Source organism: Cupressus sempervirens, chromosome 1 (assembly GCF_028749045.1).
Source record: "Cupressus sempervirens isolate cs-2001-9-10 chromosome 1, ASM2874904v1, whole genome shotgun sequence".
In the NCBI taxonomy this organism is placed as follows: Eukaryota; Viridiplantae; Streptophyta; class Pinopsida; order Cupressales; family Cupressaceae; genus Cupressus; species Cupressus sempervirens.
In genome coordinates, this window is record NC_143118.1 from 245,172,002 (window position 1) to 245,244,090 (window position 72,089).

The 72,089-nt window shown below is 34.7% G+C and overlaps 1 protein-coding gene across 1 annotated transcript; it reads left to right on the forward strand.

The window, feature by feature from the left end:
• The first annotated feature begins 21,735 nt into the window (after positions 1 to 21,735).
• LOC149577076 (beta-galactosidase 5-like) lies at positions 21,736 to 53,064 on the forward strand. Its single transcript, XM_089821961.1, has 19 exons — positions 21,736 to 22,005; positions 22,644 to 22,739; positions 23,265 to 23,377; positions 23,485 to 23,551; positions 23,671 to 23,763; positions 23,913 to 24,056; positions 24,512 to 24,600; positions 24,762 to 24,867; positions 24,977 to 25,064; positions 42,216 to 42,334; positions 42,479 to 42,643; positions 47,593 to 47,762; positions 48,436 to 48,545; positions 48,750 to 48,859; positions 49,531 to 49,641; positions 50,442 to 50,552; positions 50,679 to 50,887; positions 51,075 to 51,387; positions 52,646 to 53,064. Exons 1-19 carry the CDS (start codon positions 21,844 to 21,846, stop codon positions 52,754 to 52,756), a joined length of 2,487 nt encoding a protein of 828 aa, XP_089678087.1. The 5' UTR covers positions 21,736 to 21,843; the 3' UTR covers positions 52,757 to 53,064.
• Positions 53,065 to 72,089: the final 19,025 nt, after the last annotated feature.

A 72,089-nucleotide genomic window follows, 5' to 3' on the forward strand; every position in this document is an offset into this window, starting at 1 on the left:
AAGGGTCCTGGGACCCCTAAAGACATATGTTGTAATAAAATGTGTTGAAAGGGGTCATAGGTTTTACAATGACCCCATTCAAATCATAGAAATGATTGTGATCGGTCCCTAGGGGTCTTATGAATCTTAGAGAAATGTGTTGTAATGAAATATGTTGAAAGGGGTCATAGGTTATCCTATGACCCCTTTTGACCCATATAAATGATTATAATATGTCCCTACAGGTGTTATGACCCCTAGAGACATATGTTGTAATGAAATATGTCGACCCTTTCGACCCATATAAATGATTCTAATATGTCTCTAGGGGTTTTGGGAACCCTAGAGACATATGTTGTCATGAAATGTGTCAAAAAGGGATATAGGTTATCCTATGGCCCATTTTGACCCATATAAATGATTATAATATGTCTCTAGGGGTCCTAAGACCTCTAGAGACATATGTTCTAATAAAATGTGTCAAAAAGGGTCATAGGTCATCCTATGGCCCCTTTCGACCCATATAAATGATTATAATGTGTTCCTAGGGTCCAGAGACCCATATAGACATGTTGTCATGAAATGTGTTGAAAGGGGTCATAGGTTATCCTATGTTCCCTTTTGACCCATATAAATAATTATAATATGTCCCTAAGGGTCTTGGCACCCCTAGAGATATTTCTTACAATGAAATGTGTCGAAAAGGGTCGTAAGTTTTTTGATGACCCTTTTCGACCCATATAAATGATTATAATATGTCCCTAGGGGTCTTGAGACCCCTAGAGACATGTTGTAATGAAAAGTGTCAAAAGGTGTCAAAGGTTATCCTATGACCCCTTTCGACCCATATAAATGATTATAATAAGTCCATAGGGTTCTTAGGACCCCTAGAGACATATACCATCATAAGATGTGTTGAAAAGAATCATAGGTTATCCTATGACCCCTTTCGACCCATATAAATAATTATAATATGTTTCTTGGGTCTTTGGACCCCTAGAGACATATGTTGTCATGAAATGTGTCAAAAGGGGTTATAGTTTATTCTATGACCCCTTTTGACCCGTATAACTAATTATAACATGTCTCTAGGGGTTCTCAGACCCCTAGCAACATATGTTGTAATGAAATGTGTTGAAAGAAGTCATTGATGTTCGTATGACCCCTTTCGACTCATATAAATGATTATAATATGGCTTTAGGGGTCTTAGGACCCCTAGAAGAATATGTTAAAATGAAATGTGTCAAAAGGGGTCATAGGTTGTCCCATGACCCCTTTCGACCCATATAAATGATTATAACATGTTCCTACGAGTCTTAAGACCCCTAGGGACATATGTTGTCATGAAACATATTGAAAGGGGTCATAAGGTTATCTTATGACTCTTTTCAACCAATGTAAATGATTATAATATGTCCCTAAGGGTCCTAAAACCCCTAGAGACATATTTTGTAATGAAATGTACCAATAGGGGTCATAGCTTATACTATGACCCCTTTCAAACCATAGAAATGATTATAATATGTCCCTAGGGGTCCTATGACCCCCAGAGACATATGTTGTAATGAAATATGTCAAAAAGGGTCATAGGTAATCCTATGACCCCTTTCGACCCATATAAATTATTCTAATATGTCCCTAGGGAAATGTGTTGAAAGGGGTTATAAGTTATCCTATGACCCTTTCAACCCATATAAATGATTATAATATGTCCCTTTGGGTCCTAAAACCCTTAGAGACATATGTTGTAATGAAATGTGTCAAAAGGGGGTCATAGGTCATCATATGGCCCCTTTGACCTATATAAATGATTATAATATGTTCTTAGGCGTCCTAGGACCCCTAGAGACATATGCTATAATGACATATGTCAAAAAAAGGTCATAGGTTATCTTGTGACCCCTTTCAACCCATATAAATGATTAGAATATGTGCCTAGAGACATATGTTGTAATGAAATGTGTTGAAAGGGGTCATAGTTATCCTATGACTCCTATTGACCCATATAAATGATTTTAATATGTCCCTAGGGGTCTTTATACCCCTAGAGACATATGTTGTAATGAAAAGTTTTGAAAGGGTTTATAGGTTATCATATGAACCCTTTCAATCCATATAAATTATTATAATATTTTCTTAGGGGTCCTTGGACCCTTACTGACATATCTTATAATGAAATATGTCGAAAGGGGTCATAGGTTATCCTATGACACCTTTTGACCCATATAAATGATTATGATATGTCCCTAGGGGTCTTAGGACCGCTAGAGACATATGTTGTCATAAGATGTGTCGAATGGGGTCATAAGTTATCCTATGATCCCTTTCAACCCATATCAATGATTATAATATTTTACTAAGGTTCTAGGACCCCTCAAGACAAATGTTGTCATGAAATGTGTCCAAAGGGGTTATAGGTTATTCTATGACCCCTTTTAACCCATATAAATTATTATAATATGTCCATAGGGGTCATGGGACCCTTAGAGACATATGTTGAAATGAAATGTGTCAAAAAAAGTCATAGGTTTTTCTATGACCCCTTTCAACTAATCTAAATTATTATAATATGTTCCTAGGAGTCCTAGGACCCTTAGGGACATATGTTGTAATGAAACATGTTGAAAGGGGTCATAAGATTATCCTATGACTCTTTTCAACCCATATAATCAATTATAATATGTCACTAGGGGTCCTACGAGCCCTACAGACATATGTTATAATGAAATGTGTCAAAAGGGGTCATAAGTTATCCTATGACCCCTTTCGACCCATATAAATAATTATAATCTGTAACTAAGGGTCCTAGGACCCCTAGAGACATATGTTGTAATGAAATGTGTTGAAAGAGGTCATAAGACATCCTATGGACCGTTTCAACCCACATAAATGATTATAATATGTCGCTAGGGGTCTTACGACCCCTAAAGACATATGTTGTAATGAAATGTGTTGAAAAGAGTCATAGGTTACCCTATGACCCTTTTCAACCCATATAAACAATTCTACTATGTCCCTAGGGGTCTTAGAAGACATATGTTGTCATGACCCATATAAATGATTCTAGTATGTCCTTAGGGGTCTTGGGACCCCTAGAGATATGTTATCATGAAATGTGTTGAAAGGGGTCATAGGTTATCCTATGACCCCTTTCAAGCCATATAAACGATTAGAATATGTCCCTAATGTTGTAATGAAATGTATCAAAAGGAGTCATGAGTCATCCTATGGCCCCTTTCGACCCATATTAATGATTATAATATGTTCATAGGGTCTTGGGACCCCTAGGGTCATATGTTGTAATGAAATGTGTCAAAAAGGGTCATAGGTTATCCTATGGCCCCTTTCGACCTATATATATATATATATATATATATATATATATATATATATATATATATATATATATATATATATATATATATATATATATATATATATATATATATATATATATATATATATATATATATGATTATAATATGTTCTTAGGGTCTTGGGACCCCTAGAGACATAAGTTGTCATGAAATGTGTCAAAAGGGGCCATAGGGTATCTTATGACCCCTTTTGACCCATATAAATGATTATAATATGTCCCTAGGTGTCTTGGGACCCCTATAGACATATGTTGTAATGAAATATGTCAAAATGTGTCATAGGTTATCCTATGACCCCTTTTGACCTATATAAATGATTATAATATGTCCCTAGGGTTCTTAAGACCCCTAGAGACATATGTTGTCATGAAAAGTGTTGAAAGGGGTTATAGGTTATCCTCTGACCCCTTTCAACCCATATAAATGATTATAATATGTTCCTAGGGTCCTAGGACCCCTAGAGACATATGTTGTCATGAAATGTGTCAAAATGGGTCACAGGTTATCTTATGACCCCTTTTGACCCATATAAATGATTATAATATGTCCATAGGTGTCCTAGGACCCTTAGAGACATATGTTGTAATGAAACGTGTCAAAAGGGATCACAAGTTAACCTATGACCCCTTTCAACCCATATAACTGATTATAATATGTCTCTAAGGGTCTTGGGACCCCTAAAGACATATGTTGTAATGAAATGTGTTGAAAGGGGTCATAGGTTTTATGATGACCCCCTTCAAACCATAGAAATGATTGTGATTGGTCCCTAGGGGTCTTATGACCCCTAGAGACATATGTTGTAATAAAATATGTATCCATATAAATGATAATAATATGTCCCTAGGTGTCTTATGACCCCTAGAGACATATGTTGTAATGAAATATGTCAACCCTTTCGAACCATATAAATGATTCTAATATGTCTCTAGGAGTCCTGAGACCCCTAGAGACATATGTTGTCATGAAATGTGTTGAAAGGGGACATAGGTTATCCTATGACCCATTTTGACTCATATAAATGATTATAATATGTCCCTAGGGGTCCTAAGACCTCTAGAGACATATGTTGTAACGAAATGTGTCAAAAGGGGTCATAGGTCATCCTATGGCCCCTTTCGACCCATATAAATGATTATAATGTGTTCCTAAGGTCCAAGGACCCGTAGAGACATGTTGTTATGAAATGTGTTGAAAGGGGTCATAGATTATTTTATGTTCCCTTTTGACCCATATAAATGATTAAAATATGTCCATAAGGGTCTTGGGACCCCTAGAGATATATGTTGCAATGAAATGTGTCGAAAGGGTTCATAAGTTTTTCAATGACCCCTTTCGACCCATATAAACGATTATAATATGTCCCTAGGGGTCCTGAGACCCCTAGAGACATATGTTGTAATGAAATGTGTCAAAAGGTGTCAAAGTTTATCCTATGACCCCTTTTGACCCATATAAATGATTTTAATATGTCCTTAGGGAGACATATACCATCATGAGATGTGTCTAAATGGATCATAAGTTATCTTATGACCCCTTTCGACCCATATAAATAATTATAATATGTTCCTTGGGTCCTTGGACTCTAGAGACATATGTTGTCATGAAATGTGTCAAAAGGGATCATAGTTTATCCTATGACCCCTTTTGACCCATATAAATGATTATAACATGTCTCTAGTGGTCCTCAGACCCCTAGCAACATATGTTATAATGAAATGTGTCAAAAGAGGTCATTGGTGTTTGTATGACCCCTTTTGACTTATATAAATGATTATAATATGTCCCTAGGGGTCCTGGAACCCCTCGAAGCATATGTTGTAATGAAATGTGTCAAAAGAGGTCATAGGTTATCCTATGACCCCTTTTGACCCATATAAATAATTATAATATGTTCCTACGAGTCCTAGGACTCATGGAGACATATATTGTCATGAAACATGTCGAAATGGGTTATAAGGTTATCCTATGACTCCTTTCAACCAATATAAATGATTATAATATGTCCCTATGGGTCCTAAGACCCTTAGAGACATATTTTGTAATGAAATGTGTTGATAGAGGTCATAGCTTATACTATGACCCCTTTCAAACCATAGAAATGATTATAATATGTCCCTAGGGGTTTTATGACCCCTAGAGACATATGCTGTAATGAAATATGTCAAAAAGGGTCATAGGTTATCTTATGACCCCTTTCGACCCATATAAATGATTCTAATATGTTCTTAGGAAAACTTGTTGAAAGGGGTTATAGGTTATCCTATGACCCTTTCAACCCATATAAATGATTATAATATGTCCCTTTGGGTCCTAAGACTCTTAGAGACATGTTGTAATGAAATGTGTCAAAAAGGGTCATAGGTCATCCTATGGCCCCTTTCGACTCATATTAATGATTATAATATGTTCCTAGGTTCTTAGGACCCCTAGAGACATATGTTGTCATAAAATGTATCGATAACCCATATAAACAATTATAATATGTCCCTAGGGGTTTTGGGACCCCTAAAAACATATGTTGCAATAAAATGTGTTGAAAGGGGTCATAGGTTTTTTGATGACCCCTTTCAACTCATATAAATGATTATAATATGTCCCTAGGGGTCCTGGGACCCCTAGAGACATATGTTGTCATGAAATGTGTCAAAAGGGGTCATAGGTTATCCTATGACCCCTTTTGATCTATATAAACAATTATAATATGTTCCTAGTGATCTTGCGACCCTTAGAGACATATGTTGTAATGAAATGTGTCAAAAGGGGTCCTAGGCTATCCTATAACCCCTTTTAACCCATATAAATGATTATAATATGTCCCTAGGGGCCCTAAGACCCCTAGAGACATATGTTGTAATGAAATGTATTGAAAGCGGTCATAGGTTATCCTATGACCCCTTTTGACCCATATAAATGATTATAATATGTCCTTAGGTGTCCTAGGACCCCTAAAGACATATATTGTAATGAAATGTGTCGAAAGGGTTCATAAGTTATACAATGACCCCCTTCAAACTATAGAAATGATTGTAATATGTCCCTACGGGTCGGATGACCCCTAGAGACATATGTTGTAATGTAATATGTTGAAAGGGGTTATAGGTTATCCTATGAGTAGTTTCAACCCATATAAATGATTATAATATATCCCTAGGGGTCCTAGGACCCCTAGAGACATATGTTGTAATGAAATGTTTCGAAAGGCCTATGACCCCTTTTGACCAATATAAATGATTATAATATGTTCCTAGGGGTCCTAGGACCCCTAGAGACATGTGTTGTCATTTAATGAGTCAAAATAGGTCATCAGTTACCCTAAAACCCCTTTCAACCTATTTAAACACATGATTTATGTCCCTAGGGCTTCTAGGACCCCTAAGAAAATATATTTTCATATAATGTGTTGAAAGATGTCATGGGGTACCCTATGACTCCTTTCAACTCTTTTGAACACATGATATATTTTCCTAGGGGTTATAGGACCCCTATTAACATATTTTATCATTTAATGGGTCAAAAGGGGTCATAGGGAACCTTATGACCCCTTTCTACCCATTCAAACACATGATGTATGTTCCTAGGGGACCTCGTATCCCTAGGGACATAGATGATGTGTTATAATGGCTAAAAGGGGTCATAGGGCATGCCATGACACATTTTGACCTATTACATGATAAAATAAGTTCATAGGGTTTGTAGGACCCTTAGGGAAATACATGTTGTGTTCTAGTGGTATGAATTGGGTTAAATGATGTCTTATGACCCATTTCAACCCTTTACATGACAAAATATGTTCTTGAAGGTCCTAAGACCTCTAGGAACAAGCATTTTGTGTTGAAATGGGTTGAAAGGTGTCATAGGATAACCTATGACCCATTTCAATCAAATACATGACAACTTATTTTCTTCGGGATCCTAGGGCCCCTAGGGACATACATGTTGTGTTATAATGGATAGAAAAAGGTAATAGGGTATCCTATGACCCCTAGGGACATACCTCTTATATTTAAATGGGTAGAAAGGGGTCATAGGGTATTCTATGACCCCTTTTGACACATTATACGAGAACATATGTTGCTAGGGGTCCTAGGGCCCTTATCATCATGTGTGTTGTGCTCTAATGGGTCAAATTTTAACTCATTACATGATAAAATATGTTTCTAGGGGCCCTAATACCTTAGTTCCATACATATTGTGTTCCAATGGGTCAAAAGGGGTCATCAGATACCCTATGACGCCTTTCGGCCCATTACATGACAACATATGTTCTAAGGGGTCTTATAACCCCTAGGAACGTGTGTTGTCATTTAATGGCTTGAAAGGGTCATAAGATACTCTATGACCCCTTTTGACCCATTGGAATACAACATATATGTGTATAAGTGTCTTAGGACCCCTAAGAACATATGTTATCATGTATTAGGTTGAATGGGGTCATAGGATACTCCATAACCCCTTTCTACCCATTAAAACACAAGATATATGTCCCTAGGCATCCTTTGACCCTTAAGAAGATATGTTGTCATATGATGGGTCAAAATGGGTCACAGGGTATCCCATGACCCATTTGGACTTATTGGAACACATGTATGTCCCCAGTGAGACTCGTAGGAACATATATCATCATATAGTTTATTAACTTAGGTTACTTATATATATAATATATAATAATAATATATATGATATATAATTAGGGTATCCCATGACCCATTTGGACTCATTGGAACACATGTATGTCCCTATGGGGACCCCTAGGAACATACATCATCATATAGTTTATTAACTTAGGTTAGTAATATATATATAATATATAATAATAATATATATGATATATAGTAATATATAATAAGTAATAACTATATATAAAATAATTATATAATAAATTATTATTATTATTTAATACTATATTATAAATTTTAGTAATTATATGTTGCCTCACTTTTCATCCTGTACCTATTTTGCAAAGTGGAAAAGATCTTGTGTCTTAGTCTGGTCTAGGTATGTCCAAGTCTAGTTCTTTCCCTTCAAGTGAAAAGTTTCTCCATTGGGTTTTCCACCTTTCCCTTCCCTTGCATTACATAACCGGGTGGGTTTTCCTTGTTATCATGAGTTTGTGGGTAGTCTAGAACCTAATTCGATGGGGATTCTTGTGTTTCATAATGATTTTCACAAAGTTATTTTTGAGGATGAACTTGTTCGTGGCTTATCATGATTAACACATAAAGAAAATGGAGCTTGTGAAGAATCAAGCATTGCCTTCTCCTTGGTGGGTTTTTGACCCGTAAAGGAAATTTTTTGTAGAGGTTAGTAAATGTGGTTTATGGATTAAAACAAGAAGAGAATGAGTCTTTCTATGTATAAGCCTTACTTTCATCACAATATTATGCCTTAGATAACATCTAGAATTCACCATGGTGCTCAGAATCACTTTAGGTGGAAAACTCTAAAGCAACTTCTCCACAGCTGACTTTCAATCCATGAAGTCAATTTTCCACCAAAGGCATTTGTAAAGGGAAAAGACAAAGAAGTGGGCCCTCTTTTGATCCCCACAATCCTTTTATGATTTTCCAAACTAAGAGAAAAGGCCAACCCAAGAGTTAGAAGGTAAACAAAGCTTGAGTGGAAACTAAAGATCACTTTCTCCTCAGCAGGTTTTCACCTCATGAAGGTGATTTCCCACATTCATGAGGAAATTGACTTTTCAAGAAAATTGGGTTCACAAATTTCACATTAGACACCTTAAGATGACAATGGGAACAAGCTAATCAAGGTTGGAGAAGTGTAGTGGGCAGAATCTGGTTGAGCGGATATTTCTTTACGGAGTACTCCATTCTTAATTCTCCAGAACTAGGAAAGAAATGGGAAGGTAAGTGTGTAATAAAGTAAAGTTATCATTGGGCAAATGGAAATAGTGAAAAGATGTGGAAAAGTCTATTAGAAACTCCTACATTTACTAATCCAACAGATTTATCCTTTAATTCACTTGTGTGGCGCGGATCTTAAAAATTAACAGGTGAATTAGGATTTCTATATAGAGAGAAACATAACAATTTTTCAAATTACCATTTTTCTTGAACTGTTATACTATTGAATTATACAATATTTTCAAAGCTCTTATACTTGCAAATTCTACTCTCTGCACTACTTTCAATTTCAAGGCTTCAATTCATTTCTACCTTAGATAAAGTGGCAACTAGATTCACTAGGTTCATTGGGTTGAATGGAATCAAATCTACATTGCAAGGTGCCATAGACACCTTGCTTCATTTCTTTGACATGCAAGACTTTCAAAGGAGGTTGAGGTCAAAGCCAATTCACCCTATAACTGAGAAGCTTCGAGAAAGTGGGCTAGTGGAGGCAGCTAGATTTTCAGTGGCGGTTCAAGCTCCTAAGTTGATTGTTGAATATATAAATTATTACAATCCGGATACTAGACAAATTTTTTTGCTTGATCATTCAGTTTTAATCTCTATTGATAGGAAAATGGTAGTAAACTGCCTCCAAGTTCCAAAATGGAAAGAATTCTCTGAGTTGATAGTAGGAGGAGCCATGTCTAAGTTTTCCTTGAAGAAAATGGTGTGGAGAAAAGAGATTATGAGGTCCTAGTTCCAAAAGTCATGGGGTGCTAAGAGTAAGGTTCCTAAGACTCTATTGGGCACTAATATCAAGCTTGAGATCATAGACATTCTAGTTCTCTTAAATAGATTGAAAGGTGAGGTAGAAGCACTTAATTTTGTTGAACAATATTTCTTTTTGGTACAAATTATCTGCTTAGATACACATTGTGTTGATTGGGCCTATGAGGTAAGTGAACATCTGTCTAGAGCCCTCAGTGCGGAAAATTTTTACAATACCTTTTACATGTCTTCTTTCCCGATTTATATGTTAGCTTCTCTACGATTGTGGCCAGGCCTTACTCGAATAGAGAGCTTCCCTGATAATGTGAAAAGCTATGAATTTTACCCATGCTTACAATTATAGAATAGCTATGCAGAATATGTCAGAGTTAATGATGCATTTACAATGAGAATTTGTAGGGAACTCCAAGGATGCCCAGAGAGGAGGTTCAGCCTAGAGGCAATGGTGGCCATTAGTCTATTTGGTAGATATTTTATTCAGTTCTCATCCTTTTCATATTTGCATCTTGCAGCTTTCTACAGATTTCCTTTGAAGCTATCCAAATACCCAAGTGATTTGATTGTGCTGATAGAGATCGTGAGGCAACCGATTTAGGTGAACGTGCTAAGTGCAAACTTGAAAAAAAAAAGGGTATGAATTCCCTATGAAGGTTGGGATTTACAATTGTGAGTCTCACTCTGATGCTAAAAATATTCTTAAGTGTTCGAGGCTAAGTATCAATTAGAAGCATATAAGGTCATAAGACCTATGTTCAATCCAAATGGATATGCAAGAGAGGTGTTGCAGATTGGTAGTGTAATCAAGCATGTTAGTACTATTAAAGTTTATTGGGTGAGCTGTAGAGATGAGCTTGAAAGTAGAGATTGTACTTTTTCTCAACTCACAATAGAGAAAATCAAAACATACGGTATCAATTTTGATGTGGAAGGCTTGGAGGATGATGGTCAGAATATGTATAGCAATACATATCTAACTAAGTTAAAGGGAATTCCTATCAGTTCTAAGCCCTATGTATATGTTGAGGAAATTCTTGATATCATGATGGCCCAGATCATCAAGAGAAGGGAGAATGGGTTGAGTGGACAACCAAGAAAAGTAAGAGTAAAGGTGCAACCACTCAAGCTTCTCCAACAGCTACAACTCCTTTCATCTCAGAGTGCTACGCCAAGCATGACCATAGCTTCCACTCAAGGGCCAACTCAACCTTCAGGTGGAGGGGATCAACCTTCATACAAGAATGTCCCTATAGCTAAGACATACCATGATGGTTCCCTCCCATTCATAGGAACCCAAACTAGTGCTAAGGAAAAGAAGGTGGAAGAACCAAAGGATAGCACAACTGCCTCAATTCCATCTCCCCATGTCACACTAGTTCCATCACCTCATGTTTCCCCAATTCCTTCTCTTCATAGTACTCCAATTCCTCTCCTCATCATAGCCCTGTTCTATCAGCAAGTGCTACACTTCTACAACCAAGTGGGTCTTCAATATAGATAGTAGACTTAGGAGATGGAAAGAGTAGCAGTAGTGAGTCCACTAAGTCAAATGAAGTAGTAAAGAAGACTCTAGAAGTGGATAAAGGCCAGATTTCCTCTAAGCTCATCTCCCAAGATCCAAAGAATCCTTTCTCTTTAGTTGCTGCAGAAATTATCCCAGCTAAGAGGAAGATGTTCAACATAGAATCACTTGGAACATCCTCCAAGGTGATAGGTACTGACTCCTAGTTGCAAGATACTTTGGAGAGAAAGAGAAAAAGGAAGGATGAGAGCACTTCTACCAAATATATTGTATCTCTTGCTATCCATTCTAAATCTACATTAACTAGAGTTAAGAAGTAGAAGACCTTGTCCATACTCGGGCAAGATCCAAAAACAGGTCATCTAACAATGGAGATTGCTAAGCCCAACAAGGGAGGGTAGATTGAGGACATGACAGTCAAAGATTTTACTCTGCATTCTATGAATCTTGGTGAAGCAAGGCATGATACCAAGGTTGGCTTATGGAAGTCAACCAATGAGGTGATCGAAGGGCAGCTAGAGAGTCTTAAGTTGTCTAAGACTAAGATGAAGGTTGAGAATAGAAGAACTAAACAAATTCATTAGATAGCTAGTCACTCCGTTAGCAGCCATCTCTGGAGTATTAGTGACTAAAAATCCTACTACTACCAAAGTTCAAGTCCTCATCTCTCAACTCTAAGAAGATAGGCATTATGGCCAGATTGGTAAAGAATGGATTGAGAAGCTCAAATCAGAAGGAGCCACAATTGTGGAGCAAATTGGTAATGTTATCTTAAGATCAAAAACATAAAAAGATAACATTATATCAAATAGAAATACTCTTGCTAGAGAAAGGTTGAAATGAGATGATTGCATCTCCCTCTTAAAGATGATCATCCAAATGAGGGCCAAAGAAGTGGTGGAAGCTAAAATCTTACCAAAGTGAGATGAGCCTCTATTCGAGTGGCTTCAAAGCATGCAGTTTAAAATTGAGATGATCCAGTTTGCAGAGAAAGGGCTCAGAGAAATAGAGGATAAGGTGACGAAGACACAGGACAAAGGATTTGAACTTATGAGGGGATTACATATAGACTCACAAACTAGTGGCCAAGGAAAAGCACTTATTGGAGTCAATGTCATGAAGGAGAACTTTTCCAGATTTTTGGATAGTTTGTCAGATATAAACTTCCATAGTCAAGATAGGATCGCTAAACTATAGGCACTCAATGGATGTATACACGTGGCCAAAGAGGAACTGCCAAATGAATTGAATGTTGTAAAGGAGTTGGCTAGAGAGCATTCTAAATGGGTCTTGAGGTATACCAATATCCACATACCTAGGCATGAAGAGCTCATCCCGATCATAGTTATCGCCAAGGCCTATAGAGCAAAAGCAGAAAAGGGGAAGAAGTCAAAGTGATTCACATTTTGCCTCCTTTTTTTTTAATGTAATTGTTGTAATATGACAAATTGGTACCTTTCCATTTGTCACTTTTGAGGAGATGAACCGATTAAACTTCTATTGTAATGGTCATCTTAAAACTATATATGTCTGAGATTGAAAGATTAATTAAAGGTTGGAAAAATTTTGGTGTGAAGTACTTTTTGTTGCAGAGACAATTGAATGGTATTTTATGTCAATCATTTTCTATTCTAATCGATGTTAGATCAAGTCTTATGTTTCTCTTTTGTTTGAGTCAAAATGAGGAAAGAATAGAGTTTCACCTCCCCTATTTTGAAGCAACAAATGAATGTGATAGGTGTTGTTATTGTTCACTCAAAGAGAAATCCCTTTAGTATTCTTAGGTTGCTAATAATGGTTTAGAGTCAAACTAACTTAGTTCAATATTAGTTATTATTTGGTTAAGCTTTATGAATTCATAAGATGTGTGAACGCATAAACTTGTTTTGATATTTAGAAACTTCTATTTGCTTGAGTTAGATTCTATTTAGGTAAATAGCTTGGTTATACCTCTTATGTTCTCAGGTCAAGAACATACCCCCAAATTATTTTAGGAAGAAAATATAATTCATTGCAAATCTAATTTAGGGAGTTGTACCTAACAATTTAGAGAGAAGCCAATTTATCCACAAGTGGCTTTTCTAACTATTTGTAATCAGATATTGTTCCAAGTGGGGCATTTAAGAGTTATAATTTGAAAGAACAAATCTATTTACCAATAGATTTTTGGTGACTCTATTGGGGAAAAGAACAGTCACTTGACTAAAAATCCTATATCATGAGGGAAAATGGTACTACCTCATGAAAACATTGTTCTAGTGCTCCAACCTAATCTTGGTTTTCAAGATGACCAAGAAGACATAATTTCATCCCTTAACACATTCATTTGGAGACATAGGAGGAACATTGAACATTACAGGAACGCTAGCCAGGTATTGGAGGAAGAAGAAAGAAGAGTTGAAGCCTTAGAAAGAGTTGTTCAAGGTAGAAACATCTGAAGAGAAAAAAGACAATTGAGACAAGAAGCTCAGAGATAAACCTAACCTAGCATCCTAGAATAAATTAGGTTCTTAAGAAGTACCAAGGAACAAGGTGGGCGAGACCCTATCTTTGATAAGCTTATAGAGGCTTGGTTTTCCCATATTAGATGTTCCAAAGTGGAAAGGTGGAAATAAAATCCGAAGTAGGCCTCCTTCCCCTGTTAGGAATCAAGACGCTAGTGCTTCACATTCTACCTGTTAGGTATTGGCCCTACACAGAATTACTACTCCCTCAGTTGTTAATTTCTTGCCATATACTGCTAGGACAATCATGGCTGCTCCATGGGCTGCGAAAATAGGGCCATTAGCTCTATACACTTATCATCCACTCCTAGCTAGTTCAAGGAAGAATTTCCCTAAATTCTCAGGTGATGAGAAAGTTACTACAGATGAACACATTAAAGCTTTCTTTGCAGCCACTCACATCTTAGGGGTTGGACATAAAGATGTCGTCGTAAGGTTGTTCATAGAGACCCTCATGGATAGTGCAATAGACTAGTTCTATCACCTAGATGATGGTTTAATAACTGATTGGGATACATTGAGAATAACCTTCAAGACAAGGTTCAAGGCTGTGGAAGATGAACACGCCCTATTAATACAATTGACTTCAATTAAAAAGCAATCCACTATGAGTATGGGAGATTTTGTTGCCAAGTTCAATAAGATTATTAGCAGAATCTCAATGGCTGATAGACCTATAGCTGGTAATTTGAAGACTTTCTTCATCAATGTGATGCCTCTAGATGTCAATTATGATTTGAGAAGAGCACATCCCATGGATTTAGTAGATGCACAAAAGAAGGAAATTGAACTTGAAGATGATTTGATTTCCACGGGAAAATGGAAGCGAGAACTTCAAATTAAAGGAAGTTCTAGTCATGCTACATCATCTGATGAGATGATTCAAAAATTGTTGAATGAATTAATAGCAGTAAAAAGGAAATTACCTAGGTTCAGTAATTCTTATTAGTGGAATTATCAAAATTTTCTTAGAAAGAACAATGATGGAAAATATCTGCAGCTTGCAGGCTCACAACCTAGATTGCAGATTGAAGCAGCATCGAAGAAAGAAAACATGTGTGTCTTTCACTTGAACATAGATCATGATAGAGAGAGTTGTCCAGAGACTGCTCATATGATGTAATTATTATCTACCAATGAATTGAGCACTACAACTCCTTGTTTAGAGATCGATTTGTATTCAAACGGTGACTCTAGAAATTTATTTTTAGAATATGAATCAGATTTTGAACCAAAAGGTGAATGCTATGCAACCATCGATGGAACTTCATAAAAGTTCTTACTCGAGCCCAAAGAATAAAGAATCAATCCTCTAGTCATGCTCATAAGAACAATTCCAGTCCTTTGGCAAATAATGTACATACTAATCAAGGAGTATACACTTCACAAATGGGTAAGGAAAAAATACCTTTTGATTTCATTCAATTCTGTGAAGAATCAAAGATTCAAATTTCCCCTATAGATTGTTTGAAGTCTCACTCTTCTGAGTTAAAGAGACTGGTAGACCAGTGTAAAGGGAACACATCAGACTTGAATCCTAGCATGACCATTGAAAAAGATGATGAAACCTTGACATCTGATCTATTTAATCAAGGAGATTCTACTATTTTAGCAACATCTCCTAGGCAAAAACCTGACCCATTTTATATTTCACTATATATCAATGGGTGTAAACTAAGCAATAATATAATAGATTTAGGTGCGTCAGATAATGTTATGCCCTACTCTGTGGCCAAGGCCCTAGGTCTCAACCTCACTAAAGTGCATGGGAGATGTTATTTTATGGATGCTAAACAAGTCCCCTTGCTCGAGCAGATTAAAGATGCTCAAGTAGCCTTAGCTTCACATCCAAAAAAAAGCTCTTATTAACCATTCTAATAGTTGACATTCCAGCAAGCTATGGACTACTTTTAAGTAGAAGTTTCTATCAAGACTTAGGAGGAGAAATAAAGATAGATTGGTCTCAAGCAGTGATACCTATCAGAAATAAGAAAGTCAAATTAGAACCCGAAGAAAAGGCAAAGTTTATAGTCTTGAAATCAGATAATTCTAAAGCTCAGATCCTATATCAAGAGTTGGAATTTGGCAACTACATGTTATTCACTAAAGAGGCTCTAGATGAACAAAGAGATGAAAATCAAAGTGAGATAGTTCCTAATGAAAATAAAGATGCAATAGGCATATGGACACATGAATTTGATGGAAGTTGTGCCTCCTCGGGGTCTGGCACAGGAGCAGTATTAATATCCTCAGAAAGAGAACCTGAACCCATGGCTGTCAAATTAGAATTTGGGAATACGAATAACACTATAGAGTACGAGGCCTTATTACTGGGGATAATAATAGAAAAATAAAGAGGGATAAAGATCTTGAAAGCTCAAGGTGGCATAGAGCTCATTGTTAGACAAATAAAAGGACAATATTTTGTGAAAAATCACAAGTTGAAGAATTACAGGAACAGAGTTTCGGATGAGATAGAAGGCCTAGACACCTTCTCTATTGAAGTAGTACCAAGGGAGATGAACACTAAGGCTAATTCCCTTGTAGCCTCTACCTCTCTATTACTTCCACATCCAAACTTCAAAGATAAAAAGTATCAGATTGAAATTGTGTATCGATCCTCTATTCTAGACAACATAGAATCCTGGCAATTCTTCAATGATGATAAGAGTTTGCAGTTGTTCCTTGAAAATTATAAGTCTAGTTTTGAACATGAATCTAGTGGAAGTGATCATGAAAGCTCTGATGTCCATAGGAAACAGAATCAAAATGGAGAAGTTCGATTGAAAGGTAATATTATTCCCCCATGTTTTGTGGCTTTAGAAAAATTGTTTAATACAACTTAAAAATTGGTCCCCCTTTGAGTTTGGTAAATAAAAATAAATATTTATCTTTAAAATTGGTCCCCACTCAGACCTTTACATTTTAATTTGGTGCCATAATTTGGAAACATAAATCAGATATCCATTCCCAAATCAGATACCTGTTCTCAAATCAGATATTTGTTCTCAAATTAGATACTCGTTCTCAAATTAGATATCCAATTAGGCAAGGTATTACATTTTTGGTTTGGTACTTGGATGGGTGGGAAAAAATTCAAAGTACATTTTGAAATGTTTTTAGGCATTTCAAAACTACCTGATTTTCACATCGCCACTTTTTGGCACACCATGATCCTGTACATACCCCTAAATCACATAACGAAACTTAGTATTATTTTATGTGCATTTACTTGAGGATTTGTGGTATCTTGCTTGTATGGTTTTGGAATTTCAATATGATTTTTTATTTTGTGGTGGCATTTAACTAATTGTTTAGCTAGCCGAGTAGGGTGTACACTAGAGGCATCTTGTTGAGATGTATTTTATAATGTTTATCTGATTGGACGTCATGATGTATTTTATGATTCAAATTGAGATTTTTTTATGAGTTTTATTTTTATGAGCATTTATGAGAACTTGGGCTTTGAGAACCAATGCTATTTTTGAGTTTCCTATTAAGGAATCAAGTCCATTCATTATTGGTGTTGTGGTATGAGACACAACTATGATTTGTGTGCTTGGGAGAAGTTGACTAGGTGCATGTCTTGGGGAGTGGCTTTCAATAGGGGTTTGGGGCCCAAAGTGGTCAATACTAGGGTAACCTATTGTAACTTGTGTAACAAGTGATAACATAATCATTAATCTCTTACCTATCCCTTTCCATGAGATACACTAAAAAGATAAGTTAGAGATGTTTTCCTCGCTCATGCATTGAGCTCTTGTATAGACTAAGGTTGGGAATGAGATGATACCTACTGAGAGATATGATTGGTTTTCGTCATCTTCATGAGAGGGTATTCTGGTTCTGTATGTGTCACATTGAGGGTTTGGGTTCTAGAGTGACCAGTCCAAGGTAACTCAATGCTTGAGGGTCTTGAGGGTCTGGGGTCTAACAAGAGACCAGTCCAAGGTGACTCAAGTAGTTTGACCATGTGATGACACTCCCTAGTATGTATCCTAAGTCTCCTCCATATATTTTGTTTATTCACCTTTGGTGGTGTATTTATTGTTGGATATTCTTATTGTTGGTGATTTATTTTTATTGATGATGGTTGTTTACTATTAGGTTATTGTTCCTTGACGTGTGGTTTTTAGACTTGATTTATATTTGGTGTTTGTAAGTTGATTTGGTACATGGTGTTAGTATTGGAATAAGTGTCTTTTGATTTTGGTTATCTTTTCTTCTTGATTAGCTTGTATTACCCTTGTGGTAGATTTGGCTATTAGTATTCCTTGCCTAGGAATATGTTATGATTAATGAGTTGTATGTGGAACGTTCATTATCTTCCATACATAGTAGGAGTGGAAACATGACTAGGCAACCATGCAGTCGGGAGGTAGTGACTTCTTACCATTTGGGTCCCCCCTCAGATTCATAGGTGTTGGATGTTTGATGATGCAATTGTACCTTTATCACTCTTATTCCTATCTTGGAGACTTCTATTTAGTTGATGTATATTTATTATCATGTATCTTGTATGTTGATGTACTTGTATCTATTCTCGCATTCCCTATGACATGTGCAATGGATGTTATTCATTATATTTATTTTATTGTATTAGTTGTATTCACGCATTTGCTTATGAGATAATGTAGCTATTATTTCCTTTTGATCATGACATTATACTTGAGATTTAAATTAATTAATAAAACTTCTTAAATGTGACTCAATGCAAAGGAACCCTTGAGGAATGAAATATGTATTATGATTGATGTGTTTGTGTTTATTGCTTTCACATTGTTGTTTGATGTTTTTCAAACTTTTTTTTAAAATAGTTCAGTAAACATTGTGACATGTTAGGATTATTTCTCTTGGGTTCTCAAGCGAGGCATTACACATTTTAAAGAAATGGAAGATATTTGAATAAATGATGAGAAAAGATATCAAAATGCTTGAATATGGAAGCAAAATTCATCATTTTATTGTAACCCTTTATGCATACTTAATAATCATTTAACAACAAACTAAAACCCTGGCCAACATTTGCAAAGTAATAATCATTTAAAGGAAACGGAAGGCATTGAGATGATCATTGTTTAATTCTATTATTGTACATACAAGGAAGGAAGCATGCTTAATGGACACAATGTAACTTGATGGATACAGAGTGGAACCCAAACAGTTTTCTGGCTAAATCAAAGTGGTTGTAAAGCAGATTTGAAGCAAAATGGCAATAGAGTGAAATGCAGAAGGAAAAAGATCCAAATATGCTATTAATAAAATTCCTTTTTAGGGTTCCATAATGTTCAAACATGCATTTATAACATGACATGTACATAGCCCACGATGACTGTTGGAAATGAAGAGTGTAACTAAGAGGGAAGGGGTGAATAAGTTACCACAAAAATAATTCCTTGTCCTTGGATGTCAATACAAACTTTTCATTGTTATTGCAATACTGTCCAACTCGGTTTACACTAGAATATTATTGTGACTCAGTTAACAAAACAATCTTATGATTATTAATTTTTTTTAACCTTTAGTAACTTAGTTGCAAAAACATAAAGCATTAAGTAAATAACATGGACACAAATGCCACCAAGACTTAACCTGGAAACCCAATTTGGGAAAATCACCTTGCAACTAGTAACAATATTTTTCACTCTTCTAAAGTGAGCCCTGTTAAAGGTTACAATACATACTATTAAGTATGACCTTATTAGAGGATTTGGATCACCTTGTTAGGAGTCGCCTGGTTAGAGGTCTTCAAACACTTCAATCTTGAAATGTTACCTTGTTATAGGATTTACAAAATGATTGTTAAGTCAACTTTGTTAAGAGATTTCTTTATTACTAAAATGGTTAGAAGGTAACAACAATTTGACCTGATTTATAAAGCAACTTCCTTTGCAGATTTAGATATTTGTTCTGGCTTAACCTCTAGATCCTTATTGATCAGAATATTCTTTGTAGCCTATCTTTCACACTTTCTTGCTTTGCCTTCACTCACATATCCATCTTTATTTCATATTCCACTTGTACATTATATCCTCACAACTTGACCTTTATTATATGTCATAAGCTAGGACAAGTTGGATTGAATACCCTTCTAGATAATCAATAAACATCTAGATAGTTGACCTCAAATAATTAAATATTAGATGATTATGTTGTCACTCGGTCAATATTGAGATTGAACACTCGGTTAATACTAAGAGTCCTTTGATGCTCGACCATTCAGTCAATACTACAAGCAAGATATCCTTTTTTAACCAACTACTTGGTTAATACTGAAAGTTCTCTGATGCCTAACCACTCGGTTCATATTATAAGCAGGATATGCTCCATTAACCAACTGCTCGGTTAATACTAAAGGTTGTTCTTCACCCAACTACTCGGTCAATAATGAGATATTCAAGGTTAGTATTGCAACCTTTTCATTGCTCGATTAATACTGACATTTGTGTAACATCAACATGACAACATACAATTGAAGAATTATTTCCAATGGATGACATGGGAAGGGGCCACAAGGGATTGAGTGGTCCCCCTTTCCTAATGCAAACATGAAACATGTGAACAATCCCATATACACTTGAAAATAGTTGCAAATAGGTATTTTAAAATTTCAAATTTGGGTTTTTAAAATTATTTATTGCATAAAAAATGAATCACTATCAAGGGGTTATCAGTGCTTAGTATTGGTCGTCACTTTTTTTCTACTTTTTGACCTATATGCATGTAATGTCATTTATGTAGTGCATCACTGGTGGTGAGAAGCCAAAACTTTAGCTTTAAGCACTCAAATTGTTTACAAAAAAAGAGGAAAATTTTGACATCATGTGGTACCTCAATTTAATGTGCAAGGTTAGCTATAGTCACTAGTAGGTCCTTTCCCCTACACACTATTCTAAGGGTCATTCTCACCTAGTAGGAAGAGAGATGGCGTAGGAGGAGATAGTTGTGGATTGAGATAAATAGTCCACCATCCTTTGGTCCATTAAAAAAACTATAAGTACATATATATAATTATATAATTACAGTATAATGTAAAGAACATTTAGAATTTTGTAAGGATCAAAGTGTATTGGTCAATTAAATTGTAATAAATTTTTTTATTTTTTTATTTTTTTATTTTTTAAATAAAAACTATTTATTTATTATCTTAAAAATGATAAATTTCTCCTCATTTTTATGGAAGCGTCTATGCCGACAGAAATCTCTAAATAAATTAATTTTGACCACTTAAAAATAATTTATAAGTTATTTTATTTACCACACCTTTTTGTTTTATATATATATATATATATATATATATATAAGATTTAGTCCGGTAGTTAGCCACTGACCATTTGTATTGGTTGTAATTAACAAACTCACTTGTTAAGAACGGTCTCTGATGATTTCGAAAAGGAACTAAAAATACACGTAACCGTAAACAATCCCAGCAGCATAAGAATCCTTCCTGGAGCTTGCTGTAACAACCGGCGTTTTCTCTAGTTTTAAATGAAGATACATATGGATTGATGGTTTACATGATCACCGCCAACTCAACACAAACGTGGTTATATGTGTAGGGCCATTTCAGTTGGCGAAAAACATAACACTTTATATTTCCGAATCCTTCGCCAGGCCATCCGAGCATTGTACCGGCAAATGTGTATTTATTTAGCATCTATTGATTGACACCGTTTAATTTTTGGGATTTAAACTTCCTTATTAAAGGCCAGTTTGTTAGCCCAGCACAGCTTCTCAATGGGCTCTTATTTTGATTTTGCAGATTATTTCAGCAGCCAGATATTTGCCTGAATTGTGGTTCAGTTACAGAGGATAGTCAAAACAAATGGAAGGCGCCTGGTGGCAGTTGCTTCTGCTACTGAGCGCCTTTGCACTTCCACATTTTGTGGACTGCAAAGTCACCTACGATCACAAGGCTCTGGTTATCAATGGGCAGCGCAGGATTCTGGTCTCTGGAGAAATTCACTACCCAAGGAGTACTCCTGAGGTAGATTTACCAGTAATACCACCTTTTTATTAATGATTTTTTTTGACTTGGAAAATTGTTTTATTTGTTTATGATGAGCTTCTTCGACTAAGATATGAGAAATGAGGGGCACCCGTTCCATCCAATTCGTCTAGGGCTGGATCTGGACCTCATCCCAGACTTCATAGGTTATGATGTAGAGTCTTACACTCGACAAACTTTGATTCCTCGTAGACATTTAAAAACTTTTCAATTTTACTAAGAGATCAAAGTGCATAAACCCATTATACCACCTATGAACCTATTGACATTATAACACCTATGTTCCCCATTGGCACTATACCACCCCGTTAACATGATACCACCTTTGAACCTATTGACATGATACCACCTTCGAATGCAATTGCTAAGCCAATAGTTAGCACAATGATCATATTTAACAAGAGAAAGGGGAAGAGAATACTTTGCCGTGCAATGGCCACCCTGACAGGGAATTGAAAATGAGAAAGGGTGGAAGATAATTACCATCTATCTATGATTACAAATCAAATGGACTCATAAAAGCTGGGTTGGTGCTTTTTAAAGTTGTGACATTGTTTTAAGTATTGGATCTTTTATTTTGACTTTAATCTTGGTATTGCATGGCATTATTGTTGCAGATGTGGCCAAGGCTGATAAAAAATGCTAGAAAGGGAGGATTGGATGTTATACAGACTTATGTATTCTGGAGTGGGCACGAACCATCCCCAGGCAATGTATGGTCTTTTTTCTCACAATTATTATTTGCACGATACCCAATTTGTCGGGCTTGTTCAGTTTCTGATGGATTGTTTTGGCAAGGATAGTTATCACTTTTATCTTAAGTGTATGGTATGGACAAATATACAAGCTATTTTCTCTTTTGGCATATTCCACAACGGGTTTCTTCCACCTATCTTATCATTCATTACATCCACTTTTTGAATCCCACAATATGCATGACAATTTGGGACATTTGTCTGTGCTACTTCTCTAACATTTATTGGAAAAATAGCTTATGCTAACCTGCACTTACGCTAGGCAAATCTAAGCATCAATTTGATAGCATAATGGACTCATTAAACACCAACAGTGCATCTATAATTCCTGTTTTCTTTATAGTTAATGACTTGCAATAAATTTCCACTAACTGGTCAAAGGTATTATGGCATTTTCTTAATATACTGAAATTTCATTTGTCTCACTTTGAAGATTCATAAAGGATATGTAATGTTAATTCTGCATACATATTGGTTTTGCAGTACAATTTCGAGGGAAGATTTGATCTAGTGAAGTTTGTAAAGCTTGTGAAGCAAGAAGGACTATATGTTAGCCTGCGAATTGGTCCTTATGTTTGTGCCGAATGGAATTTTGGGTAAATTTGCCTGTTAATGATTGGGATTATTTATGAATTCGTCTTGTCTTGAATCCTATCTTTTGTAACTGACATTAGATGTCACTGCTTTTATTATCTATGTGCAGGGGCTTTCCAGTTTGGTTAAAGTTTGTCCCTGGCATCAGTTTTAGGACAGATAATGAGCCTTTCAAGGTTGATATGCATTATAGGTTTACTTATAGTTCATAACTAAATGAAATTTTACATAATTGCAAATACCTTATATCCTTGATGTGTTGCAATTTTCATGTTTGCATTTTTGAGTGTTGTAGAAAGCGATGCAAAACTTTAGCGCGAAAATTGTAGACCTAATGAAAAGTGAAGGGCTCTTTGAACCACAAGGCGGACCTATTATTCTGGCCCAGGTATAAGACACAATCTTCTTCTCTTGCGCCATGTGGCCCTGCATCTGTATCTTTAAACTGGCACAGAATGGTCACATTTTAAAGTTTTTATAAATCTGTTTGGACTTGCTAATTGACTCCAGCAAAATGCTAAATCTTTTTCTTCACAGATAGAGAATGAATATAAGGGCACGCAGACAGTTTATGGCCCCCCTGGAACTGCCTATATGAATTGGGCTGCACAAATGGCTATAGCATTGGATACAGGCGTGCCCTGGATTATGTGCAAACAAGAGGATGCGCCAGATCCTATTGTGAGTTTTATTATTAATGACCACATTTTTTGAAGAATGGAAACTAAATGTGCTGATAAATTTCTAATGCCTGACCAGGAATTAACTTATCCCTTCACAAAATATCTTTTATAATTTACACCAAACCACTTTATGTGATATTTAGATTCTGCATAGCATCTAGGATATTTGAATGTAATATGAAAACTCACAACCCACACTGAGCTAATTGTCAAGTGCATCATCTTTTTGGCCTGAAATTACCTTTGCATGGTGTCCAGATAAATGCAATTTAAACATAAACACTTAGCAATGCATACTTGCAAAGAAGAAAATGTTTTTTGTAACCATGAATATAATTGAAAAGGATGCAGGAAAACATAATAAATTGCAGGTTTTTCAGGGATATGCATGTATTTGGTTTTGTTAGAATTTTCACTCTTTTTGACATTTTTCCTGGGCTATATCCCAAACAGATTAACACTTGCAATGGTTTCTACTGTGACAAATTTGTACCTAACAAACCCTACAAGCCTGCATTCTGGACAGAGGCCTGGAGTGGCTGGTACAGAAATAACTTCTGAATCCTTGATGTTCTTATGTTCTTATGATATTTTGAACTTTGAATGTTACATAAATTGGAATTTCAGATTTTTTGCAACTAAACATGTTGGATGCTATTTAAAATTCACCGTGAATTGAAAAGTTTCCCACTGTTCTCTGAAGGTTTACCGAATATGGGGGTGCTACTGTTCGAAGACCAATTGAAGATCTGGCCTTTGCAGTTGCTAACTTTTTCCAGGAAGGAGGAGCCTTTGTAAATTACTATATGGTAGTATTACCTCCTAGAAAACTGATTTTTATTCTATGTCTATTATTCTTCTTATTCTTGTGTGCAACCTTTGAATATGTAAAAATAAATCAGTTATTTTTCTTTGCAGTACCATGGTGGCACAAATTTTGGCCGAACAGCAGGAGGGCCTTTTATCACAACGAGCTATGACTATGATGCACCTATAGATGAATATGGTATGGGCTATAACCAGTTTTTTAGCTACCAAAATTTTCATCACATTCTGAAATAATCTATATTCTAAGTCAAATTATTAGAATTCTCTTCTTCTATTCTACCATTGGGAAACCATATTGTCAATATTTAGATGACTAAACATAAATGTCAGACATAATTTGATTATAGATCAGTTCACAGGGATAGGAAAGCACTAATAGATGAATCCATCTTTCCACAATTGTGTAGACAGTATGAATGTCTAAGTAACATATATTCCATGCGATAATCACTTAAGAGCATGATTTATGTCATCAGCTAAACAGAATGCCTCAGATGTGGTTGATCACCAGAGCTGGTAGATTTCCTTTAATAAGTCCCCATGGTCCTTGGTTTGGATGCTGACTGCAATGTGAATAAAACAAGTAGATAAGAAAATCTTGTCCACCCTCTTCAAATGGACTCTATTTTTTGTTGTCAAGAATTAGGTTTTAAAGCCTTTATCACAAGGTATTAAGGTAGATACCCATTAAATACATCAAGACTCACTTTACCTTTCCCCACATGTCTGTCTAGTGCACATCCAGCCACTAGCCTCAGTGAATGGATTTGGCCTCATTACATCCACCAACTTCCTACTACCAGTTTGAAGTCCATTTTAATTGTTTGGAACATTTTCTTGAAGTGGTAACAGCTCCTACCCCAGCATGTTGTTGAAGAAATTGCCCTAAGCCTAAAATTTACTCTCCTAGAAGAATTTATGATGATGATATGATGAAAGTTGAGGTAGAAGTCAAGATTCCTAGCTTGATGGAAGCAAAGGTGGGTGACAAGGTTTAAATATTGAATGTACATCATGAAATTGTAAGTGTGTCATGTTACAATGTTGCGATGACAATGATGTGATGAAAGCTAGCAGTGAAGGTTCCTAGCTTGATTGAGGGGAAGGTGGTTGAAAAGGTTCCAACATTGAATGTACATCATAAAAATGGAAATTTGTGGTTGGGGCTTTGCATCAATCTCTGCATTTTTCCTTCAGCCTTCTTATGAACATATAGAGTCTAGATAGCCCTATATAATAGGGTTGCTGATACTATTAGTAAAATGAAGCTAATCGGATAGTACTTAGAAATATTTTTGGTTCAACTGCTCATCAAGCCTGGATTTTGTAATAATGATGTCTGATTTCATATGTCATTTTTGGGTTCCTTGATCCTAAACGATGCAATATATCAAAGAAAAGAAGAAAGACATTTAAAATTGCTAATCAAAATTAATTAGTTTAAGACTTTAGCTCAGTACATTCAATTTTATTAATATATATTTACATTCAAAATTATGAATATTACAAATTTAAGGTGCTGGCCTGTTTGCTATTAACCCATTTTTTGTACTTTTACCTTAGAGTTATTTTATAAAATAATGTGCATACATTTACTAACAAAGTATATTAACTTGCTGATCCATGAAAAAATTATTTTCAATACTGATCTGAGCAGATACAGGCAACATTAACTTCATGTAAGACTGAATTGCAAGAACCTTACTACCTTCTGTTCACAAATCAGGATGTTTTGACATTTAATTTAGATATTACAAATTACAATCAAGTATGCACTTAGCAAATAGAATAAGCACAAGTACCTTAAAAAATGTCTTCTTTCTGCTAAAGGTCTGAAATGTCTTCAAATTCATTAATTAACACTCATAAAAAGATTAATTCAGACCTGTCATGATATTTCAGTTATATCACAATCCACAAACCACCAACCCCAGCCCTAAATACTCAGAAAATGTAACTTAGAAGTCCGCTCCAGCAATTAAATGCAAGAAAACACATAGGTGATCCACAAGAAATTTCTATTCACTTCTTTTACTCTCTAAATTGTTCCAGATTTGTTCTCAACCCTTAAATGCCTCCAAAACATGATTTTTGGAGCTTTCAAACACAGAAAAATACCTCGCAAAGGATTGAGAACCTTTCTCGAGAGCAATGAAATTTGACAAAGAAGTATGCAATCAAAAAACAGTTTCATTCCATGTGAAAATAAGTAATGCAATTTTCATGAGAACCCAAGGGTCATCAAAACCTATTGGAATTCAAAATGAACAATTTGGATAATATTTATTACAATATAAATACCAAAAATTATCAAAGTCATTAAAATGCTATATACAATTTTATGCCAACTCTAAAAATCTGTAACTTGTTTCCAATATTGGGGCTATTAATCTCCTTTGTGGCTTAGGAGGCCTTCTCTTAATGGCATGTCAGAGAATGCAACTAGTTTTGTAACTACTTTGTGGACCCTAAATGCCTTATAAGTCCAAAAGTTTCAATCAGGGTTCGCTAGCACATTTTGGAATCAATCTCTCTTTACTTTGGCCTTATGCTTTTCACTTTTACCTTAGTTTCATTTTGACTCTTGAGCATCCAATAGTGACAAAGGTTCTCTAACTACTTGTTAGACTAGAAAAAGTTCAAAATTTTTCATTAAGTTCCAATAATGCATTTTAAACTTACCTCCTTCCTTGATCTTGCTTTCCTTCAGATCAATGTTCCATTCTTGATGTTGTACTGCGACTCTAGCTCTGATATTAGTATCAAAATATGAAGCAACTTCTAGAACCTTATTTACTGGTTTGGATGTGGGTACAACAACTTGATGTATGGATGCATGGAAATTTTTTGGGGGGAATTTAGATGTGTTGGGCTATGTATGTGTATATATTATATACCAAAAAATTAAATTATATATATTTGTTAAACTAAATCATTTGATAGTATGATACTACGTCATTGATCAATGCCACATGCAAAAGATAATATTAAAAGCCAATTCATAGTTCAAAAATATACAAATAATCCATATCATGTATGTCTAGGCTCACAATTCGAATAGTGAAAATCATTACAATTACAAAATTAATGATAAAAAATGTTATTGTCTATCATATTGCAAGATGTGCATCCTAGACACATCCAAATGGTGAGCATTCGTACCAAATGAACATGGGTAGTGTATGCATCCTGTAACTAAGTCTAGAACTAGTGTTAGAATCCAATGTGACCTCTCAAAATTTGAATCAACTTCTTGAACTAGTGTCAGAATTTGATCGCCGCCCCCTTGAGAGGCAACAATTTCCACTGCATTTGCGCCAAACAACAAATAAGGAAAATGAAGGTGAATCTGTTCTCTTGTAAGCCACTTACCATAGTGAACAAATTGACAAGTTGGAACCACTCAATAAAGATGCATTTTTTGCTTATTAAAGTTGTTCTTTATAGTAGCAATCATGATCTGATCACTTTCTTGTGGAGCAACAACTTTTAGATTCAATTTTGTATTACTAATGTGCTTAGTAACATCTACAACTCTAGTAATGGAGGGGAATAAGGCCTTAGCCAATTCTACTTTGAAGCCTAGATGAATACCCAAAAAATGGGAGCAAGTTGAATCACATGCATTTTCACTTCCATGTTTGATGATCTTATATCGACCACAATGCAAAGGAGAAAGCCTTCTATTAGGCCCATGCAATATCTCCTTTTGAATGTACAACCACACTATATCCTCAATTTGAAAAGGACAAGGAGTCTGATGTTCATTATGCCTCTCCTTATACTTATTATTGGTCTGTTCCAAGATTTTATGAGCTTGTTGTTGTAGGTGATGAACTCTATCAATAATATTGCTTTATCTTTCTCCTTATCCACCCATGGTACAAAATCAGGTTGAATGATAGGGATAGCAACATTCATGGGAGCCAATTATTGGTAACCAAGATAGACTTCAAATGGGTTGTGGCCTATATAAATTTGAATTGCCTTGTGGTAGATATATTGAGCACATGCAAGACTTTCATCCCATCTGTGTTGATGTTTGGAATGATACATTCATAGAATCTAGATGATCATTCTATAAACTCACTCATTAGGCAATGGTGTTCCTAGTATTAAATCAATAGAATGTTAACTTTGTAGTGTAATGGTAGCCTAGTTGGTAATTCAAGTACATAATGTTATTTTATCAAAATTTGATCCATTGAGTTGTGTTGTTTTCTTGTGGTGGTCATTGTGGCATGTGAGTTATGCACAATTGTTTTTTCTTCCTCAAGATGAATCATCAATAATACAAGTGTTCCAGATTGGGAAATCAATCTTCTACATTTCTTTGCACTAATATGCAATGTATAGGACTTACCTTTGGTATTTGGTACTTTTGTTTGCCAAGTTTGATTGCCACACTACATGGCCTAGGTTCATATATACTATGTATCGATAAATGTATGGCTTCCCTAGAAAAACATCACAAACACTTAAGGATCCATGTCACAAATTATCTCATCTTTAAGTGGCTTGATGGAATATGGAAGACAACATTTCTTTTTCAATTGAATATCTCTCTATTTTCTTACCCATCCCACATAGTAGGGTTTTGGGTGTTTTATTTTCAATTTCAATACACTCACGTCTTAGTAGTAATTAAATGGTTTTGATTATCGATATGAACAATAAAGTGCAAAGCAATTTCCTCCAACCCTCTGTGAATGGAATAATCTCTCCTCATCCTCATAGGTTAATATTTTAGAAGTGGCAGCTGTGGCATATGGTTCAGCCTCAATGACAAGTTCACTATCTTTTTGTTTGCAAGAATCTATTGTATTAGGCTCAACATCTTCTCCATGTGTCTCCATCATTATTTTTTTTATAGCTCTGTAATCTCTAGTGTTATGAGAGGAACTTTTATGAACTCCACACTACATACGTTTCATACCTTTTTTGTTGGTGAACTAGAAAATGAATCTTTGGTTGTTTGTTTCTCTATTAGTTTACTACTTTCACCTTTTGACTCATAAAATTATTCATTATTCCTTTCGGCTTGAATATCTCCTCAATTATTGAAGCATAGTTGAAAGAAATAGATAATGCTTCTATATTCAGAAAAACCATCTTGGTTTGAATATACCTATAATTGCACTAATATATATCTCAAAATTTGATGTTTCTCTAAGTCTTTAGTCTCATGTTTTTCCGAGAGTACATGAAATGTGCTGGTATATTCCTGAACTCATTGGTCTTTCTTTAGTTGGAGCATTTGTCTTTCTATATATTTTTGTTGGTAGTTATCCTCAAGAAAGTACCCCCCTTTTATGTGCTCCACGAATTCTCCCCATGCAATTTTTTCATCAAGAGCTATATCAAATTCTTGGCCATCTTGGGATTCCTTGGATGTCAATTGGCTAGCTTAACATGATTCTCATATTCGAGGTGGGCAAAGATAAGTTTTTCTGAATTTGAGAAATGTTTTATAGAACAATAACTTTCTAGCTTGGATAACCAATCATCAACAACATCCACATCAATTTTTGCTTGAAATGTTGGAATAATAAAATTTACTTGCACTTTGAATGGGGTGTGTTTTTCCTCACTTTTTTGTTTAATGCTTCTACCATCAAGGTTTTGAATGGCTCTTCCAATCCATCAATTTGTTGTCTTTCCATTTGTGACCATGTGTTTCTCAAAGGTATGTAAGCCGAAACCTTTGGTAAGTTGACTGCATGTGATGGGACATGTAGCAGTGAACATTCTTTGATACCAATAACCTGAATTATAGGTTTAGAGTGCAATTCGTAGTGTATAAGCTATGGTACTGAAAACCTATTTAAAAAACAAAAGCACATTGACAAAGAAGTATACAATCCAAAAAGTAGTATTCGTTCCATTTGAAAAATCAATTTATACAATTTTCATGAGATCTCAAGGGTCATCAAAACCCATTGAAATTCAAAATGAATAGTTTGGATTATATTTATTACTTTTGACAACCAAATATTATCAAAATTCTCAAAATACTATATACAATTTTTAAGTGAACTGTGAAAAGCCACAACTTTTCTCCATCATTGGGGCTTTAATCTTCCTTTGTGGCTTGAGAAACCTTCTCTTTATGTCATATCAGAGAATGCAACTGAATTTGGAGCCTTTCAGAAGACTCAAAATACTCTATAGGAAGTTCAAAAGTTCTAGTCAGGTTCCACTAACACTTTCCTAAATCAATCCTTCTTTACTTTGGGCCTGCACTTTTCACTTTTACCTTTATTCCATTTTGAGTGCTAGGTTTCTACAAAGGTTCTTGAACTACTTGCTGAACCCAAAACATCTCAAAAAATGTTCCAAATTTCTCATTGAGTTCTAAAAATGCACTTTAAGCTTACCTCCTTCATACTTGGTCTTGCTTTCTTTTAGATCAATGTTCTATTCTTGATGTCAGACTCCACCTCAAGTTCTAGAACTAGTACCATAATTCTAAGTGACTTCTAGAGCTAGCATTAGAATCCAAAGCTGCTTCTAGAACTAGTATTGAAATCCAAAGTGAATTCTAGAACTAGTATTGGAATCTAATTGTTTATCCATAAGAAAACCTTTGAGACAATACCCAAAATAATTTCTTAATTTTGGAGGAATGAGAAAAAATGTGAATACCATGGTAGCTTGAATGGTGTTGTCATCACTATAAATGTTATCAAGAACTCTTGAAACTTGAACAACAATTAGCAAAATTGAACTAGAAAAATGCAGTGAAATTCCCAAAGATATCTCCCACAAGTACCAGCCTAAGTAAATTTTTCATCATAACCCCTTTTTAAGTGTTCTTCAAGATGGTTTTTATGTTGGACTTACAAGTCCCATTGGTATGAAGTTTGCAAATTGGTTTTTCCATTGATTGACAATTGGTCAAGGAAGATGAAGATGTTACAAGGTAGCACTACCACCAATAGAAGAATGAACCGGTACACATGCAAATGGTAACATAGTTTGAGCCACCACTGACAGAAAAGCATGAAGGTCAGTTGATCACATATCATTTGTGAGGTGAGTCACCATGGATGTGATAAGACACAAGGCCAATCAGAGTTGACATGATAGGAGTAAAGGTCAAAGTGGCAGAAGCAAGAAAGGAAAAAGGCTACACATTCTTTTTAGCCACTTAGTATTGTCCTTAGCCTTTCATTCTCTGAAGGCTAAGAAGAGAAACAAGGGAGAAATCAATTAATTATTTGTAAGGTTATCAATTATTGAATATTAAGATAACCTTATATTTAATTAGTGTTATAAAGCAACAAAATAAAATGTCTCTAGAATCATCCACCTCCTCATGTCTCTAGAAGCTTCTTGAAGGATCCATCACCTCATGTTCCTAGAAGCTTCACCCTATCTTTCTAGAAGCTTCTTGAAGGACCCGCCTCCTCATGTCTCTAGAAGATTCTTGAAAGATCCACCTCCTCATGTTCCTAGAAGCTTCTTGAAGGATCTACCTCCTCTTGGAGAAAAAGTATAAATAGGGGGACAATTAAGATTTTGACCATTTAGTTCTTGACAATTGGTTTGATATGTTTGTTTGTAGAGCCAAGGGTTTGTACAAAGTTACATCATTGGTCATTGGGAATGATAACTCCTACTGATAAGCATAATTGAGGTGGTGAAAGATCCTTTGAAGGGTTCCAACTGTTTGGGTGAGAGATAGTCAAACTTTCACAGTGGTATAATTATGGCAGATTTAATGGAGGTCAACTTGGTATGAGAGAGCTTCTAAAGAACATTCCTTTGTAAGCCAAAATTCTTGACCATCACTCAAAAATTGTCATCAGACATTTGCATTTTCATTCTAATATAATGTTTAGATGTTTTTGAAGAATTTTGCAAGCATAGTTATTGTTACCAATTGAAGTTAAGCATATTAGAAGCAATCTGCAAGATATCCCTTTGTGTAAAGTTTTTAATAAGTTCCAAAATCATAAAATTGGAATCAAAGTTAGTAAGGGATATTACACATAGGATCACAGATGGACTAACAAGGCTACTAGTCTAGACGCTAGGAGTAGGGGTCACGGGTTTTTTGTGAACAACTTAGACATGAATTTCAAATTTGAATTCGAGTGGGATTTTGTTTTGGGTAAATGCACCTAGACATTGCAGAGTGCATAAAGGCACTCAAACTTCATTACTGAAGTGAGAATCAGAGTGTTGATGCAACCAAGAGATTATTGGCATTTTTGTTCAAAGTACAAGTGAGTGAAGAATACAGTTGTAGAGGATAGTGTAACAGCAAATAGGTAATTCTGAACAATGTGACAGATGTGAAACTGAAGGGCTCACGGGATAAGAGAAGAAAGGAAGAGGATCAATGCATCTCCAAGGATACACAATGGAGATCTACAAGGCAAGATAGTGCTATCATTAGATCACTTTCATTTAGATTTCTCTCACCATTGCATCGATTTGTAGCTCTCAATAGGGAAAACTTCAATAGTAAACTTTTGTAAATCCTCAAACAAGGAATCTCTCAGAAAGAGATTTGTAAATCCTCTAACTAGGTAGCTTTTACAGGATATTGTAACCCAATGGGTTATATACATTCCTAACAAGATGTGTTACTAGAAGGAACAGTTATAGCTCTTAACTGGGAAACCCTTTACATGCTTTATAAGGGCTAGTGGGTATATTACTCCCACCATGATCTTCGTCCTGTTATCAAGAGTTTCCACATACAAAATCACTGTGTCATTTCATATATGCATTGGTGTGTGAGTTTGCATGTTTTTGTTTAACAAGTTTTGTTATTGCATTACTATTAAGAAAACTGGTGTTAGGAATATACTTTGTGTTAGCACAATTAATCGGTAGAAAAGTTTGTAATGATTCACCCCCCTTCTTATCATCTGTTGGGACCAACAATTAGTATCAAATCTCAGACCATAACAGTGACAAGCCTGATAGCTTGAGGGAAGATTTGATGGAAGCCTGCAGATTATAGAAGAGGCTCAATGAAGCACTCGACATCATCGAAGGTTTGCAGGAAAACTAAAGAATTCCTTGACCAAAAGGAATAAACTAATGAAAAGGATAAGCGAGAGTCAAGAGGTCATAGAAAAAATGGAAGATCACAATGGATTTGAAGAGTTTGAAGAAGCCATATCTATTCTAATGGTTGACAATGATAAGTTGAAAGAAACCATTGTTTAGATGAGAAGAGAGAAAGAAGAGTTAACAGGAGAAGTGAGAAAATCTCAAGCAGAATGAGAGTGCCATCTCAGCCAAAGATGAAGCTGAAGTTGAAGCAACAACAAGAAGAAAGGATGCATAACTAGTGTAGAAATGAGAGGAGAATAGCCATCCTCACATAGAGAAGTTCATGTAGCTGACTAAACAAGTACTCAAGCTGACTAAAGAGTTAAGGAGTACAAATGAAAGGAATGAGAAGTTGAGAAAGTTCAAAGAGAGCTCAGAGAAAATAGATGAACAACTGAGATCCCAGAGAAAAAATTAGTGTACCATTGATCTTGGTTATGTAGGTGACAACCAGACTAAAAAAGGTGAAACCTCAGTAGGAGAGAATGTAGACTATAGAAGGTCAGGAAGCACATCACCAAAAGAGAAGAAAATTTGTAAACCCACCTGTACTACTATGGTAAGAAAGGGCATACTTCTAGCATGTGTTGGTTTAAGAAGATAACACATGTTAAGTTGTGCACCTTGGATGACACTGTAATAATTGTCATTTATATGGTCATACAGAACAACAATGCATATCTCATTTCAATGAGAAGAGAATAGATGGACATTACTTCTATTTCAATAAGTATGAGCATAGAGTTAAGGACTGTAGATCAAAAGAAAGATCTAATCAATCATCTCCAAAAGCAACGAATCCCACTAGGAGGGATAGGTTCCCCACACTAGTCTGCATGACCTGTGGGAATGATGGTCATCCAAAAACTCACTACAAGTTGAGGATGAACCAAAGGAACAATTTTTGGACCATGGAAAGTACCACAATGATGTGCTAGAAGTGTCACAAGATTGGTCATCTAGCAATAGATTGCAGAAGTAGTAGAAGACCAAGCAAAAAACCCCTTGTTGGTAAAAGGAAGAGCAAGGTTGTGAACAAAGAACAATATGAGAAGGACTTCGCCAAAACGTGGATGAAGAAGAGCAAAGTAGTAGTGGCAATCAAGCCTAATGAGGCCAAAAGCTAATGTAGGACATCTTGGGTTACCTTGCTATCTTGCTAATCTTTGTTCATTCTACCTGTTTTGCTGAGTTGCAGTCATTGTCAAGTTCTAGTGGTTGCCGAGTTCTAGTTGTTGTCGATTTGTCTAGTGTTGGCTGAGTGTTCATGTATGTGTCAAGTTGTATAGTGTTGGCTGAATGTTCCTTCATGTGCTGAGTGAACTTGATTTTTTTGATGCTTGGTTCCTTCTTTGACCGAGTTTTTCTGTGATTGGTTCCTAGTGTGATACAACTTGTGTGTTTAATTTGGATTGCAAATTTAATGTTAGGATCTTGTCTTGGGATGTGTGCAGACCGTTTTAAGGTTGGTCTTCTATTATGTAATAATCTAGAATCTTATGTAAGTTGTTTGACAAGTATAAATAGGAGTGTTTAGGTTAGGTATCACAGAGAGAATCTGGATGGGAGAGTGAAGTTAAAGAACTAGAAGTCTGAATTAAGGACTTGTGAACATTTTAAGTCTAGAATTTTGTAAATTTGTTGACCATAACCCAGAAGGCCTCATAGCCAAGCATGTATGCAAATAATTTGATGAATCAATAAAGTATTTGTTGTTCCTTCTCTTATTGGTGGTGTTCCTCGTGTTGCTTCTATTGTGTTTATTCAGTAAAGTGATTAAATAGTTAGGCATACCTTTGGCCTTGGCTTTTCAATCTCTCCTTACATCAGGTGGTATCATAGCTTGAGGTTTGTCCTTGACGAGATTGGATCGTGTAGAACCCTAAGTTGGATTTGGTTGTAGGGTGGCAGATCTACGGATTTGACCTATGACTTGCAGAGGGTTACAATTTTGCAAAAAATTGTTTGTCAAGATGGTTTGAGGTCGAGGAAATGTTGACACTGCTATTATGGATGTGTTGAGACAAATTACAGTTAGATTAGATGCTTTGGAGATAGAGTAGAGGAGAGGAGTGCATCTAGATGATGTGAGTGATGATGAAGCAATGGCACCAAACCCTAATCCAAAACCTAAAGAAGATCAAGATGAGGAAAGATTGTTGAGAGTATTGTCTAGGGTACATTCAAAGCCTTTATGGAAGTTGTTCCTTATGATGGAAAATCAGACACTATTGTTGTGTTGGATTGGATCTCTGACATGGAGAAGTTCTTTGAGTTTGAAGGCACTCTTGATAATAGAGAGGTGAAAATTTCAGTCACTAGATTGAAAGGTCATGCCTCACTACAGTGGGAGCATTTGCAAATTGGTAGATAAAGGAGAGGAAAGGAGAAGATCAGGACCTGGTTGGAAATGGTGAACAAAGTGAAGAAGAAGCTCCTTCTTGCTGATCACCAAGTTAGCTTGTTGAGGAAGATGCAAAATTTGAGACAAAAAGACATGATTGTGAAGGAGTATACTGAGGAATTCTAGAGATTGGACATCAGATTTGGACATGTTGATGATGAGGTTGAGAAAGTTACAAGGTACTTGAATGGATTGAGATCTGGAATTCAAGATGAGATGAGTTTTGTAAAATTGGATAGTTTGGAAGAAGCATATCCACATGCCTTGAAAGCTGAGGAGATCTTGACAAAGAAGCACGAAAAAAGATAGAAAGGTAGAGGTGGTAGATTCCAAAGAGGCAGAGGTAGATTTTATGGAGAAAATGGTAGATCTGACAATTTTTCTCAAGATAAGGGAAAATCTGAGTGGAAAAGTGAGGATAAGGGCAAGACCGTGTGGAAAGGTGGTAATTCTTACCAAGGAGGTACTAGTTCTTATTGAGGAAGAGGTAATTCTTATTCTAGAGGTAGTTTTCGTGGTAATTGTTTCAAATGTAACAAAGAAGGGCATACATCCTTTGAGTGTAGGTACTTTGGTGAAAATGAACAAGGTAATAGAAATGTTGTGATTTAAGGAGATCTTGAGGGTTCGCCTTGTGGACCTGAGGTTGGAGATAACCTGATGGTAAGGAGAACTTTTTGTAATAAGGCAGTTAATGAGGAACTTGTCCTGAGGAGAAGTCTTTTCAAGACCAAATGTAAGATGGCAGGAATTTGTGGCAAAGTGATCATTGAAAGTGGAAGTTCAGCAAATTTGGCATCAAAGGAGCTGGTTACAAAGTTACAATTGTAGAGGTTGAAGCATCCTAAACCCTATCATGTTTCATGGGTCAAAGATGAGCATAAATTGTTGGTAAGTGAGCAATGTGTTGTGAAATTCAAGATTGCAAATTGTTTTGATAAAGTTTTGTGTGATATTATGCCAATGGATTGTTGCCATATTTTGTTGGGTAGACCTTGGCAATAATATAGACATGTTGTGCATGATGGTAGATTAAATCAATATACACTTTGGGTGAATGGAGAAAAGAAAACATTGTTTCCTTCGATTGAAGCTCATGATGAAGTAAATTGTACTACTATTAGAGTTTGCATGGTTAATGGAAAATAATTTGAAAAGGAAATGAAAAAGAACCAAGTCTATTTTGCTGTAATTCCTAAAGGGCCGAGTTACACTAGTAATGGCCCAGTGACAAAGTATAGTAGTAGTAGAAAAAGATAGTGTAAGTCGAGTGCCAACAGATTTTGAAAGTTTTCTTGATGCTGATGGTTTACCCCCAGTAAGAAGTATAAGTCATAGTATGGATCTGATTCTTGGAGCCAATTTGACAAATAAGGCACCATATAGATTGACACCTATAAAGAATGAAGAACTTAATAGACAAGTGCAAGAATTGTTGCAGAAAAGTTTGATCAGAGAAAGCTTGAGTTCATGTGATGTAGCTGTTGTATTGGCACCTAAGAAGAATGGAGAATGGAGAATGTGTACTAATTCCAAAGCTATTTAAAAGATAACAATGAAGTATAGGTTTCCTATGCTGAGGATGGATGACATAATGGATTGTTTGAGTGGAGCAAAGTATTTTACCAAGATTGATTTGAAGAGTGGTTATCATAAAATTAAAATTAGAGAAGGTGATGAGTGGAAGATTGTTTTCAAGACAAAAGATGGTTTCTATGAATGGTTGGTAATGCCTTTTGGTTTGACTAATGCACCTAGTACTGTCATGAGGTTAATGAATGAAGTCCTAAACAGATTTTTGGGTAAGTTTGTGATTGTTTATTTGGATGATATTTTGATATTCAGTAAGATTAAGGAAGAACATCTTGAGCATATTAGATAAGTGTTGTAGAGATTGAAAGAGGAGAAGCTGCTGATTAATTTGAAATAGTGTTCCTTTATGCAAGAGGAGATTGTGTATTTGAGTTTTGTGATTTTAGTTGATGGTTTGAGAATGGTTCTTGAGAAGGTTAAAGAAATTTTGGAATGTCCTACACTTGAGAATGTGGGCGAGGTGAGATCATTTCATGGTCTGGCTAGTTTCTTCAAAAAATTTATAAAGAATTTCAATTCTGTTTATAATACCATGACTGAGACTATGAGAAGATATAAAAAGGATTTCAAGTGGAAACATGGAGCTGATAAGAGTTTTGAGACTTTTAAACAAAAGGTTGTTGAGTTACCTGTATTGGCTTTGCCTTCTTTTAATAAGATATTTCAAGTTGAGTATGATGCAAGTGGCAGTGCAATACGAGTTTTGTTGAGTTTAGAAGGTAAAACTATTGCTTTCTTTATTGAGAAGTTGAATGATGCTAAAAGGAAGTATTCTGTGTATGATCCATAGTTTTATGCTATTGTTCAAGCCTTGAAGAAGTGGATACATTATTTGATTCCTAAGGAGTTTTTGTTGTATGCTGATCATAAATCTTTACATTATTTGGGAAGTCAACATAATTTTTATTAGAGACATATGAAGTGGGTTGAGTATTTGCAAAGTTCCACATTTGTGATTAAGCATAAGAAAGAAGTTACCCGAGTTCTGATGCATTAAGCAGAAGATAGTCTTTGTTGACCAAGATGAAGGTTGAATTTATTGGTTTTGATGAGATGGAGTTGTATAATACTGACCCTGATTTTCTGAGGTGTGGAGAGAGTATAGAGCACTAAATCTATCAAGTCAACTGAGTAAGTATGATGAATATTTCATTCAAGAAGGTATGTTGTTCAAAGGAATTCTGTTGTGTATACCAAGAAGTTCTATGAGAGTTAATTTGATTAAGGGAAAACATTGTAGTGGATTGGTTGGACATCTTGGAATTGATAAGACATTGAGTTTTCTTAAGGATAAGTACTATTGGCCATAGATGTATAAGGATGTTTAGAAGTTTGTAAGGAGTTGTTGAATTTTTCAAGTTGCAAAAGGGGCAAGTCAGAATACTAGATTGTATACACCTATTTATGTTCCCGAGAAGCCTTGTAGTGATATCAATATGGATTTTGTTCTTGGATCAACTAAGACAGAAAGGGGGTATGGTTCCATATTTGTTGTTGTGGATAGATTTTCTAAAATGAGACATTTCATACCATGTAAGAAGACATCAGTAGCTATGCATGTTGTTGAGATTTTCTTCAAAGAAATTCTTAGACTATATGGACTACCAAGAAGTATTATTTCTAACAATGACAGTAAATTCGTTAGATAATTTTGGAGGACTTTGTCGAAGAACATGGATACTAAGTTGAAATTTAGTTCTACATTCCATCCACAGATAGATGGACAGACAGAGGTTGTGAATAGAAGCTTGGGCATTTTTTTGAGATGTTTAGTTTGAGATAAGCCAAGTGATTGGGATATGGTATTGGCAAAAACTAAGTTTGCATATAATAATTTTGTGAATAGGAGTACAAGAAAAACACCTTTTGAAAATGTTATTGTAATGCAACCTAGAGGAGTATCGGATTTGAGGGATGTTGTTGGTGAAGAAAAAAGAAGTGTTGAAGGGGAAGAATTTACTGGTTTTATGAAATCTTTTCATAAGGAAGTGAAGTTGAAGTTGAAGTTGGAACAAGGTAATTAGAAGTATAAGGAGAATGCTGATAAGTCTAGGAGACATTATGTTTTTTGAGTTGGTGATAATGTGATGCTTCATTTGAAGAAGGGAAAATTTCATATTGGAACATATAGTAAGTTGAAAATGAAGAATTTTGGTCCTTGTAGAGTTTTGAAAAAGTTTGATATATGCTTATGAAGTTGAGTTACTTGATGACATGGATATATCTCTTATATTCAATGTTGCTGATTTACATAAATATCATGAGTCAGATGATAAAGTTGTTGTGCCAAATGATTGTCCTAAGAAACAAATTGAAGAGATTGAACAAAATATTGGATCAGAGAGTTTGTAAAAGCAAAAGAGGAAATGATTACTATGAATATTTGGTGAAGTGGAAGAATAGATCAATTGAAGATGCTACATGGATATCTCAATCTAAGTTGGATTCAGCTCAGATTGTGACATCTCAACGATTCAAGAGAATTATTTCTTTCAACCCTAGTAGTCTGATGCAGGAGCATCTTGGGTTGCCTTGCTATCCTGCTAATCTTTGTTCATTCTGTCTATTTTACCAAGCTCCAATCATTGCCGAGTTGCAGTGTATGTTGAGTTGTAGTTGTTGTGCTGAGTTTTGCCGATGCTCGGTTCCTTCTTTGACCAAATTTGTCTTTGATTGGTTTCTAGTGTGAACTGACTTGTTTATTTAATTTGGATTGAGATAAGTGTTCCTTTCATTCTCATGAGAGAGAGAATCTTTTAAACCACTACTCATAAAACTTGGTTCAATGGGTTTGACTCAAAAACTATGCAGATGAATCCTGGTAATATCACAAATAAATTATACTTAAATGAATATGAAAACTTTTTTTTATTGATTCTTCCAATTTTGAAAAATAGGAAAACCTGCAACATATTTTGGTGCTACTTCAAATCATAGCTTGCTTGAAATGTATGCAAATTTGAAACAATATTATTGTTAAAAAATTGAGTCCTCCAAGTTTAAAATATATCAAAAGGAGGTTGTACAAGTGCTTTGAATCATTATATAATTTCTTTATCATATATGCTATGGAAATGTCCTTTAAATTAAAATAAATAATTCTTGACTGTTTTTCTTCAATTTTCCACAAATTTTTTAAATCCGATTTTTCAAAAAATCCTATTCCTTGGTTTTTCCAATTTATTTCCCAAATGGTTTATGCTTCTATGATTAAATCTTTCCTTGAGGAATCAATTGGTATTCCAACATTTACAATTGGTATTACAAAATAATAAATATCTACAATTGGCTGAATTTCAACCTGGACCAACCATACAACTACATGGTTGTGTTAAATTTAGGATCGTTGCAAATGTATTAACAATGCCAATTTTATTGATTGTGTTCCAAATGCAATGAAGGCTTATAAGTATGAGAGGAGGAGACATGTCTCTACAATTAAACATGACTAGTTAGCATATTAATATAATAGTAATATCAATAACCATATATGTCATATATTATTATATAATAATATATAATATATATTACTATATTGTTATATATAATGTATAATATATATAATATATATTATATTACATATATAATATATATTGTATATATAAGATATTTATCTTAAAGATGATTTACCATCAACAAGGTATCTCATGTTAAAATCAATCCGATAGAAGCTACAACCTTAACAGGTTGTAGATTGTAGGAGCAGTTTGATCTTGTAACCTTTCACAAATATTTAAGATATGAAAGCATAAATGACATGACTATTCCATGGTACATGCCAAGTAAAATAGACAAAGTTAACTTGTGATAACTAACTAAATCCCGCATGTGCATACACACAAACCCCAAAACATAACATCACAATTGATGGAGTTCCCTCTTATCTACATTACATAAGTACTAAAGGCGTTTTAAAAGTTGGTTTTCTTGAGATGCGACATTTGATAATATTTCAATTGTCACTATACAGCAAAAAGAAAACCTTATGTTTGTCTACACTTGAACTTTGAAATCAATGCATTAGCTTATCTCTTTAGAATACATTTAAAATCCTGCTTTAAATTCTCATTGTCTGTGCTTAAAGTTATCAATATAGAGTAGTTGAAATAGAAAAATTATTATTGAATGAAACACAGAATGTTGGATTCTTTTTTATTCTTAATAATGTGTATTGTTTTAAATTTATTTGTTTTTTTTTTAAATTTTAGCACTCCAAAAGACACTTTTGAATTTGACCCGTCAGTTGACTCTTTCTGGCAGGGCTTACCAGGAAGCCAAAGTGGGGGCACCTGAAGGCTTTACATAAGGCTATAAAGCTCTGTGAACCTGCTTTAGTTAGTGGTGATCCTGTTGTGAATTCTTTAGGAAATAACCAGAAGGTATATTTTGGCTATTTGTCTTTGTTGTGAGACTGCTTTAGTGTCAGGTCTGATCGTATAACAAAAGTACTTTTGACTAATTATTTTGCAAATGATGAGAATGTTATTATGGGATATAACAATCTGACAGCACTGTCATTTCAGTCTTATGTATATTCTGCAGGGGCTGGAAATTGTGCTGCATTCCTTGCAAACTTTGATGTGAAATCTGATGCAACAGTCACATTTAACAATAAAAATTATAACATACCTGCATGGTCTGTCAGTATTCTCCCCGATTGTAGGAGAGTGGTGTTCAATACTGCAAAGGTAATAGCTGATTTCTTTAGAATATTAGTGCTTTTTTACTTTTGCCACGTAATGTAGTTGATACTTCAATTTATTTTGCACTCTTCCCAATGATCATACAACTTGCCAAATAAATTTGGTATATACAAATCCAGATCATCTAAATCCTTTGTTTTGAAAAGTACATTTTGTACTTTGTCTATGAGCAACAGATAGCAAGCTGAAATGAAATAGAACAATAAAAATGTTCTGGCATCTTCTCAAAATTGAACTACTCAAGGTGGGGAAAGAATTAAATAAAATTTTAAGATGGTAAAAATGCTTAGTGTCACTCCTATTTCCTGATTCCTAAACAACCGAAATCAAATGAAATCTCCATTTCCTCTCAATTTGTTTCTAGAACACTGCTGTAAAAAATCATTAGCAAAAGCATTGCTACCAGAATCAAGTGTCTTCTCTTAATAGTTAAAACTCATTTGCTCCTCCCAACCTGCCTTTGTCTAAGGGAAACAAACTCCTGGCAATATGATAATGGTGCAGGAAATTCTTTTGTCTCAAAATAAAATCAAATCTAAAAGGTCTAATACTGCCAAAGATTTGTTAAAAAGCAATTGGATGCTACTTTCAAAAGTCGTCAAGATATGTGGTTTGACAAAAATTTTATTTTATCTTTATTAACATCCTTCACTTGTAGAATCTCATTGCATGACACATTTGATTACAATTCAGGTCGTTGAGATAAATATGAGAAGGGGATCCTCTCAACTCATATTTTAAATTTTTTTATATCCTCAATTCACAAGTGATATTATTTTTCTGATAGGAAAAAACTCAGAAACAAGGCAGAATATATGGAAACCAAGTGAGCAAGCTTCTAATGTCATAAGAATTATTATCTTTCAATTTTCTGATTATACATTTATGAACACTTCTATCCTTAAATACAAAGCATAACCTTAGTATCAAGCCAAGACATAATGGCTAAGATTGTTAAAAAAATGTTAAATCGGCAAGAAAAAGAATGCTTAAGAACATTCTCAAATTTAGGGAGAAAATATTACATATTATTAGATTTGGGTCCTTATAGTGGAAATATAACTCTAATAGGGAGTCTTCCCTATAAAAATCCTCAAGTGTAACAAGTAACAACCACTTTGCACTAATGGATATCCATTCGACCCTATACATTATATGGATTAAAATAACATATCGTTCCAATTATCTTATACCCCAAAAAATAAGTGCAATCCATATGAAGAAAGAAAGGAAAAAGTAGCCAATACTCTAATCAAGCCTACATTACAAATCCCAATGAACTAGGCTCTTTACATTATTTAATTCACCTTAGAAAATCATCTTGTGTTGTATAATTAGAAGGCAATGTTTTCCTAGTATAATGCTGATAACTTGAACTTTTAAACCTGTCTACGATAAGTATAACTCTAGCTTGACTAGTTAGTAAATAAACAATAGAAGATTAAGCACAAAAGGTTGCATCACATAACACAAATTTAAATTGTGGAAACTCAATTAGGGTGAAAACTACGGTTGTGAGGCGATGCTTATGAAGCTTGCACTCTTCTAGAGTGCACCCGATCAAGAGCTTATCCTTGTTAAAATATTATGAAGAAATTGCCAAGTGCCACCCGTTTAAGGGTTTTAGTGAAGACTGGTTAGAGTCTTTATCTTGTTAAAGGTAGCCTATTTAGAGGACTTAGAACACAAATTAATGTATAACCTTTTTAAGGTATTTACTATTGCAATTAAGAGAGAACAATAAAATGCTTGAGCTATGAGAAGTGGCTACTTGACTTAGCTTGTTTTATCACCTATATGCTTGTTTGTCTGCAACTTGTTCTACACTTCCTCGACTCTACAACTTGGACTTTAGTCTCTTTTGTGCTTGGCTCTCCTTCCCTTTAGCACTCATAGACTCTATGTGTCTAGTTCAATGACCTTTCTACACATGCTTCGCTTCCACACTCTTTCTATGTCTATCCTTATCTCCTTTGTTCTGGTGATTGCAATCAACCTAACTCGATGGCATTCCAGCTTCACACTATGAAACCAATAATTGTTCATACAAAAGTGAATGACTATATACATGCCTTGTTTCCTAATAGTCAAACCCTAATCCATGAATTCAAATTTTGAATTTAGCGATCTCCATCTTGCATGTTTGCCTTCTTTTGACCTGTGTCATTTTCATAGGAAATGTGCATCAAGTGTCTTTCCATTACTGGAAAGTTATGGATTTCCTGTGACCCTTAACTTCCTACTGGGAGGAATTCAATTTCAAATTCTCCTGCCTGCCTTCTCATTGGAGCCCGATGTGATGGTTCCTCTTCCAATCTTCAAGGCGTTAGATTATCACCTACTCAATGATGTGTTCAGTCACAGGTATCCTACTCTTTCCTTTTTCCATTGTCACTGACTTATCCTTACCAGTCATCCTTAAGGACTTCACTTCATCCTATTTGCGTGATCTTGGCTCCTTATTCACTACCAACTGTACTTAGCCCAGTTTGCCTAAGTGGGATTGTGAAGATCACCTAATTCACTTGTCCTTGTTTCATCATACTTTCAGTCATGTCCTCCTTTGACTGAAATGAACTCGTGTTCTTTCCTTATCTCACTGGTATCTTTCATATACTGGTATGCACTTGAATCCCGTGTTGACACCAATAACAACACTCTTTCTTATCTATCACACCAGTAAGCCACACCGGTCATGTAACATGACTCCTTTTAGTCAACTATGCCAACAACAGTACGCTAGTCACGATGATTGGATGCAAGAGTCTCAAACTCCTAGGAGGTGTTAATCTTGAACACCTATGTCTGCATTTAAATTGAATGCACAAGAACTATGATGAAAAGTGATCAAATGTTCAAGAATATAATTGATTAGGGTTGGATCATCTTTTTAAAGTGAAAATACCCTCCCCAACTACACGAATATCCATCCTTTCATCATATCAATGGTAAAACCAACCTTATATCCATTCAATTGATTAAAGAAATGAGTATAGGATAATAGAAAACCCAACGCTCCAAACACCATTATGTTCCGTACTCCCAAATACAACTAAGATTATTGGTCTTAACCTTACTAAGGGATTGTACATCTTTGAGATAGCCACACCAAGTCGAAAAAGGCCCTTGGGAGATGCCATAAATTAAGAGAAAGAAGGATGGTTTTCCGCAATATTTGAAAATGTAACATGCTACCAAACTCTAAATTTGGTCTCATATTATGCCTATACACCCCTTTTAACCAGAGTTGTGAATTATAGTAATGGATTCAAGTACATGTGGATATATCTCATACCAAATGCAACATTTTTTTAATAGTAATCTTGATCCTTCTTCTAGTGTGGTCAACAAATGAAACCTTTCCAGCCAAAAACCAAATTGTCTGAATCTCATCTCATGAGATTTTCCTCCTATGACCCTTCATATATATATATATATATAGACACACACATACGCACTTCTCTTTCTCTCTCTCCAATTTTTTCTACAGTACTGATTTTGATCAAATAATTATTCTCACAGCTTAGTCATTCATTTGTATATCAAAAGAATCAGCCTCCCAATCTAAATTAGAGCTTGGGGGGAGGATCAACTACCTTAGATTGAACTTTACAAGCTATCAAGCTATTTAGATTGAAAACATTCTTTCAACTTTCAGTCTCTAACTTGATTCCTCATTGAAAAATTTAAATTATGATGGCCAATAATGCCCTAAACTTCCCTCCTAAGCCAAAGGTCAAGCACTTGAAACCCTTATTGTCAAAATAAGATTTTCCTCTTAAATGACAACCATTGTTGCTATTCTACAACCAGCAAGTCATAATTTCTTAATTTCAGGCCCAGATGGATATGCCAAACTTGAAAGCAAGGCCAATGTGTTGTGAAAAACTCGTAAGATCCTCATAGCCAACAATCAGAATCCCATCTCCAACAAAACCCAATTGCTTTTCTATAAACACTAGTAGGTTATAATTGCTTAAGCGTAAACCTGAATAGACAAGATGGGATTGGATTGAAACTTACTAGGAGAATTATGTGTGTATAGAGACCCAATCCAGCTAGGCCACTAAATTAAAGCTGGTACAAATGGATAGTGCACCTTAGGAGGAGTATGGAAGTCCATTGTTCATCACACGCCCAAGGAAATAATAGGGATTGTTGATGAGGAAGATTACAACTGATGGCATATTTTTGGTTTCAACTATCAAGGATGTGGGTTATCATTTTTCTATCTTGCATTTTATTCAAAAGGTTATTGCCTTGTAACTGTTCATCACTTACCCAAAAGGAAAGATTAGGACCTTTTGATGAGGAATCGGAGGATTCCTACTAAGGCCATATTTTTGGTTTTAATTATTAGGATCGGGCTTATCATTTTTCTCTCTTGCATTTTCATTTAAATAGTTATTACCTTGTAATACTTTATGACAAGATTGATTTGTTTGTATTTATATGATTTTGGCGGAAGTTCTGTTGCATGTTAAACCTTGCATATTGTATTTTTAGAATATCTCTTTTGAAACCTGGTCAAAAAAGCATTGTTGATTTAAAATGAGTCATTAACAGTTTGTGATGGGATTTGCTTCTTGTATGTAAAGATGATGGGTGCCCCACAAACTACTTGATGATGGAACAAAGTAATCTGGAATTCTAAAAAAAATTTGTGTTATTGATATCTAGAATACTGCATGGAATTACATGTATGCTCAAGATAATGCTCATAAGAGGTTTGGTTATCTAGGGAATATTCAATGATAATCTGTAACCTTTTCTACCTTAACATCTCAAATTTTCAAGTGGTACCTAATACTAAGTTTTCTAGTTGTATAAATTTCTTTTCTTTTCGGCATAGAAGATCTTTCTGAAAATGATTTCACATACCTGAGTTGCTGTGGAAAATATGAGACTAAATTGCCAATATTTCTCTATTCTAGGTTGCTGTACAAAGATCTCAAGTGAATATGACGCCTGTTGGCAGATTTGCTTGGGAATCCTTTAAAGAAAATGTTGCCGCATATGAAGATGGCTCCATCACTTATATGGGTTTGCTAGAGCAGATAAATACTACAAGGGATAATACTGATCATTTGTGGTACATGACAAGGTAAGAAAATAGTTTCTTGCATCTTTTCTTATAAATGGTGCTTTCGCTCAGGTAGTTTTGTCGAAAATTTTTATGAATCAGCATGCTAGTATTTTTCATTAATGTTCAGACTATTGGTTGACTACATTTAATCTTGAGATGTTAACATATTTCTTAAATTTAAATCAAAGCACTTTTCATGTTTTAGACTTTTCTACTTGGACACCTCACTTGAAGATGCATTGCATATCTTTTATTTTTTTTTATGGTTAAAATAAATATGATGCATGATGTAATGTCTCTGAATGCTCAACTGTCCTAAAAGTTATTGTCACCATTGGGAACAAACGAATGCTAAAAGATATCTTTAGAATAAGTTGAAGTATTGTTTTCTTGTGCAACTATACTGATTTTTAAGAAAAAATAAAGGAAAAAGTAAATTGCAGCATTGTTTTCTTGTCCATCCAAATAATGTTTGTTAACTCATACCAATATATCCTTGTTTGTTGGTTGAAACTGTGTCAATTCCATTGATTTTTAAATTTCTTCTTAAAACACGCAAAAAATGCATGATGATGGTCTTTTTATTTGTTTTTACAGAAAGAGGCATGACCTGATTAAGAGTTTCTTTTTGATAGCCATGAATTAGTAGTTTAATGTATGTAAAGCACTCATTGAATCCTGTGTAATGCAGAGTGGAAATTGGTGATGATGAGCCACTCATAAAATATGGAGGCATATCAAATCTTTCCATTCAATCAGCAGGACATGCATTTCATATTTTTGTAAACGGCGAATATTTAGGTACAAGCCCAAACAACATTAATACCATGAATACAGTCAGGCAGTAATTAATAATTTGGTATTGTCTAGGAAGGAATTTAACAATCGATTGATTAGTGGTTATATATTCTGTAGTATATTTGAGGTAAATTTTGAAAACATGGAGGATCTAGATTTGGAAGCTTCTTGTCAAATAGATTTAGTTATATCTTTGGATGCTTTCAGGAACTCAGTTTGGAATGAAGGCAAGCCGGAGGATGAGGTATTCATCTTCTGTAAAACTAAGAGCTGGGACAAACACAATTGCTCTCTTGAGTATGACCGTTGGTCTACCGGTTGGTTTCAGATCATGCCTATTTTTCTCCTAACGCGATTTTTTCATTTATTAGATGCATAAGTGAGAAGAAGAAATTTGGTATGTGTATATCTTGATTGCATATGATACAATAATACTAAATACATCATTCATTTCTTGTTTGAGCATTCAAAGTACTTCTGCTAAATAAATAAATAGAAAATGGAAGGATTTTAAGTTTTCATGGAATATTCTAATGGAGAGTATTTTGGCTTCAGGTTTACAATTGTGTACAGAGTTTTTGAGTGAATGTTTCAAGTCTCTTTTGATTACTCTTAATTAGAAGCAAAGATGTATTGGATTCCCAAATCAGTTCCTAACCATCAGGTTCAGATATTATTTGCAAATCCAGTTTTTCTCTTCTCCTGATCATGCATCATGGAGGAGAAACATTCACCCAAAATCTGTACATATTTGTAATCCACAGGCCCATAAATTCTCAAATAGATATATGTTCATTGGCAATATGAGTAAAACCGGAAAATTTGCTAGCTGAAATATTACAGCAATTTAATTACTTACATGTGAAACACAACTATCATTCCCATTATCAATTTGAAGCATGCCACAATGATAGAGGGCAAACAATTGTTGTTGTAGCTCTTTTTAACTCCAGATGCTAATACATGATTCATATGTTTTTGGTTACAGTATATTGGACCCAGGTTTGAATCTCGGATTGCAGGACTCATTGGTCCAATCACTCTAAGTGGATTTAAGGAAGGAACGCGTATATTATCCAGTCAAAAGTGGTCATATCAGGTCTGGGTCAAATCAATGCAAGTGATTCTTTTACTTCTTAATTGATTACACGTTTGATGGAATAGTTGGGATCTCGAGTACAAAATGATAATATTTATTATAGGACATCTTCAACATTTGCAAACTTATAGCCAATATCAATAATCAAACCAAAATTCAAATGAGTTAAGTCATTCATAAGAGGCCTGAGACTCTGATGCAACATGCTAGAAGCTTGGAGAACATTTTATACTGAGGGGCTCTTTAAAATAATGATTCTTCCTTATTAATGGAAAGCAAAGTAAATATATGGAACATAGTAGAGAGATGCTCTGATATGTGTGGGGTAATAAGACGGCCATTGGACAATTTAAAGAGGCTTTTGGTTCATATAATCAAGTTCCACAACAAGGTTAAGATTGTTTTTTAAAGATCCTTAACACACAACTATATTTTAGGTTCTTTATATTCCTTGTTAAGTTTTCAAATTGAGCAACTTTCTGTGATGCGCCTTATTCCACCAACAATATTTCTTCTGGTTTGCTAAAGTTTTCCACCACAATTTTGCGGAACCTGGGAATGGTTTATCTTTGTTTTATCTTGACATTCTGAAATATGAGAGGCTTGTAACCTGAATATACAAGAAAAAGATTGGAAAACATTTTATAGACTGCAAATTTCAGGATGAAATATCAAAAGGAAAAGTTCATTTGCTATGCATGTTTTGTGACTTGTCTTGGTTGATGATACAAAAAATGTGCATATAGTGGTTTTGTAAAAGTTCTCTAGATATATGAATATTTTATTTCTTTTGCACACAGCTCGGCTTTAAAGGTCAATCAAAGGAACTCCATACCACATCCGGGCATTCCTCTGTTCAATGGATAAAAGGAGCGGCTGTTCCTCAGAGACAACCACTAACATGGTACAAGGTACTCTTTGTATATTACATGTCATAACCACAAATTTATGTCACCATCATATGGCTTTACCTTTGGGATCTGTACCATTGGTGTGTACAACTATTTATGTGCCAGCCTTGTTAATTGTTTGTATAGGCCATATTTGATGCACCAGATGGTCTAGAGCCAGTGGGATTGGATTTGAGCACGATGGGAAAAGGTGAAGCTTGGATAAATGGACAGAGCATTGGACGATATTGGCATTCATTTCCTCCAAATGGTAAATGCTCAAATGGATGCGACTATCGGGGACCATTTCGTCCGACTAAGTGTACCACAGATTGTAGCTATTTTTCTCAGCAATGGTAAGGGATTTGTGTTTCATTGTCTTGACTAAGGACTTACTACTAAATGCTGGCATATAGATGATATTGTGTTAAAACATTTCAAGTTTGTTGTCATAAGATTTGATTTGGAGAGCTCCAAATAATGTTTAGTGTGGTCACAAAGAGAATGTGGAGATGATGGACAACAAATTTTTCATGGTTTCAGGTATCATATTCCTCGATCCTGGCTGCAACCAAGAGATAATCTTTTGGTACTTTTAGAGGAAACAGGAGGTGACGTGTCAAGAGTCTCTATTGGAAAAAGAGCTATAGACACTGTTTGTGTTCATGTGTCTGGATCACATCTTCAAAGGAACAAAGGGCAGAAACCACAGATACCCAAAGTCCGTCTTAAGTGTGGTAAGGGACAAAAGATATCTGCCATCAAGTTTGCAAGTTATGGGACTCCATCTGGAGAATGTGGAAGTTTCCAGAAAGGAGCCTGTCATGCTAGACCATCATTTGCAGTTGTAAGCAAGGTTTGTTACTAATAGAAGCTATGGAAGATTCTAAATTCTGTTTGTATTTATCATAGATGAACATGACATGAGAGTAGATTTTGAATGAGCTTCTTCACAAATCCATACACACAAAGTCATAGGGAATCGGGAAAAAAGCATGAATGGAAACAAATGGAGTACTAACTTGCAAGCATAAGTCGCGGAAATGGTACAATAAAATTATTGTCGGCCGTTTAAAATTTCTTGAAATGAAACACCAAAGTTGCTCTGCTTGGGACATCAGTTAAATGGCCTTATGATGCATGCACATACACAACTAAAATGGCTCACTTTGAAATTCCACCATTATTTGTTCTGCTTCAATCAAGCTTTAAACTTCAAAGAAAAACCTTTGGAGATCCAAGTATGGCCTCTGGAGATTAAAACTCCTGCTGGGGATAGAGTACAAGTGCATCACCAAAACATCCAATTGATGTTTTTGGTATGATTTTGGTTTACTTATAGCCTGAATTAAAATCCCCCAGTGGCAACCAATCTAAAACTAATCTAGCTTTGGTCGAAAAAATTACGATTTTTTCATTTGAAGCACACATTATCTTATCTAGAAAAGCTCTCTCCTTACGATTTTTGGCTCCCCTTATGATTCGTGACCCATTAAATGTTTGGGTTCAAATGCCCCGTTTGCCATGTGAGCAGATTACATAGGCACATTGATAAGTGTAGTTTTTGTTTGCAATGGAGCACTCTGTCGTAAATTTCTCAGCAACAAACTGTGGGTTTAATTTATATATGGACAATGTAGTAAGAACCAATTTCAGGTAATGTGTGAATGCACTTTTGATGTTGGATACGTTTCAGTTATCCACTTCTTTGTGATTCCACTTTGTTTGGTCTACAACATGCTGAGACAAGTTTTGAAATCCATATTGATACAACAATTTCATCGTGGAACTCTACAAAAACGCCTCTAGTAATCAGGACTTTTAACCATCCCTAATCTGGAATTGAATGACTTCTTCTATGGTTCTGCAAGGCATTTGAATGAAAATCCATTGGAAAAGCATCGTCGGTTCCAATAAAAACTAACCATTTCACAGGTATCCTTTTCTACTATAGATCATACTACTAACACACGATCCTTCAGATTTCAATATCATTTTGTTCATAAGCTTAGTAATATAGTATATATATGCAGGCACTTTACAGATAATATGTATCTTCTTTTTTGGCCATAAGCCTAATTACATAACCTAATATGTGGGAGTTTATTTTGTAGAAATGCGTAGGATTGCGAACTTGCTCCTTTTCTGTTTCAAGTGAGCTCTTCGGAGGAGATCCATGCCCTCCTATGGAGAAGAGCATTGCAATTCAGGCCGGTTGCAGTTAGTCACTCTTTCAAAACTAGATGATGGTTGCAAGGAACTTTTTTCCGTTCTTCAGGAGTATCTTCCGCACACAAGCTGGTGGACAGGGCGGTGGAAAGATCAATGCAGACACAAGTTTGGAAGATATAGATTTTAATTTTTAAAAGTTCCTAAAATTCATATTCCAATGATTCAGAGTGTCATTGTAGAATGTTTTATTGGTGATTATTATTGCTAGTAATTTAAATATTTTTTCAAGATCAAATTGAATTTGAGGATCTTGTATTTCATTATTCAATCAATTAAAATTACATTGACTTTGTTGGTAGAATTGTCAAACTCACATATTCGTTATTTGATTTTTTTAATATATGTATATAATGTTAAATAGCAAAATAATATGTGAAGATGAGCTTAGAGGGATGTTTTGTAAGCTTTTATTCATGGTATATTACATATTTTAATATATTTTAATTTTTTATTAGTCTTTTAGATTTAATCATTTATCCCATACTAGACATTTTCACTCTCATAATATTAAAATAATCATTTATCCCACACTAGGGATAATATTTTGAATTTAAATTTTTAAAAAGAGGGCACTAATGTGATTAGTATATTTTCATTTCTTAGGGTCCCACACTAGACATTTTCACTCTCATAATATTAAAATAATCATTTATCCCACATTAGGGATAATATTTTGAATTTAGATTTTTAAAAAGAGGACACTAGTGTGATTAGTATATTTTCATTTCTTAGAGGTTAGCACGCTAATATATTTTTCACTTCTAAGCATAATTAGTTAATCTAGGATTGTTGTGCTAGAATGATTGTGTTGAATTGTAAGTAAAGTTTTACTGTGAAATGTACCACATTATTTGCAAAAAAACAAAACAAAAATTAGATAATTTGTGGTATATGGAATACTATGAGGGTGTATATTCTTGTGAATTACTAATAGAAGAGCTTTCTTTTGAGCTACAAAGAGAATAGGTTGAACAGACAATCCATATCAATTGTCATTTCCCGTTTGAAGTTCTTGAGCTCCAACCACCATTAAATGTTTTCAATAAGAACAATGATTGATTTGTGATTGCATTTTGTTCCAAAATCCATTGTTTTTTCTCAGTAGTACAAAGGAGCTATCATTGGCTTCTATAGAAACAAGTAAATAGATTTAGTCCATCTTGTAAATGTCATAAATAGATTTAGTACACCAAGATGTGTCTACATTAACATCAAATTTTTTGTTGATTTATACCTTTCATGCCTTGTTGATGGTATGTATGTATAGTTAGAAATCCTCAAATAATAAATGTAGTTGTTGACTTCATTTGCAATTGTTGGAACATATAAAAATGGTAGTTGACAAGACTATATATTTGTTATGTTTTTAAATTTCTTTATCTCTTTATCAATGTGCAAGCTCCATCTATGTTTCCATCTATATTGTAATGTCAATTGGCAATTGATTTATTTTCAAGAAAGACATGTTAATCGAGGGGCACAATTACCATTGTCGTAATTGTGGTGTTTATGTATGTCTTAAGGTCTTTTTGTTACAATGTTAAGAAAGGTGAATTCATTAGTAAACTCAGTAAGGCCTCTTTTACCATGAAATATTTCTTCCTTCTCATCTTTTAGATATAACATGAAACCTAATTGATCAAAATAAGGTAGAAATTAGAAAGTTTAACCAAAAAAACATGGATGTAGCCAACCAATCAAATACTTCATTTCAATCACAACCAATCAATTGACATAAACACATAAAATACAAAGAAAATGCAAACACACATCCAAATAAGGTTATTACTGGAGTTGTTTTACTTTTCTATATTCATGAGTTCTAGTTGTGATGTAGGAGCATCCTAGGGAAGTCAACAATCTTGTATGTAGGGGCTTTAGGCTTATATTTGTGGAGTTATGGTTTGCGCAGTTCGGGTTTAGTTTGAGAAATATTGGGCAACCTTATTTTAAGTGCATAGAGTTATCATCTTGGAGTTAGAGCCATTTTGGTGATTGTTGGTCGTGTGTTCCTAATTTACTAGCAAGCTTTGGAAATTACTTTTGTGAGATTTTATCTGAGGGATTTGGCGTGTGAAATGTCCCTTTTTTTTATTTTTTAATGATATTGCAAGCCTCTAATCAGATTTTCAAAATCAAACAACCAATATTACAAAGATCCACCAATTTCTCAATAAACCCCAAATCGGGTATGTCCGAAATAGTGCCAAAAATTTCACAACTTCACATATTATTAATAAATTTGAAAATGAATATTTTTACAAAAATTTCAGCAGCATAACGGCCTACAAAATGACATTTCTAGATCTGTATAGCATTTACACAACAGCTCACAAATGTAGGACAAAAACTATGCTCATTGAGCTCTCGAAATTAACACAAAAATGTCCGAAAACACCACAAAAACACTAATAATCTATCTCAGAAGTTTAACCACGTCCCAATACATATATTCAGCTCTATTTTAACATCTTAAAGTCTGAAATACAGAAGCAACCCAAACTGATATGAAATACTCAACCGAAAACACCAAACTCTTACAAAAAACACACTCGAAAACCACAAATTTGCACTGTTCAGCATAAGGGAAAACTCTGCATGAGCTTGCACATGGAATGGTTCCAAACTCCCATCCTTAGCCTTTCTGGAAACCTGCAAACTCTCGTCCTTGGGTCTCCTTCTCCATAGGTTTGATAGCCTCTAAAGAACAACAAAGCAATAAGCGAAAATCAAGTTCTGGAATGAGCCCAAAATGCCTCCAAATCCCTTAAAAGAGGGCATAACCTAACTCACATCCAAGAGGGGTTAATAAAACATATTTTAATAATAATTTTTATTTATTAGTCCATTGGTTTCCAAAGATTAGCCCCTTTTGCCGAAACTTCACCTTTTTTGGGCCTACCTGCGTTAGCAAGATTATTATTTTTAAATATTTGAAAAGGGGACATGACAAGTCCTCCCCTCCCAAATATTGTTTTTCCTCAAGCAATGAAGATTGGAATGTTCAAGAATATGTGCTCCTTCCCAAGTTGCATCCTCCAGTGGTAATCCTTTCCATTTGACCAAATTCTCTATGATGCTCTTGTTTCTCAATCTTTTCTCTCTTGTATCCAAAATCTCTTCTGGTATCAAAACTAATTTTCCTTCATCATCAAGAGGTGGTAATTCTATAGATACTATGGTCTGCTGGCCTAGAACCTTCTTCAGGCAAGATACATGGAAAACATTATGTATTTTGTTGTTTGGTGGGAGCTTCAATTCATAAGCTACCTCTCCTACCTTCTTGGTGATCTTATAAGGCCCATAGAACCTTGGCTTGAGTTTCTCTGCCCCACTCCTCTTCAAGGTGCTTTGCTTATATGGCTGCAACCTAGCAAATACCAAATCTCCCACCTCAAAAGATCTTTCAGTCCTTTTCCTATCAGCATACAATTTTTGTTGGTTCTGTGCATGTTGTAGATTATCCTTGAGGGACCTTATTATGTCTTGGCTTTGCTTGATGAAATCACTTGCTGCAGGTACTCTGCTATCTGAAAGTACTAAATCAACAAAGGAAAGGGCATCATAACCATAAAGCACACGAAAAGGAGGCATACCAATAGACATGTGATGAGATGTATTGTAACAATACTCCCCTAGGTGCAACCATTTCACCCAAGCATGTTGTTGATTTGAAACATAGTTCCTCAAATATCCCTCTATCCATTTATTAACTGTCTCTTTTTGTCCATCTGTTTGAGGGTGATAGCTAGTACTAGGAGTGAGTTCAGTTCCTGCCAAATGAAAGAGCTCCTTCCAAAAAGAGCTGAGGAATCTACTGTCCCGGTCACTGACAATGTTTCTAGGCAAGCCATGTAATCTAAAAATCTCCTTGAAGAACAATTCGGCCACTTGTGATGCCTTAAAATCAGATGTGATAGGAAAGAAATGTGCATACTTAGTTAGTCTATCTACCACCACATATATGCAATCCTTACCTTGAACCTTGGGCAACCCGGTGATGAAGTCCATGGAAATACTTTCCCATTTTTGTTTAGGAATAGGAAGTGGCTGCAACAACCCTGCAGGAACATTTTGTTCACTCTTGCTTTGTTGGCATACAATACATTCCTTAATGTGTTTAAGGACATCCTCCTTCATACCCTTCCATTAAAACTGCTCTCGAATTTTTCTATATGTCTTGAAGTATCCCTGGTGACCAGCCAAAGGTGTGTCATGAAAGGCCCTCAATATCCTCTCCTTAGTTTTTGATCCTGGCACTAAGAAGATCCCGTTCTTGTAATAAATCAATTCATCAACAACCTTGTACCTGTTATCATCCACTAACTTATCCAAAATCTTGGTGGCAAAAGAATCTTTAGCATACTCTAAAATTATGGAGACTTTCCAATCAGCAGAGATAGATGTTAAGGAACACGGAGTGGGCTTTCTTGAGAGAGCATCAACAACCACATTATTCTTTCCTTTCATGTATTCAATAGCAAAATCATAAGCTTGCAATTTTCTTACCCATTTTTGTTGACGATCATTCAAATCCCTTTGGTTCAAGAAGAACCTGAGGCTATTATGGTCTATCTTTATAATGAATCTCCCACATACCAAATATTGTCTAAACTTATGAAGTGCATGCATGATTGCCAATATTTTCTTATCATAGATGGAGTAACCTTTCTCTGATTGATTTAGTTTTCTACTCTCAAATGCTATTAGATGTCCCCTTTGAGTTAGGACAACCCCTATACCTTCTCCAGAAGCATCACATTCAACAACAAAAGGTAAAGAGAAATCTAGAATTGCAAGCACAAGGCATGAACTCATTACCTTCTTAAGCTTATCAAATGTTTTTTGTGCCTCTTCTGTCCAAATAAAAGCTACTTTCTTTGTCAAATCAGTCAAGGGGGTAGCAAGCTGAGAAAATCCCTTGGCAAATCTCCTATAGTAGCTACACAACCCAAAGAAACCTCTCAACTGTGTAAGATTAGTGGGTGGAGGCCAATCCAAAATTGCCTGAATTTTTTGTTGATCAACCTGTACTCCTTTAGAACTTATAATATGTCCCAAATATAGGATCTATGTCAAACCGAACTCACATTTAGATAGCTTAGCATAGAAAGATTGATGCTCCAAGATTCCCAAAATAGTGTCTATGTGCTTTAGATGCTCTTCCCATGTTTTACTGTAAATCAAGATATCATCAAAAAATACCAAAACAAATTTTTGAAGATGCTGGCTAAATACCTTATTCATACAAGATTGGAATGTTGCAGGTGCATTAGTGAGGCCAAATGGCATAACAAGAAATTCAAAGTGCCCATAGTGACATCTGAAAGCAGTTTTTTCCACATCTTCACCCCTCATTCAGATTTGATGGTACCCTGATCTTAAGTCAATTTATGAGAAGTATACAACACCATGTAACTCATCAATGAGTTCATCTATGCGTGGTATGGGATACCTATTTTTTATGGTCTTCTTGTTTAGAGCTCTGTAGTCTATACACATTCTCATTGTACCATCTTTTTTCTTGACAAGTACCACAGTTGATGCAAATGGACTGGAGCTAGGCCTTATGAATCCCATGTCCACGAGTTCCTTAATAGTTTTTTCAATTTCTTCCTTATAACCTCTTGGATGGCGGTATGGGGTTGTTATAATTGGTTTGGCACCTTGTTCTAACTCTATAACATGCTCAAAACCTCTATCTGGTGGTAATCCTAGAGGTAAGTCATTGAAAACTATACTATGCTTATCAAGAATATTTTGAATTTCAAAATGGAAATTACCTTGATTCTTTGGAGAGCTTGTTGGATGGATTATGACTCCTGCTGACCATGCTACTTGTCCTCTTCGAAAAGTCCTCTCCATCCTCTTTGCAGAGACCACCTTAGGTGCTCCATTTGATAAGCCTCTTAATAAGACTTCTTTCCCATTGGAATGAAATTTAAACTCCATAGTTTGATGGTTCATGTAATAGCCTCCAATAGAGTGCAACCATTGAACACCCAATACAAGATCTGTCTCCCCAATGCCAACAACATAGAAGTCATCACATAACTCATAATCTCCTAAGGTCATCTTGAGTTGTTTCACCACTCGTGTACAAGGCATAGTGAATCCATTAGCTACAATAACATTGAATCCTTCAAAATTTTCTACTTTAAGCCCTCTTTTCATGACAAATCCCTCATCAATAAAATTGTGAGTTGCCCCACTATCAAGAAGAACTGTCAACCTTTGCCCTGCTAGTACCCCTCGAATTCGAAACGGGACTCCTGATAATGCTGCTAAAGTGCCATCCTTGCTGATTTATTTTTCTTTCTCTTCTTCTACCTCCTCCTTAGTGTCATGAAATTCCTCATGCTCATCTAAATCAGATTCTGAAGCAACTTCAATATAGTGCACTTGACCTTTCCCCAAACATCTGTGTCCTGGAACCCATGGTTCTCTACAAGTAAAACAAATCTTTTTCCTTCGTAATTCACTCCTAGTCTCTTCATCTACCTTCTTTTTTGCCACATTTATTACATCTTTTGGTGGTAGTGTTGGGAAAGTCTTTTTCTGAAAATTCTTCTTATGTTGCCAAAGATTTGGGAGTTTTTGATTAGTGACTAGTTTCATAGGCATGCAAGTTTCAAGTTGCAAGCTTCTTTTGATAGCTTTCTGTAAGGTTGAGGGTGAGAAAGCCTTAACCAAACCCTTAACAGAATCTTCTAAACCATCAAGAAAAAGATAAACAATCCTCTTTTCACTCATATCAGGTACCATAACAACCACTTTTTGAAACTCTTCTATATACTCATTAACTAATTTGGTTTGCTTCAACTTTGACAATTCTTTAAAGTACTCTTCATCATTCTTGAGGTCAAATCTATCTATCACTCTTTGACTGAAATCATCAAATGTAGTTACCTGATCATGACCTTGAGTACTCATTCCATGATACCACCAATCATAGGTTGCATCTTCCAAATGTAGACTTGCAAATTGAACAACATCACTCTCCTTCATGGGGTTAAGGGTGAAGAAAGTTTGTAATTTTTGTAGCCATGCTCTAGCTGAAATTTTATTTGTTCCATCAAAAGTAGGTGTTGTAAACTTGCTTATTTTATTTTTGAGCTCTCTTCCACTTATGTCATGCTCCCTCCTGTTCTCTTTCTTGGGCATCAAAGTGTTCATCATATCCACATATTCTCTAAAAAGAATTGAACTGCGAAAGTCATCATCTAAGCCATTGTAAGTAGCTCTTAATGCAATCAAGTTACCTGTAACCTCTTCCACAGGATTAAGGGCTAGATTTGGTACTCGTGGTTCATCTGCAGGCAGAAAAATAGTTTTTGTTGATTTAGAGGGTGTGGGTTTCAGATTTCTTGGCTCCTCTGAAGTGCTCCCTTTCTCATTAATAGATGCAACTCCTTGTAGTTTTTCTGTCAATATCCACAAAACCTCTCTAGTTTCTGCCAAACTATCCACTGTTTGCTTCTGAGTATTTTGGATGTCTTGAAAAAAATTCTTTGCCATCTCATCTTGATCAGCCATGCTTTTTTTTCCTTGGATTTTGTACTTTTACTTTTAACTGGAGGTTTGATCAATTTTTTTTTATTCTTTTCTCACTGCATATATCTCTTTTCTCTTTCACTTGGTTGGATGCAAACTTCTACAAACCCTCAGGCTAGCAAGATCATAGCTCTGATACCACTGAAATGTCCCTTTTTCTGATTTTTTAATGATATTTCAAGCCTCTAAACAGATTTTCAAAATCAAACAACCAATATTACAAAGATCCACCAATTTCTCAATAAACTCCAAATCGGGTATGTCCGAAATAGTGCCAAAAACTTCACAACTTCACATATTATTAATAAATCTGAAAATGAAAATTTTTACAAAAATTTCAGCAGCATAACGGCCTACAAAATGACATTTCCAGATCTGTATAGCATTTACACAACATCTCACAAATGTAGGACAAAAACTATGCTCATCAAGCTCCCGAAATTAACACAAAAATGCTCGAAAACACCACAAAAACACTAATAATCTATTTCAGGAGTTTAACCATGTCCCAATACATATATTCAGCTCTATTTTAACATCTTAAAGTCTAAAATACAGCAGCAACCCAAACTGATATGAAATACTCAACCGAAAACACCAAACTTTTACAAAAAACACACCCGACAACTCACAAATTTGCACTGTTCAGCACAAGGGAAAACTCTGCATGAGCTTGCACATGAAATGGCTTCAAACTCCCATCTGTAGCCTTTCTAGAAACCTACAAACTCCCATCCTTGGGTCTCCTTCTCCACAGGTTTGGTAGCCTCTAAAGAACAACAAAGCAATAAGCAAAAATCAAGTTTTGGAATGAGCCCAAAATGCCTCCAAATCCCTTAAAAGAGGGCATAACCCTAACTCACGTCCAAGAGGGGTTAATAAAACATATTTTAATAATAACTTTTATTTATTAGTCCATTGGTTTCCAAAGATTAGCCCCTTTTGCCGAAACTTCACCTTTTTTGGGCCTGCCTACGTTAGCAAGATTATTATTTTTAAATATTTGAAAAGGGGATATGACAGCGTGTGCATTCTTAGATTTGAATAATTGGATGGCATGTTGACCTATGCCTAAGGGAACATATTCTTATGTGGTCTTTTGTGTTATTTATGCATTGTAAACTTGGGGCTTATCCTAAGTCTTTAATTATTTCTTATATTTAATTTTTGTAGTCAAGTTGACTTGTGGCTTGAGGGTGTATTTAATGTGAGTGTTTATTTAATGTCTATTATGCTAGGATGACTTGTGGCTTGGTTTAGTATAATTAGATGATCTTGTCTTGTCTAAAGTCATTTTCATTCATTCAACATGGAGAAGAAGAGCAACCGAGAGGAGGGAAGTTTAGTAGAGCTAGTAGTTAAGTGTGGGCTTTGGAAATAAAAAGGTTGTTAGGTGGCTTGCGAATGTAAGTTTAGACTCTTCTTGGAGTTTCTACTAGTGTGTGGATCTAGGCTAGCTAGAGTTTGGATCTTGCGAGGTCTTATTGAATTACTATTGTAATTGCTTCTATATTTGACTGTAGCCCAAAAGGCCTTACAATCGGGCATCTTGGATGTAAATCTTATGATTCTATTATGAGAATTTGCATTGTTGTGGATCTAAATCTTTGTGTTATTGTTTATATTTCATTATGTGGATAATTGATGGGGGCTAGGACATTTCTTTTCAAAAAAATTATTTCTTGAACTACATCAAGTTGGGTGATGCAGGAGCATCTTGGGTGCAAGGGAAATCTTGTATCACCCAAAAATATTTATGGTTTTTTATTTTCCATAAGGGTGTTTCACTGTAGAGTTTATTTGTGGAAGCTCACTATTTGTGGTAAATTGGTCATATGAACTCAAAATGTTCTAATTTCATAGGTAGAGGTTCATCTTTGATGTAGCAGCATTCCAATTGAGTTTCATTTCTATATCATATGTATAGGCTAAGTTATTAAGGTTTTTTGGTATAAAAATGTTGAGCTTAATTTTGAAGGCTTTAGATTCTTTGAAGAGGGGTCAAACCTTGACTAAATAGAGCATGGGTGAGGTAAGTACTATAGATCAAGAGATGTCATTTCTAAAAAGTGGTTATAATAGCCAATTGGATATATGCTAAAAAAATTATGGCCTCTAGAAGTTGGGCTACCTAAAAATATAATTTGTAATTGTCTTAAGTAATTTCTAAATAATAAAATGTGAAAAATAATATAATTTTAGAATTGGTCAGCCTTAAAGATTAGGGTTAAATGTCTAGAACCTTCCTAGGCGATAGAAAATTGCTTATAAAAAGAACCCTCGTAGGGTTGCCTAGGGCAGTTTTGGGTGGTTATTAGTGGCTTTGTCTCACAAAATATTGTAAGCAAAAGGCACATGTGGCTTCACATATTGAAATTTGTAATTCCACACTTTTGAAGATAATAGGAAGCCCATTTTCTTTTCTTTCAAATTGTTGTTGTTTTTTCTATTTTTTGTTATAGGGGAGCACCCTTCATTAAGTGGTATCAAAGCAAGAGTTTCTAAGTATGTAGATCATCGAGTGTGAGGCACTTTGCACCAGGACCTTAGGTTGGGTAAAGTTCATTTTATGAGGAATTGAGTATGGAAAAGAGAAAGAAGAAGATGACTTTTGTGATTGGATGGAGTCTTAGAATTTGTAGACTTGAGAAAATTAGAGAGAGATAGCAAGAAGCAATATGATTTGGTTTGTTGGATTTCTAGAGGCAAGTGAATGAAATAGAAACAAACTTGTGAAAGACAAGACCGCTTCATCAAAAACGAGATGTTGATAATTTTTTGGATGTAGGAAAGAATGAAGATGCAATGGAGTGTCATGTATGCAATACAAAAGAAGAGGAAGAGGATGGATATGAAGAGATTTTTGAACCTGAAGACAAAGAAGATGATTTTTAATGAATATTGCAGCAGTAGAGGTAGAGTGGAATAAGTTGGTGTGAAGGCTCTTCTTGTGTAATTTCTTTAGTTACAATCTTTAGAGCTAAAAGATCTTACTATGTAGGATTCTAGTTTGAAGCTCTTCAAGTATAAGCTCTTGGGATGAAATATCTTTGGTTGTAATCTCTCTTGGTGGAAGCTCTTAGTGTAGAAGCTCTTGGTGTGCAAGCTTGTTAGAATTTCTTAGTTTGGAAGCTCTCTCATATTGTAAGAAGTTGTTCTCATTTTGGAGAATTTGTAAGGAATTTCAAGTATTAATATATGCTTTGTAAAGCATTTTGTCTTCCCTTTATCTTCACGTTGTTAAGTATTTTTTTATGAGTTGGTAAGTATGGTGGGGCCCTTCATCAATAGTATCAAAGAAGCCACACTAACCTCCTTTAACATGTGTCAATTAAGTGAATCATTTCAAGTCTTAGAAGGACTCAATTAAGTCCCATATTTCTCAATTCAAAAGTGCTTGTGATTTGAAAAGGACTATAATGGCTCCATCTTGTTGCAAATAAATCAAATTTTGTCTCAAGTTGATCTTTAGTGAGAACAAATATTCAAATTAAAAGAGACATTATATTTTTCAGGGAGGAAATTAATCCAAACATGGTGACCCCGCCCAATATTTTGAAAGGTTCCAAACATGTTAAGAGTAAGGTGCAAAATAAAATGAATATCAAAATAAAAATTTGTGTTTAGATATTTGTTGATTGGAATCTACCTTTGCCTCATTGAAGATACAATTCTAGGACATGTTTCCTAAGATATTAACTTAATGCTTGTATATGGTAGCACATCATTTTGGTTTTCTTTTACTTTCAAGTTTGTTTTGGTACATTTCCCAAGGGGGAGTTAACATTGTTACAAATGTTTATATATGTTATTTTGAAGACACCATTTGTCCTTGATATCAAAGGGGGAAAAGATATGTGGAGAAGGTAAAATTATTGTCATTAATGAAAAAGGGGAAATATTGTTACACACATGTATGTAATATTGGCATCGATGTCAAACTTGTTATCCTTGATGTCGACTACGTTGGACTTACAAGTCTCATTGGCATGGAGTTTACAAATGTTGGCATTGATTAGTAACTAGTCAAGGAGAAAGGAGATGTTACAAGGTAAGACTACCACTAGTAGAAGAATGAATTGCTACACAAACAAATGTTAATGTTGTATGTGCTATTATTTGTAGATAGGAATGAAGGTTAGCTGATCACAATCATCTACGAGGTGAGTCAACATAGATGTGACAAGACACGAGGACTATCAGAGTTGACGTGACAAAATGTAATGCCTACGCGTACGTGACTTTTTTGTTGTATTGTCAGATTCTTTTAGGCCAATTTTTTGATTGTATTTTATGATTATCGGTACTTGATTATTGGAATTGATTAATGATATTTCATATTCTGTTAAAATATGTGTTGAGTTACTTTAGTACTAGTTATTTCCATTATTTTGTGATTGTTCAATGATGATATATATGTTCATGTAGTGACTTTTAGTTATTTGATGATGTTAGTTAGATGAATGATTTTTATGTAGTTTCTATGGTTACTTACCTCATACTTGCATATGTATGGTGTACATCTATGTTTTCTTTATGTTTGACATTTTTTATGTGGTTGAGTAAGGGAGTCGTAGTCTCCTTCTAGTTGGGATCTATACAATGCACCACTTCTTTCCATTGCTTGTTTAGTTTAGAATGTATGTGTTTGTACATGCGTAGATTTTATGCAGATTGTAGGTACCAGGTATCGACTTCCCTCAATTGCCAAGATGAGCGTACCCTATCGTAGTATTTCAATGATATAAGTGGGGAGATAACTCTTGAGTCTAAATCCTAAACCCTAAGCCAATTTTCTTAGAAAATAGGACAAGTATCTGAGTTAGTTTCACCTTTTTGAATTCGTCAAGTGACATGAACTCATGATTTTGACCTTGGAGTTTGTTTTGGTATTCTGTACTTTATGATGGCTTTTCGTATTTTGTCTTATGGGTCTGTGATGATTTTTTGTTATAATTAAATTAAATTAAAAGATGATTTAATAATTTAATTTAATGGAGATTTAATAAAGAAAATTTAGTATTTGATTAATTGAGAAAATTAATTAAATAAAGGAATTAAATTTAAAGATTATGTCAAAGTTTTATTTTTGACATATTTATTATTATTTAATTTGATGATAATTATTTAGGATTTTTATTTTAATAATAAACTCTACATAATGTTATTAATTAAGTTAATAAATATATTATTAAAAAATATCTCATGCATTAATTAAATAAAAGAATGAAATTTAAAGTTAAAGTTATGGTTATAATTGTGGCATAGTTATATTTATTTAATTTAATGATAATTATTTAGGAGTTTTATTTTAATAATAAACTCTAAATAATGTTATTAATTAAATTAATAAATATATTAAATTAAAAATGCTTTGAAAATTAATTAAAGAGAGAAAGCTAATTATATAAATTAAGATATTTTATAATTAAATATCTAAAAGAGTTGTGCATGAAAAGATAAAAGGTAATAAAGTAATAATCAATAATTGATCAACGAGTTCCCTCTTGTGATTGCACAATCAGAGCCCCAAATTAGAGAAGAACTCTTTATCAAAGATCTAGAGCTCATTTTGCAATTACACAGGTTTTGGAGGAGCAATTTTCAAAGAAGAAAGTTTTCAGAGAAAGGGGATTGTTTTGTGTGCTTCGTGCAATTGTCATTTTAGCATCAAATCTAGGTAGGATCTCATAGTTTATTTGTACAGTGGTTTTCTATCCTTCAAAGTCTTGTCTTCTTCATGTCTATTGTGTTTTTGTTTTCAGAATTATTTAGGGTTGAAACCCTTATTTGTATATTTATTGTTCTTCATTTTTGAAAACTTCTATAAGAAATTTGATGATTGAAAACCTTGTGTGTGGATTTGGTTGTTCATTGTTTCTAGGAAAAATCTGTATACAAATTGGAAATTAGAAAACTCTCATGTTAAAATTTATTTTTCTCTACTCTTGAATACATCTAAGAAAGAGTTAGATTGAAACCCTTGTTGTTAATTTGAAGTTTTCGTTTTTAGTAAGTTTCCACCTTCAAAAAGTTTCCATTTTTAGTAAGTTTCCATTTTTGGAAAAAAATTACTAAGTTTCCATTTCAAAAAAGTTTCCATTTTTAGTAGGTTTCCATTTTAGGAAAGTTTTGATTTTTAGGAGGTTTGTGTTTCAGGAAAGTCCCTATTTTTAGCATGTTTCTATTTTGGGAAAGTTTCTATTTTAGCAGATTTCTATTTTGGCAAAGTTTCTATTTTTAGCAAGTTTCCATTTCAAGAAAGTCTTTATTTTTAGTAGATTTCTATTTCGGGAAAGTTTCTATTTTTAGCAAGTTTCTATCTGGGAAAGTTTTTATTTTTAGTAGGTCTACATTCGAGAAAGTCTCTATTTTTAGCAGGTTTTTATTTCAGGAAAGTTTATATTTTTAGTGGGTTTCCTTTTTAGGAAAGTCTCTATTTTTAGTAGGGTTCCTTTTTGGGAAAGTTTTTCCAAAGTTTAATTAATTTTAAATTATTATGGTAATAATTGATAATAATAATAGTTATTAATTTTAATAAGTATTGTTAAAATTTAAAATTTAATTATTTGAAAATTTGATTTATTACTTTATTATTGAAATATAATTCTAAAGTAAATTGAAAATCAAAGAAATTAATTGGGAAAATTAATGGTTATCTTTAGTGAACTTGGGTTGTGCTTGATGATTTGATTTTATATGAAAATGATTTTTATTGCTAGGGAAATTTCTTATTCGAAAACCTTAGTAATTAACATACTTTAAAAAGACAAAAACTATGATGTGTATGCTTTTATGAACTCTTATGTTTTGATAATGAATTGAACTATGAAACAATTTTAAAACAAATTTATATGAATTGTTGAATCATATGGGGTTCTAGTGAACTTAGAAACCATAGTGAATCTGGCAACTAAAGAAATGGAAATTGAAACCCTAATTGAGATCGAAAATGTTATGAATTGTATAATTTGGAAATGAAAACTTGGAAACCTATAGTGAAAATTAAATATGTGTATTTTTGAAAATCTAATGTATAATGAAAAGTTACTATTGTATGCTTTGTATGAGACGTGTAATTTTACTAATGTTGGGTTTCGGGATTAACTTAGCTTTGACCAGTCATGATGTTACCAGAGGCTTGAGAGTTTTGTTTTATGATGTCATGATGATGTTTTGATTAGGATCTTTTATACCTGACCATGGTGATGTGTCATGTGTGTATTCCATGAGAAATTTGTATAGATGGTTGTTATTTCTTTCTAGTGTTCTTGTGTGAAATTGAGGTGGATGGAATGACTTTCTTGATTTAACCTTTGAATCTTCAATCAATTATCTTTGATTGCTTCCCAGTTGCTTGTATAGGACTGACATGATATTGTGATTTGTTTTTGTTGATGTCATGTTGTGACATGGATTTGGTTTATGCATACTTGATTTTTGGGATCAATCCTATTAGGATGATCGTATTGGTGGAATCGATGATTATGATCAGTAATTTCAAGTACTTGTCTATTGTTCATTTAAGAACTGATGTATGGTATGTGATCTTTTGTGATCTTCTACTTTTGTTGAGCTTAGGTAGGTTATATGTATGTCATGTTGGGAAGTGGCTTGCAATGAAGGATGGAGCCCTAAAGAGGTTTCTTGGGTAACCCATTGTAGGTTATTTTAATAAGTGATAACATTTCATTAAATGGGTTAAAAATGAATTAACAAGATATTGGTACTATAGAAAGTCACTAGGGGGACGGAGGATTAAAAGACTAGTCGGGTAACCTTAGAGCTGACTCATTAGTATGCCTTGTCAGTACAAAAGGATACTAGTGCCACATAAAGTCACTAGGGGGGCAGAGGATTAAAAGACTAGCCGAGTAACCTTAGAGTTGGCTTGTGCGATGACACTTGACCACATGCATAGTAGATTTCCTATGTGTCATTGTTGCCTCTGGGATTAGTTGATACTTGTGTCTTGGTACCCTTTGAGATAATGTGATCAGATTTCCATAATCCATGATAGTCATAATAATAAGTTTCTGGATTAGATTGTGTAAAGATTTTTTCATCAACATTTTGAATCACACTATGTGATCCATCATCAAGATGAGAGAGATTGCTTTACACCTCTTTCTCTCTCATCCTGATTATGGATCACGTAGTGTGATTTGAAACATTGATGAAAAAATATTTACACAATCTAATCCAAAAACTTAGTATTATGACCCTTTGAGATAGTTTTCTTTCAAGTGATTCCTTGAATCTAGATGTTGGTTTTGACTTTTGAGTTTGTTATCTTGTTTGGGACTTGAGACTATCTCCTCAACATGGTGGGAGTGGACCTTTTTGGGTTCCACAAGGTTGGGTGGTACTACTTTTTCTTATACCATTGATATCTGACTGTCGGATCCCATTGCTAGATGTGTCTTTGCAAATTTTCCTTTCGATCTGATCTTGTTTTGCTATGATGGATGGTTATTCTCTTGTGTATTATATTTGATTCCATAGATCAAGTAAGAGATGATGTAATCTATTTTATGATGTATATTATTTCAGCCTTTCATACCCTGTAACCTATACAGTGGATGATTGTGCATTCTGTTTATTGCCAAGTAGCACCTTATATAATTGTATATTATTTAAATGGATTTGTACTTTTAGTTATTCTTTAATATGGATGCGTTATATTTTTTAAACTTAAATGTGATTCAACATCATGGGAATCTTAAGAACTATAATTTGTTTTGTGTTATGTGTTTATGTGAATGTTAATTGCTTCTGCTATTCTATAATTGTTGTATTACTATTTATAAATTTTTTTTTGTCAAACTTAGTAAAACTTTAGGTTAACTTCTTTTGGGTCACATGGCAGGGTGTTACACAAAAGATAAGGTCAAAATGACAAAAGAAAGCAAGCACAGAGGATAACATAGGCTTATAGATAGACCAACAAGGCTACATGTCTAGACCCTAGGAGTAGGGGTTATGTTGACTATGTTTGACTTACAAGTCTCATTGGCATGGAGTTTATAAATGTTGGCATTGATTGGTAACCAGTCAAGGAGGAAGGAGATGTTAAAAGGTAATACTACCACTAGTAGAAGAATGAACCTCTACACAAACAAATTTTAATGTTGTATGTGCTACTATTGGTAGATAGGCATGAAGGTTAGCTGATTACAATAATCTATAAGGTGAGTCAACATAGATGTAACAAGACACGAGGTATGTCAAAATTGACGTGATAAAATATAAGGTCAAAATCGCAGAAGAAAGCAAGCACAAAGGATAACATAGGGTCATAGATAGACCAAAAAGGCTACATGTCTAGACCCTAGGAGTAGGGGTTACAAATTTTCTATGAACAACTCAAAAATGGATTTCAAATTTGAAATCAAGAGGGATTTTTGTAATAGGTAACTATGCCTTGATATTGAAAAGTGTAAAAAGGTGCTCAGACTTCATTTTGTAAAGTGAAAAAAGCAGTTAATTTAAGAGTTGGTTGAAATCTCAAGGAGTAAGAGTCAAGAGTTGTTCAAAGTGCTAGCTAAAAACACAATTGCAAAAGTAAGTTTGGCAACAAATAGGTTGTTCTAAATAACAAAAGACTAAGGTGAGACTAAAGGTCTCACTAAGTAAGCAGAGGAAAAAGGAAAATCATAAACTTCATCAAGGATAGAAGCAAAGATCTACAAGGGATAATGCTAAGTTTAGATCACACACTTATATTGGTTTCTCAGCATCACGTCTATTTATAGCTTTTAATAGGGAAAGATTCATTAGTAAGGTTTTTATAAATTTCCTCTAACAAGGTTTCTCTCAGAAAAAATTGTAAATCCTTTATTTAAGTAGCTTTTATAGGCTCTTGCAACCCTAGCATGTTATATACTTTCCTAACAAGATGTGTTCCCTGAAGGAAAAGTTGTAGCTCTTAACCGAGCAACCATTTACATGCATTATAAGGGCTAGTGTCTATATTACACCCATCATAGTCTTCATTCTATCATTGAGGGTTTCCATGTAGAATTTTCTGTGTCACTTGATGAATGCTTTAGTGGGTGGAATTACAAGCTTTTATTTTATTGCATATATCATTTTTTAGCACTTAAGTGGTTATTGTCTAGTTTTATTAAAAAAATAGTTCAATAAACTAGTTGGAGTGTTTGTACTAGTTCACTCCCTACCCTATCTCAATACCTATTGAGACCAATAGTTGGTATCAAAGCTTAGACCCTAGTTGCATCAAGCCTAGTAGCTTGAGGATAGATCGGATGGCAACATATAGATCACAAAAGCAGCTCAATGAAGCACTCAACGCCATCAAATACTTAAAGGAAAAACTGAAGAAGTCTTTGGCCAAGAGGAAAATATTGATGAAAAAGCTAAGTGAGATCCAAGAGGTCATTGAACAACTAGAGGATCATAGAAGATTTTGAAGAACTCACATATGATCTAATGGTTGAGAATGATAAGTTAAAGGAAACCATCATGTAGATGAGGAGGGAAAAAGAAGAGATTACAAGAGGTGAGAAAATCTCAAGATAAATGAGATAGTGTCATCTTTTCCAAGGATGAATTTGAAGCAACATTGAGAAGAAAGGATGCACAACTAGTGCAAAAGAGAAAGGAAAAGAACCATCCTCACATATAATAGTTCACACTATTGGATATAATTGATTAATTGTGTGTTGTCTTTGATGTTACACAAATTTCATAATCATTATTCAGTCAGTATATGTTGAGCTCACTTGGGCAATGAAAATAGATCTCAGTGTATACTGAGCATTCCTATGTTTGTCTAGTTTAGAAGGTAGTGTCTACCGAGTTCACTTGGGCATCGAAGGAAAAGTTGCAAAAAGCGAGTGTTAACTGAGCTCACTCGAGTAATGAAGGAAAGTTGGATGGAACCAATGCTAACTGAGCTCACTCGATTGCCAAATTTTTTTTGTAAGTTTGTAGTGTTAACCAAGCTTCTGTTGTTTAACAAAGGAAATCATTTTAGAGTTAGTTTCTACCAAGCGGGATTAGCTAACAAAGAATTTTCTTATTTTGTTGTATTAAGCCTAATTGACTGATCTATTGATTCTAACTGACTAAGGTGATGAATATTGATTATTGTAAATTGTATTTGAGCGGACTTGACAAAGTGGAAGGTATATGGTCAAGTTGTGATTTCAAGTGTGTGTGTGAAAGTGGAAGAGAATATGTGAATTATGATGATATAATTGAAGATCCATTGAAGAGTAGAGGAAGCAAATTTGAAGGATAAGCAGATTATCCTTGTGGTGCAGCAAAGCCATATTTGATCAGGAAGGATCAAGTACATACCAAAATAGAGATCTAAAATTACCAAATTAGTTGCAGTCAAATCAGGTCATCTCATTATTACTCTCTAATCATTGTAGCAGTGATCTAAATCTCCTAACAGAGTTGGCTTAAAAGCTATTTGCAAATCCTCTAACAAGGTGGCAATTCCATTAAATATTTCTCAAGACCCCTAACTAGGCCACTCCTAATAGGGTCAATAAATCCTTTAATAGGGTCACACCTAACAATGTGTTTTGTAACCTTTAACAGGGTTGGCTCCTAATAGGGCTCACTTCAGAAGAGTGAAAATCAGTAACTAGTTGCTATTGGTGGTTTTTTCCAAATTGGGTTTCCAAGTTAAATCCTAGTGTCAAATGTGTTTATGCTATTTTCTTTGTGTTTGCAACTAAGTTAAAGTAATGGAAATCATAGATAACATCTAATGGTTTATATATTAATTTTTACCAA

Coding starts and splice junctions, on each gene's coding strand:
- LOC149577076 (XM_089821961.1), top strand. CDS start 21,844: ATGGAAGGCGCCTGGTGGCAGTTGCTTCTGCTACTGAGCGCCTTTGCA. Junction 22,006..22,643: donor ACCCAAGGAGTACTCCTGAG/GTAGATTTACCA, acceptor TTATTGTTGCAG/ATGTGGCCAAGGCTGATAAA. Junction 42,644..47,592: donor TGGTGTTCAATACTGCAAAG/GTAATAGCTGAT, acceptor TCTCTATTCTAG/GTTGCTGTACAAAGATCTCA.